This window comes from Solea solea, chromosome 1 (genome assembly GCF_958295425.1).
Source record: "Solea solea chromosome 1, fSolSol10.1, whole genome shotgun sequence".
Lineage (NCBI taxonomy): Eukaryota > Metazoa > Chordata > Actinopteri > Pleuronectiformes > Soleidae > Solea > Solea solea.
The window spans coordinates 45,231,279-45,303,367 of NC_081134.1; the positions used below are offsets into that span (position 1 = coordinate 45,231,279).

General features: G+C 40.3%; 3 protein-coding genes and 1 non-coding gene across 13 annotated transcripts; 1 reads left to right on the plus strand and 3 right to left on the minus strand.

Annotated features, from left to right (window-relative positions):
- Window positions 1-13,527: 13,527 nt before the first annotated feature.
- Window positions 13,528-26,104, minus strand: LOC131473173 (NLR family CARD domain-containing protein 3-like). Of its 8 annotated transcripts, XM_058650683.1 has the most exons (10): window positions 25,914-26,104; window positions 24,379-24,461; window positions 22,749-22,898; window positions 22,024-22,176; window positions 20,966-21,156; window positions 18,551-20,393; window positions 17,834-18,007; window positions 16,729-16,902; window positions 16,474-16,647; window positions 13,528-14,746 (listed from the first exon to the last, which is right to left on the minus strand). In XM_058650683.1, exons 2-10 carry the CDS (start codon window positions 24,414-24,416, stop codon window positions 14,737-14,739), a joined length of 2,907 nt encoding a protein of 968 aa, XP_058506666.1. In that variant the 5' UTR covers window positions 24,417-24,461; window positions 25,914-26,104; the 3' UTR covers window positions 13,528-14,736. The 8 variants fall into 8 exon arrangements, with proteins under 8 accessions (XP_058506666.1, XP_058506669.1, XP_058506671.1 ...); XM_058650686.1 differs by lacking the exon at window positions 24,379-24,461; XM_058650688.1 differs by lacking the exon at window positions 22,749-22,898 and having other exon boundaries at window positions 25,914-26,004.
- On the minus strand, window positions 26,086-26,157 carry trnag-ucc (transfer RNA glycine (anticodon UCC)). The gene has a single exon. It is a non-coding gene; the product is annotated as a tRNA-Gly (tRNA).
- A 914-nt stretch (window positions 26,158-27,071) lies between these two features.
- On the minus strand, window positions 27,072-43,470 carry jcada (junctional cadherin 5 associated a). 2 transcript variants are annotated; one of them, XM_058650681.1, is made up of 5 exons: window positions 43,297-43,470; window positions 35,911-36,405; window positions 33,280-34,203; window positions 29,424-32,998; window positions 27,072-29,164 (listed from the first exon to the last, which is right to left on the minus strand). In XM_058650681.1, the coding sequence occupies exons 2-5, from the start codon at window positions 36,261-36,263 to the stop codon at window positions 29,130-29,132; spliced, it is 4,887 nt and encodes a 1,628-aa protein (XP_058506664.1). In that variant the 5' UTR covers window positions 36,264-36,405; window positions 43,297-43,470; the 3' UTR covers window positions 27,072-29,129. The 2 variants fall into 2 exon arrangements, with proteins under 2 accessions (XP_058506664.1, XP_058506665.1); XM_058650682.1 differs by lacking the exon at window positions 43,297-43,470 and adding an exon at window positions 42,955-43,026.
- A 4,708-nt stretch (window positions 43,471-48,178) lies between these two features.
- LOC131444914 (pyruvate kinase PKM-like) lies at window positions 48,179-57,671 on the plus strand. 2 transcript variants are annotated; one of them, XM_058615740.1, is made up of 2 exons: window positions 48,179-48,413; window positions 55,685-57,671. In XM_058615740.1, the coding sequence occupies exon 2, from the start codon at window positions 55,959-55,961 to the stop codon at window positions 57,543-57,545; it is 1,587 nt and encodes a 528-aa protein (XP_058471723.1). In that variant the 5' UTR covers window positions 48,179-48,413; window positions 55,685-55,958; the 3' UTR covers window positions 57,546-57,671. The 2 variants fall into 2 exon arrangements, with proteins under 2 accessions (XP_058471723.1, XP_058471641.1); XM_058615658.1 differs by lacking the exon at window positions 48,179-48,413 and adding an exon at window positions 55,417-55,489.
- Window positions 57,672-72,089: the final 14,418 nt, after the last annotated feature.

The following is a 72,089-nucleotide window of genomic DNA, read 5'->3' on the forward strand; positions in this document are numbered from 1 at the left end:
CTATACTATGACTTTTATGTCTCATTTTGGACGACATACTATACTATGACTTTTTTGTCAAATTTTGGACGACATACTATACTATGACTTTTTGAGTGATTTTGGACGACATTACATACTATGACTTTTTGAGGGATTTTGGACGACATACTATGCTATGACTTTTTTGTCAAATTTTGGACGACATACTATCTATGACTTTTTTGAGTGATTTTGGACAACATACTATACTATGACTTTTTTGGTGATTTTGGACGACATACTATACTATGACTTTTTTGAGGGATTTTGGACGACATACTATACTATGACTTTTTTGAGATATTTTGGATGACATACTATACTATGACTTTTTGAGGGATTTTGGACGACATACTATACTATGACTTTTTGAGGGATTTTGGACAACATACTATACTATGACTTTTTTGAGTGATTTTGGACGACATACTATACTATGACTTTTATGTCTCATTTTGGACGACATACTATAGTATGACTTTTTTGTGGGATTTTGGATGACATAATATACTATGACTTTTTTGTCAAAATTTTGGACGACATACTATACTATGACTTTTTGAGTGATTTTGGCCGACATACTATACTGTGACTTTTTTTGGTGATTTTGGACGACATACTATACTATGACTTTTTTGTCAAATTTTGGACGACATACTATACTATGACTTTTTTGAGGGATTTTGGGCGACAAACTATACTATGACTTTTTTGTCAAATTTTGGACGACATACTATACTATGACTTTTTTTGGTGATTTTGGACGACATACTATACTATGAGGTTTTTGTCTCATTTTGGACGACATACTATACTATGACTTTTTTGGTGAATTTGGACTACATACTATCTATGACTTTTTGTCTCATTTTGGACGACATACTATAGTATGACTTTTTTGTCTCATTTTGGACGACATACTATACTATGACTTTTTTGAGTGATTTTGGACGACATACTATAGTATGACTTTTTTGTCTAATTTTGGACGACATACTATACTATGACTTTTTTGTAAAATTTTGGACGACATACTATACTATGACTTTTTTGAGTGATTTTGGACGACATACTATAGTATGACTTTTTTGAGTGATTTTGGACGACATACTATAGTATGACTTTTTTGTCTAATTTTGGACGACATACTATACTATGACTTTTTTGAGTGATTTTGGACGACATACTATACTATGACTTTTTTGAGTGATTTTGGACGACATACTATACTATGACTTTTATGTCTCATTTTGGACGACATACTATACTATGACTTTTTTGTCAAATTTTGGACGACATACTATACTATGACTTTTTGAGTGATTTTGGACGACATTACATACTATGACTTTTTGAGGGATTTTGGACGACATACTATACTCTGACTTTTTGAGGGATTTTGGACGACATACTATGCTATGACTTTTTTGTCAAATTTTGGACGACATACTATCTATGACTTTTTTGAGTGATTTTGGACAACATACTATACTATGACTTTTTTGGTGATTTTGGACGACATACTATACTATGACTTTTTTGAGGGATTTTGGACGACATACTATACTATGACTTTTTTGAGATATTTTGGATGACATACTATACTATGACTTTTTGAGGGATTTTGGACGACATACTATACTATGACTTTTTTGTCAAATTTTGGACGACATACTATCCATGACTTTTTTGAGTGATTTTGGACGACATACTATACTATGACTTTTTTGAGTGATTTTGGACGACATACTATACTATGACTTTTTTGTCTCATTTTGGACGACATACTATCTATGACTTTTTTGAGTGATTTTGGACGACATACTATACTATGACTTTTTGAGGGATTTTGGACAACATACTATACTATGACTTTTTTGAGTGATTTTGGACGACATACTATACTATGACTTTTATGTCTCATTTTGGACGACATACTATAGTATGACTTTTTTGTCTCATTTTGGACGACATACTATAGTATGACTTTTTTTGTGGGATTTTGGACGACATACTATACTATGACTTTTTTGAGATATTTTGGACGACATACTATACTATGACTTTTATGTCTCATTTTGGACGACATACTATAGTATGACTTTTTTGAGTGATTTTGGACGACATACTATAGTATGACTTTTTTGTCTCATTTTGGACGACATACTATAGTATGACTTTTTTGTGGGATTTTGGATGACATAATATACTATGACTTTTTTGTCAAATTTTGGACGACATACTATACTATGACTTTTTGAGTGATTTTGGCCGACATACTATACTATGACTTTTTTGTCAAATTTTGGACGACATACTATACTATGACTTTTTTGAGGGATTTTGGGCGACAAACTATACTATGACTTTTTTGTCAAATTTTGGACGACATACTATACTATGACTTTTTTTGGTGATTTTGGACGACATACTATACTATGAGGTTTTTGTCTCATTTTGGACGACATACTATACTATGACTTTTTTGGTGAATTTGGACTACATACTATCTATGACTTTTTGTCTCATTTTGGACGACATACTATAGTATGACTTTTTTGTCTCATTTTGGACGACATACTATACTATGACTTTTTTGAGTGATTTTGGACGACATACTATAGTATGACTTTTTTGTCTAATTTTGGACGACATACTATACTATGACTTTTTTGTAAAATTTTGGACGACATACTATACTATGACTTTTTTGAGTGATTTTGGACGACATACTATATTATGACTTTTTTGAGTGATTTTGGACGACATACTATAGTATGACTTTTTTGTCTAATTTTGGACGACATACTATACTATGACTTTTTTGAGTGATTTTGGACGACATACTATACTATGACTTTTTTGAGTGATTTTGGACGACATACTATACTATGACTTTTATGTCTCATTTTGGACGACATACTATACTATGACTTTTTTGTCAAATTTTGGACGACATACTATACTATGACTTTTTGAGTGATTTTGGACGACATTACATACTATGACTTTTTGAGGGATTTTGGACGACATACTATGCTATGACTTTTTTGTCAAATTTTGGACGACATACTATCTATGACTTTTTTGAGTGATTTTGAACAACATACTATACTATGACTTTTTTGGTGATTTTGGACGACATACTATACTATGACTTTTTTGAGGGATTTTGGACGACATACTATACTATGACTTTTTTGAGATATTTTGGATGACATACTATACTATGACTTTTTGAGGGATTTTGGACGACATACTATACTATGACTTTTTTGTCAAATTTTGGACGACATACTATCCATGACTTTTTTGAGTGATTTTGGACGACATACTATACTATGACTTTTTTGAGTGATTTTGGACGACATACTATACTATGACTTTTTTGTCTCATTTTGGACGACATACTATCTATGACTTTTTTGAGTGATTTTGGACGACATACTATACTATGACTTTTTGAGGGATTTTGGACAACATACTATACTATGACTTTTTTGAGTGATTTTGGACGACATACTATACTATGACTTTTATGTCTCATTTTGGACGACATACTATAGTATGACTTTTTTGTCTCATTTTGGACGACATACTATAGTATGACTTTTTTTGTGGGATTTTGGACGATATAATATACTATGACTTTTTTGAGATATTTTGGACGACATACTATACTATGACTTTTATGTCTCATTTTGGACGACATACTATAGTATGACTTTTTTGAGTGATTTTGGACGACATACTATACTATGACTTTTTTGAGTGATTTTGGACGACATACTATACTATGACTTTTTTTGGTGATTTTGGACGACATACTATACTATGACTTTTTTGTCAAATTTTGGACGACATACTATACTATGACTTTTTTGAGGGATTTTGGGCGACAAACTATACTATGACTTTTTTGTCAAATTTTGGACGACATACTATACTATGACTTTTTTTGGTGATTTTGGACGACATACTATACTATGACTTTTTTGAGTGATTTTGGACGACATACTATAGTATGACTTTTTTGTCTAATTTTGGACGACATACTATACTATGACTTTTTTGTAAAATTTTGGACGACATACTATACTATGACTTTTTTGAGTGATTTTGGACGACATACTATAGTATGACTTTTTTGAGTGATTTTGGACGACATACTATAGTATGACTTTTTTGTCTAATTTTGGACGACATACTATACTATGACTTTTTTGAGTGATTTTGGACGACATACTATACTATGACTTTTTTGAGTGATTTTGGACGACATACTATACTATGACTTTTATGTCTCATTTTGGACGACATACTATACTATGACTTTTTTGTCAAATTTTGGACGACATACTATAGTATGACTTTTTTGAGTGATTTTGGACGACATACTATTGTATGACTTTTTTGTCTAATTTTGGACGACATACTATACTATGACTTTTTTGTCAAATTTTGGACGACATACTATACTATGACTTTTTGAGTGATTTTGGACGACATTACATACTATGACTTTTTGAGGGATTTTGGACGACATACTATACTATGACTTTTTGAGGGATTTTGGACGACATACTATGCTATGACTTTTTTGTCAAATTTTGGACGACATACTATCTATGACTTTTTTGAGTGATTTTGGACGACATACTATACTATGACTTTTTTGTCAAATTTTGGACGACATACTATCTATGACTTTTTTGAGTGATTTTGGACGACATACTATACTATGACTTTTTTGTCAAATTTTGGACGACATACTATGCTATGACTTTTTTGAGTGATTTTGGACGACATACTATACTTTGACTTTTTTGAGTGATTTTGGACGACATACTATACTATGACTTTTATGTCTCATTTTGGACGACATACTATAGTATGACTTTTTTGAGTGATTTTGGACGACATACTATACTATGAGTTTTTTGTCAAATTTTGGACGACATACTATACTATGACTTTTTTGTCAAATTTTGGATGACATACTATCTATGACTTTTTTGAGTGATTTTGGACGACATACTATACTATGACTTTTTTGTCAAATTTTGGACGACATACTATCTATGACTTTTTTGAGTGATTTTGGACAACATACTATACTATGACTTTTTTGAGTGATTTTGGATGACATACTATACTATGACTTTTATGTCTCATTTTGGACGACATAATATCTATGACTTTTTTGAGTGATTTTGGACCACATACTATTTTTGACTTTTTTGACTCGTTTGACAGTTTGACATACTATACTATGACTTTTTTGAGTGATTTTGGACAACATACTATACTATGACTTTTTTGAGTGATTTTGGACGACATACTATACTATGACTTTTATGTCTCATTTTGGACGACATACTATAGTATGACTTTTTTGAGTGATTTTGGACGACATACTATACTATGACTTTTTTGTCTAATTTTGGACGACATACTATACTATGACTTTTTTGAGTGATTTTGGACGACATACTATACTATGACTTTTTTGTCAAATTTTGGACGACAAACTATCTATGACTTTTTTGAGTGATTTTGGACGACATACTATACTATGACTTTTTTGTCAAATTTTGGACGACAAACTATCTATGACTTTTTTGAATGATTTTGGACGACATACTATACTATGACTTTTTTGTCAAATTTTGGACGACATACTATCTATGACTTTTTTGAGTGATTTTGGACCACATACTATTTTTGACTTTTTTGACTCGTTTGACAGTTTGACATACTATACTATGACTTTTTTGTCTAATTTTGGACAACATACTATACTATGACTTTTTTTTGTGATTTTGATCGACATACTATGACTTTTTTGCCTCATTTTGGACGACATACTATGACTTTTTTGCCTCATTTAGGACGACATACGATGACTTTTTTGCCTCATTTTGGACGACATACTATGATTTTCTTGCCTCATTTCGGACGAAATAATATGACTTTCCTTCTCCAAAGTTTTTTTTTTCTGGGCTTTAATTGTTAGTGCAGAGAGACATGAAATGGGAAGTCAGAGAAAGAGAAGCAGGAAATAACCGTCTGATGCGGGATTCGAAACTGTGCCACCTGCAGTGAAGACTGTATCCTTAATGTGGGGCAGCAGCTCTACCAAGTGAGCTACGGCTTCCCCTCTACAAAGTTACACTTTTTTAAGTGATCTTGGACGACATGCTAAACTATGACTTTTTTTTGGTGATTTTGGACGACATACTATCTATGACTTTTTTGAGTGATTTTGGACAACATACTATACTATGACTTTTTGGAGTGATTTTGGACGACATACTATACTATGACTTTTTTGAGTGATTTTGGACGACATACTATACTATGACTTTTATGTCTCATTTTGGACGACATACTATAGTATGACTTTTTTGAGTGATTTTGGACGACATACTATACTATGACTTTTTTGTCTAATTTTGGACGACATACTATACTATGACTTTTTTGTCTAATTTTGGACGACATACTATACTATGACTTTTTTGAGTGATTTTGGACGACATACTATACTATGACTTTTTTGTCTCATTTTGGACGACATACTATACTATGACTTTTTTGGTGATTTTGGACGACATACTATACTATGACTTTTTTGAGTGATTTTGGACAACATACTATACTATGACTTTTTGGAGTGATTTTGGACGACATACTATACTATGACTTTTTTGAGTGATTTTGGACGACATACTATACTATGACTTTTATGTCTCATTTTGGACGACATACTATAGTATGACTTTTTTGAGTGATTTTGGACGACATACTATACTATGACTTTTTTGTCTAATTTTGGACGACATACTATACTATGACTTTTTTGTCTAATTTTGGACGACATACTATACTATGACTTTTTTGAGTGATTTTGGACGACATACTATACTATGACTTTTTTGTCTCATTTTGGACGACATACTATACTATGACTTTTTTGGTGATTTTGGACGACATACTATACTATGACTTTTTGTCTCATTTTGGACGACATACTATACTATGACTTTTTTGAGTGATTTTGGACGACATACTATACTATGACTTTTTGAGGGATTTTGGACGATAGACTATGCTATGACTTTTTTTGTCAAATTTTGGACGACAAACTATCTATGACTTTTTTGAGTGATTTTGGACGACATACTATACTATGACTTTTTTGTCAAATTTTGGACGACATACTATCTATGACTTTTTTGAGTGATTTTGGACAACATACTATACTATGACTTTTTTGAGTGATTTTGGACGACATACTATACTATGACTTTTATGTCTCATTTTGGACGACATACTATAGTATGACTTTTTTGTCTCATTTTGGACGACATACTATAGTATGACTTTTTTGAGTGATTTTGGACGACATACTATACTATGACTTTTTTGAGTGATTTTGGAGGACATACTATACTATGACTTTTATGTCTCATTTTGGACGACATACTATAGTATGACTTTTTTGAGTGATTTTGGACGACATACTATAGTATGACTTTTTTGTCTCATTTTGGACGACATACTATAGTATGACTTTTTTGTGGGATTTTGGATGACATACTATACTATGACTTTTTTGTCAAATTTTGGACGACATACTATACTATGACTTTTTGAGTGATTTTGGACGACATACTATACTATGACTTTTTTTGGTGATTTTGGACGACATACTATACTATGACTTTTTTGTCAAATTTTGGACGACATACTATACTATGACTTTTTGTGTGATTTTGGACAACATACTATACTATGACTTTTTTGGTGATTTTGGACGACATACTATACTATGACTTTTTTGTCAAATTTTGGACGACATACTATGCTATGACTTTTTTGAGTGATTTTGGACGACATACTATTCTATGACTTTTTTGAGTTATTTTGGACGACATACTATACTATGACTTTTTTGAGTTATTTTGGACGACATACTATACTATGACTTTTTTGAGTGATTTTGGACGACATACTATACTATGACTTTTCGTCAAATTTTGGACGACATACTATCTATGACTTTTTTGAGTGATTTTGGACAACATACTATATTATGACTTTTTTGAGTGATTTTGGACGACATACTATCTATGACTTTTTTGAGTGATTTTGGACGACATACTATACTATGACTTTTTTGAGTGATTTTGGACGACATACTATACTATGACTTTTCGTCAAATTTTGGACGACATACTATCTATGACTTTTTTGAGTGATTTTGGACAACATACTATATTATGACTTTTTTGAGTGATTTTGGACGACATACTATACTATGACTTTTTGAGTGATTTTGGACAACATACTATACTATGATTTTTTGTCAAATTTTGGACGACATACTATACTATAACTTTTTTGTCATATTTTGGACGACATACTATACTATGACTTTTTTGAGTTATTTTGGACGACATACTATACTATGACTTTTTTGAGGGATTTTGGACGACATACTATACTATGACTTTTCGGTCTCATTTTGGACGACATACTATCTATGACTTTTTTGAGTGATTTTGGACGACATACTATACTATGACTTTTTGAGGGATTTTGGACGACATACTATGCTATGACTTTTTTGTCAAATTTTGGAAGACATACTATCTATGACTTTTTTGAGTGATTTTGGACGACATACTATACTATGACTTTTTTGTCAAATTTTGGACGACATACTATCTATGACTTTTTTGAGTGATTTTGGACAACATACTATATTATGACTTTTTTGAGTGATTTTGGACGACATACTATCTATGACTTTTTTGAGTGATTTTGGACGACATACGATACTATGACTTTTTTGTCAAATTTTGGACGACATACTATACTATGACTTTTTTGAGATATTTTGCAAGACATACTATACTATGACTTTTTTGAGTGATTTTGGATGACATACTATACTATGATTTTTAGTGATTTTGGACGACATACTATACTATGACTTTTTGAGTGATTTTGGACGACATACTATACTATGACTTTTTTGTCAAATTTTGGACGACATACTATACTATAACTTTTTTGTCAAATTTTGGACGACATACTATACTATGACTTTTTTGTCAAATTTTGGACGACATACTATCTATGACTTTTTTGAGTGATTTTGGACCACATACTATTTTTGACTTTTTTGACTCGTTTGACAGTTTGACATACTATACTATGACTTTTTTGTCTAATTTTGGACAACATACTATACTATGACTTTTTTTTGTGATTTTGGACGACATACTATGACTTTTTTGCCTCATTTTGGACGACATACTATGACTTTTTTGCCTCATTTAGGACGACATACGATGACTTTTTTGCCTCATTTTGGACGACATACTATGATTTTCTTGCCTCATTTCGGACTAAATAATATGACTTTCCTTCTCCAAAGTTTTTTTTTTCTGGGCTTTAATTGTTAGTGCAGAGAGACATGAAATGGGAAGTCAGAGAAAGAGAAGCAGGAAATAACCGTCTGATGCGGGATTCGAAACTGTGCCACCTGCAGTGAAGACTGTATCCTTAATGTGGGGCAGCAGCTCTACCAAGTGAGCTACGGCTTCCCCTCTACAAAGTTACACTTTTTTAAGTGATCTTGGACGACATGCTAAACTATGACTTTTTTTTTTGGTGATTTTGGACGACATACTATCTATGACTTTTTTGAGTGATTTTGGACAACATACTATACTATGACTTTTTTGAGTGATTTTGGACGACATACTATACTATGACTTTTATGTCTCATTTTGGACGACATACTATAGTATGACTTTTTTGAGTGATTTTGGACGACATACTATACTATGACTTTTTTGTCTAATTTTGGACGACATACTATACTATGACTTTTTTGTCTAATTTTGGACGACATACTATACTATGACTTTTTTGTCAAATTTTGGACGACATACTATACTATGACTTTTTTGAGTTATTTTGGACGACATACTGTACTATGACTTTTTGAGTGATTTTGGACGACATACTATACTATGACTTTTTTGTCTCATTTTGGACAACATACTATACTATGACTTTTTTGAGTTATTTTGGACGACATACTATACTATGACTTTTTGAGTGATTTTGGACGACATACTATACTATGACTTTTTTGAGTGATTTTGGACAACATACTATACTATGACTTTTTTGAGTGATTTTGGACGACATACTATACTATGACTTTTATGTCTCATTTTGGACGACATACTATAATATGACTTTTTTGTCAAATTTGGACGACATACTATACTATGACTTTTTTGTCAAATTTTGGACGACATACTATACTATGACTTTTTTGAGTTATTTTGGACGACATACTATACTATGACTTTTTGAGTGATTTTGGACGACACACTATACTATGACTTTTTTGTCTCATTTTGGACAACATACTATACTATGACTTTTTTGAGTTATTTTGGACGACATACTATACTATGACTTTTTGAGTGATTTTGGATGACATACTATACTATAACTTTTTTGTCAAATTTTGGACGACATACTATACTATGACTTTTTGAGTGATTTTGGACGACACACTATACTATGACTTTTTTGTCTCATTTTGGACAACATACTATACTATGACTTTTTTGAGTTATTTTGGACGACATACTATACTATGACTTTTTTGAGTGATTTTGGACGACATACTACACTATGACTTTTTGGAGTGATTCTGGATGACATACTATGCTATGACTTTTTTGTCAAATTTTGGACGACAAACTATCTATGAGTTTTTTGAGTGATTTTGGACGACATACTATACTATGACTTTTTTGTCAAATTTTGGACGACATACTATCTATGACTTTTTTGAGTGATTTTGGACCACATACTATTTTTGACTTTTTTGACTCGTTTGACATACTATACTATGACTTTTTTGTCTAATTTTGGACAACATACTATACTATGACTTTTTTTTGTGATTTTGGACGACATACTATGACTTTTTTGCCTCATTAAGGACGACATACGATGACTTTTTTGCCTCATTCTGGACGACATACTATGACTTTCTTGCCTCATTTCGGACTAAATAATATGACTTTCCTTCTCCAAAGTTTTTTTTTTCTGGGCTTTAATTGTTAGTGCAGAGAGACATGAAATGGGAAGTCAGAGAAAGAGAAGCAGGAAATAACCGTCTGATGCGGGATTCAAAACGGTGCCACCTGCAGTGAAGACTGTATCCTTAATGTGGGGCTGCAGCTCTACCAAGTGAGCTACGGCTTCCCCTCTACAAAGTTACACTTTTTTAAGTCATCTTGGACGACATGCTAAACTATGACTTTTTTTTGGTGATTTTGGACGACATACTATCTATGACTTTTTTGAGTGATTTTGGACAACATACTATACTATGACTTTTTTGAGTGATTTTGGACGACATGCTAAACTATGACTATTTTTTGGTGATTTTGGACGACATACTATCTATGACTTTTTTGAGTGATTTTGGACAACATACTATACTATGACTTTTTTGAGTGATTTTGGACGACATGCTAAACTATGACTTTTTTTTGGTGATTTTGGACGACATACTATCTATGACTTTTTTGGACAACATACTATACTATGACTTTTTTTTGTGATTTTGGATGACATACTATGACTTTTTTTGCCTCATTTTGCCAGTATTTTGGACGACATACTATGTCTATGTACTATGACTTTTTTGCCTCATTTTGGACGACATACTATGACTTTTTTGCCTCATTTCGGACGAAATACTATGACTGTCCTTCTCCAAAGTTTTTTTTTTCTGGGCTTTAATTGTTAGTGCAGAGAGACATGAAATGGGAAGTCAGAGAAAGAGAAGCAGGAAATAACCGTCTGATGCAGGATTCGAACCGGTGCCACCTTCAGTGAAGACTGTATCCTTAATGTGGGGCTACAGCTCTACCGAGTGAGCTAAGGATTCCCCTCTACGCAGTTACACTTTTCTAAGTGATCTTGGACGACATAGTATACTATGACTTTTTTGGTGATTTTGGACGACATACTATACTATGACTTTTTTGGTGATTTTGGACGACATACTATACCATGACTTTTTTGTCTAATTTTGGATGACATACTATACTATGGGGTCACACGGTGGTGTAGTGGTTAGCACTCTTGCCTTGCAGCGAGAAGACCCGGGTTCGAGCCCCGGTTGGAACAAGGGCCTTTCTGCATGGAGTTTGCATGTTCTCCCCGTGTGTGCGTGGGTTCTCTCCGGGTACTCCGGCTTCCTCCCACAGTCCAAAAACATGCAATGTGGGGATAGGTAAGTTGGACACTCCAAATTGACCATAGGAGTGAGTGTGAGAGTGAATGGTTGTTTGTCTCTATCTGTGTGTGGCCCTGCGATGGACTGGCGAACTGTCCAGGGTGTACCCCGCCTATCGCCCGATGTAGCTGAGATTGGCACAGCACCCCCCGCGACCCTCTGGCAGAGGATAAAGCGGTAGATGATGACTGGCTGACTATACTATGACTTTTTTGAGTGATTTTGGACGACATACTATACTATGACTTTTTGAGGGATTTTGGACGACATACTATGCTATGACTTTTTTGTCAAATTTTGGACGACATACTATGACTTTTTTGTCAAATTTTGGACGACATACTATCTATGACTTTTTTGAGTGATTTTGGACGACATAATATACTATGACTTTTTTGAGTGATTTTGGACGACATACTATACTATGACTTTTTGAGTGATTTTGGACGACATACTATACTATGACTTTTTTGTCTCATTTTGGACAACATACTATACTATGACTTTTTTGTCTAATTTTGGATGACATACTATACTATGACCTTTTTGTCAAATTTTGGACGACATACTATACTATGACTTTTTTGAGTTATTTTGGACGACATACTATCTATGACTTTTTTTGGTGATTTTGGACGACATACTATACTATGACTTTTTTGACCGATTTTGGACGACATACTACAGTATGACTTTTTTGTCAAATTTTGGACGACATACTATCTATGACTTTTTTGAGTGATTTTGGACGACATGCTATACTATAACTTTTTTGAGGGATTTAGGACGACATACTATACGATGACTTTTTTGTCTCATTTTGGACGACATACTATAGTATGACTTTTTTGAGTGATTTTGGACAACATACTATAGTATGACTTTTTTGTCTCATTTAGGACGACATACTTTAGTATATAATTTTGAAATTAAATGGTTTAATAATTTGGTAATCTCAAATGGCACAGATGAGGCATCCCTGAACTAAAACCTCGGTAGTTTTGCTCTTTTATCTTTGCACAGGTAACGTTCACATGTTGTTACATGAGTTTAAACTCCTACTGCATATTTTTAAATTTGGAATAAGAAAGTTGGGAATTCGACATTTACATCCATATGAGGCAAAGAATTGTTTTAAAAAGTACACTTACAGCATGAAAAAGTGAAAAATGCAATGATAGCAATTTTATTGTTGGTTTAATGATCAGGCGTCCAAATACTTTAGTTTATTTGTTTTCACACAATCACTCTCCCATTACAAACAATGAGTGACTGCTAAATGAGTTAAGTATATTTATATCATACATATATATGTATATATGTATATATATATATATAAATATTCATCAACAGCAGATACACAACAACTGTATCAGGTTACAAGTTTATACAGTCAATGCTGACAAGTTTATAGCAATACAATGTAATTTGTAAAGCAGCAACAGAGAGTGTTGATACAAATTATACTAATATCGACTTTTAATTATAATAATAATGGTGATCATATTCATACCCTGAGTGTGAGAGAGTGAGTGTGCGTGCACCGCAGGAAAATCCCCCAGCAGTCTAGGTCTATAGCAGCAGAACTAAGAGATGGTCCAGGTTTCCCTGAACCAGCTCTAAGTATAAGCTTTATCAAAAAGGAAAGTTTTAAGTCTAACTTTAAATACAGAGAGAGTGTCCGCCTCCCAAACTGTCATTGGAAAATGGTTCCACAGGAGAGGAGGAGCCTGGTAACTGAAAGCTCCGCCTCCCATTCTGCTCTTACAGACTCTGGGAACCACAAGTAAACCTGTATTTTGTGACCTAAGTGGTCTGTTAGGGTGATAAGGTAAAACCAGTTCTTTCAGGTATGAAGGGGCCTGACCATTAAGTGCTTTGTACGTGAGGAGGAGGATTTTAAATTTAATTCTCAACTGTACGGGGAGCCAGTGTAGAGAAGCTAACACTGGAGTTATATGGTCTCTCTCTCTAGTTCCTTTGAATGAACTGAAGGGTTCTAAAAGACTTGTTGGAACATCCTGATAATAAGGAGTTACAGTAATCTAATCTAGATGAATACCCTTGGATTAAAGACACATGTAATGACAGAGCACACACATGAATGGACAAAGTCACATCTTTTGTCCCAGAATGAATGAAAGAAAGAATATGTAAAATGTTCATGTTGACTGTGAAGAAGTCAAATGTTAAACAGCTCGTCACAGGTTTACGACAGGTTAGGACTGATGATGTTAAAACACATGTCATTTTCACAGTCTTTGTGTTTGGTGTGTCCTTCAGAGGAGTTTTGTCACTGATCTGATGAAGCGGCGTCACAGTGCACACACACACACACACACACACACACACACACACTGTCCTCTTCACTTCCACCTGTTGAGAGAAGACGACAGAGAAGAAGAGTCAGAGTGACAGCAGTGAGTCAGTGACGCAGCTCATCCACAACAAAGAGCAGATGTGGAATAATAACAAATGTTACAACACCTCACATTCACTCATTCACCAAACACTCATTGTTTCCAGTTGTCATGGGAAAGTGATTGTATGAAAACAAATAAATAAAAGTATTTGAACCAACAGGGACTATTATGAAGTATTTAAATACATATACAGTATTTTAATCTGTAGTTTTGCAGCAGTTTAGCAGCTTCCACTCTTCCTGGAAGTCTTTGTTTGGACTTGTTTCTATGTGAATTATCGAGCATTGATGAGGTCACACACTGAAGTTGGACCAGAAGGTCTCTGTTGACTCATAATCTCTGTTCCACTTCATCGCAAAGGTGCTGGATGGGGTTAAAGGTCAGGGACAGTCAAGTTCTTCCACAACAAAGTCAAAGTCAAACCATGTCTTTATAGTCATTGCTTTGTCCACTGGGACACAGTCACGTTGGAATAGAAAAGACTGTCTGTGTTTGCTGAAGCGTTCAGATTGTCCTTCACTAGAGAGAAGAGGCCGATTGAAACACGTGAATTCAACACTTCACAGGTGTGACCAAATACAGTGTATCTACAGTGCTGCAGGAATTACTTCTCACCAGCAGGGGCTGCTGTTTCTTCATGTTCATCTCTGTTGACATGGAAGTAAAGGTCACATGATCAGCTATGGTGACAGGTACAGACCTTAAATCCGTACTTTGTGTACTTTTATGGAAACTATTTGTTAGTAAATATATTTCAGGGACATTAAGTTGTTGTTGATGTTTATTTTGTCATCAGTTTTTTTTATTGAATTGTTGTTGACACCTTTTATTTTACTAATGTTACAAAAAATCTTTCAGAGTTTTGGAGGAGGAGCTTAAACGTTTACAGCAGCTTTTTTCTCATGGTGTTATATTGTTTACAGTTGAAGGTGTTTGTGGAACAATTGTAACGCTTATGCTGCAAAAAAATGGTTTTTAACAAGGTAAATTAAGTCTACTTTCTAGGTTAGGGTTTTGCCTAAAAGCAAGTTTTAATTATGAGAAATACTCTAATTTGAAGAAAAATCAATCTTAAAATAAGATATTACAACTTAATGTAAGCTTTAATAAGCAGTAACACACTAAAACAATAGTTTGAATGAAATGCTTCACCAGTGCTGTGAATTAAGTTTGTGTTCAAAAACAAAAAAAGTCAGATTGGTCAAGTAAAGGAAGACTCATTTTAAGTCAACAGAATTTCTTTGCTTGTGATAAATATAATTTCTTTATATTTTGGTCATTTCTTGATAGTTTTGTCAGACTTTTAAGGAAAATGACATTAGAGTCTGAAAGTGGTCTGAAGTTTTCTAACCAAACCATACAAGATCATTTCAAACCAATTCAAGCAGATGTGGTGCTGTTTTTACAGTGTATGATACAGTGGATCTATAATCTGCTTTAACTCATCATCAGTGATGAAGTCAAACTACAAACAGCTGGATGGTCATCTCTAGTCTGGTCAGCGCTAGTCTGCGATCACATGACGCTCGTGGCTCGTCTGTTTGGCCGACTGTTGTCTCTCTGTGTCTTTGTGTCCAATCATGAAGCCTGTCACTATTCTGCTGTCACAGCTTCACTGAGGAAACACTGGACCTTTGCTCTGACTGTGATTAGTACAACACTGATCAACACACTACTCACCTCAGAGTCCTCAGACTGTAGTCTGGACTCATCCTAAGATCAGACAGAGGCTTCACTCCTGAATCCTGAAGATTGTTCGCCCTCAGGTCCAGTTTTCTCAGGTGGGAGGGGTTGAACTTCAGAGCTGAGGCCAGAGAAGAACAGCTGATCTTTGACAAACTGCACTTCACCAACCTGAATAAAAAAAAAAACATGAGACTTTAGCTGACTGTGTGTGTGTGTGTGTGTGTGTGTGTGTTCAGTCAGTGAACTCACCACAGAGACTCCAGTCTACAATGTGGACTCTCCAGTCCAGAACACAGCAGCTTCACTCCTGAATCCTGCAGATTGTTGTCGTTCAGGTACAGATCTCTCAGGTGGGAGGGGTTAGACTTCAGAGCTGAGGCCAGAAAAGGACAGCTGATCTTTGACAAACTGCACTTCTTCAACCTGAATAAAGAATAGAACATGAAACTTCAGACGACAAAGTTGCTGCTTGAAACCAGTTTTTTAAGCTTAAAAAACTGTTGATTTGTCTCTGCTATTTTATTCCTCTGCAAAACTGCTATCATAATGACAAATGCCTTCATACAACACACTGTGTATTCACACAAAACCATACTTGCATTGGTGCTGCAGGCCACCCTTTGTCCCTTATTTCATAGTGACAAAGTGGCAACCCTAGTTGGGCTATGTAAATGTGATGATACTTTCTCTTGTCTGCCAGAAGGTGTAAATCTTTGAGATTTCTATGTGTGAGAACATTGTTTTTCTAAACCTCATCCCCAGACAGTGGGACTTAGAATGTTTTCTGAGATACCCCATCCTTAATTCTTTAGTATACTTTATTTTTTTTATTTTGTTTGTTTTTTAAACTTTGTAATATAGATTCTTTCTCTTTCTTTTATTGATTTATTTTTATTAATTGTTTACCTGTAAATAAATAACCCTAACCCACCAGGATAAGCGACATAGCCCGACTTAATCCCTTATCCTAGTTTGATGCAACAGACCCCGGAGCGAGCTCCTGTTTGTTTGTAAACAGTCACAGCTGTGACATCGTCAACAACACTCATTCTGATGGGTTACATGTGAACGTGTCAGAGAAGGAAGTGAAAAACATCAAAGCTGCTCATTGAAACTCAGTGACTGGTGGGAAAACAACAGATTTGAAAACAAACAGGATTAACGTGAACATTAACATGGTGAAAAAAACACGTCAGCTGGGAAAAGATCGGAATTCTACATCTGAGAGAAGAAAAAGTGGAAACATTCATTCATTCACAATCACTGATTCAACTGATGTGTGAACATTAATGCGGTTCAGTTGTAGATTAGACATCTGAGATTTACAACAGTAACAGAGAGTCAGTGAACTCACCCCAGAGTCTCCAGTCTACAGTGTGGACTCATCAGTCCAGAACACAGCAGCTTCACTCCTGAATCCTGCAGATTGTTGTCGTTCAGGTACAGTTCTCTCAGGTGGGAGGGGTCAGACTTCAGAGCTGAGGCCAGAGAAGAACGGCTGATCTCTGACAAACTGCAGCCCCTCAACCTGAATGAAGAATAAAACAGTGTTTGATCATGTGTTCAGAGCTGAGAGCACGACTTCACACTTGAGTCTCTCAACCATGAAGTCTGTGATTATAGAATAGATCAATTGTGACTCTTGGAGAAAAACACTCATGTTGTCATTTTCTACATGAACATGGAGTCACAGTGAGGTGTCCATCATGTCCACAGTCTGGACTTGATGGACACACCCATAGACCAGCCCATAGACACAGACCTGATCAGTACTGACTTCACAGCTGGTGGTTATTAACAAAAATGTGGAAATACCACAGCAAGCTGCTGCTGCCATAATTTGCACTCGCTGTCGCTGTCATTTGGTGTTTTCATTCCGTTCAAAACAAGAATCACAACCAGGTGACAAATCTTCACTTTGAACTTTCATCATTTAAAACATCTCCAGAAAAACAACACAGCTGACTCACAAACTGAGAAGAATGAGAAGAATTGACTTCAGTGTGTATTTGATAAACCAAACCATTAATCATCAGTGATTGATGATGTTATTGAACATGTCTGAACTCACCCAGCCTTCCTGCAGTTCCTCACAGCTGGAATCAGTCTGTGTTTTCCCTGGACTGATGTTTTGTACTTGCTCAGGTCCAACTCATCCAGAACCTCCTCAGACATCTGCAGCATGTAGGCCAGAGCTGAGCAGTGGATCTCAGAGAGTTCCTGTCCTTTGTCCTCTGACTTCATGAACTCTTGGATCTCCTGATGCACTGATTGGTCGTTCATCTCTGTCAGACAGTGGAAGATGTTGATGCTTCTGTCAGGTGAGATGTTGTCTGTGTTCATCTCCTTCAGGTTCTTGGAGACTCTCTGGATGATTGTTGGAATGTTCTGAGTCTGACCCAGCAGACCTCCTAAGAGTCTCTGGTTGGACTCCAGACAGAGTCCATGAAGGAAGCGAACAAACAGGTCCAGGTGACCATTTTCACTTTGAAGTGATTTCTCCATGGCTCCTTTCAGGAACACATCCAGAGATCTTTCAACAGAGAATCCCAAATATGAGGAGATTGTTTTTAAAAAAGGTTTTGGGATCTGAGTTAAGTATTCTTCTCCCAGGAAGGCCTGCAGTACCTCTGTCTTCCTGTTGGTGAAACAGTGGAACATGTAGACTGCAGCCAGAAACTCCTGAACGCTCAGATGAACAAAGTAGTAGACTGATTTCTGGAAGATCACGCTGTCTCTTCTGAAGATCTCTGTACAAACTCCTGAGTACACAGAGGCCTCTTTCACATCAAGACCACACCGCTCCAGGTCTTCTTGGTAGAACATAATGTCTCCTTTCTTCAGATGTTCAAAGGCCAGTCTCCCCAGTTTCAGAAGAACATCTCTGTCAGCCTCCATCAGCTCCTGTGGACTCGTCTCACGTCCTTTATCGTACTTGTTCTTCTTCCTCTTTGTCTGAACCAGCAGGAAGTGTGAGTACAGGTCTGTCAGGGTCTTGGGCAGCTCTCCTCTCTGGTCTGTAGTCAACATGTGCTCCAGAACTGCAGCAGTGATCCAGCAGAAGACTGGGATTTGACACATGATGTGGAGACTCCTGGACATCTTGATGTGTGAGATGATTCTGCTGGACAGATCTTCAGTTCCGAATCTCTTCTTGAAGTACTCGTCCTTCTGGTCGTCAGTGAAGCCTCGTACTTCTGTTACCCTGTCAATACATGTAGGAGGGATCTGATTGGCTGCTGCAGGTCGAGAAGTTATCCAGACGAGAGCCGAGGGAAGCAGATTCCCCCTGATGAGGTTGGTCAGCAGCACGTTGACTGATGACCTGTGTGTGACGTCAGAAACCGGTGTCCTGCTGTTGAAGTCCAGTGAGAGTCTGCTTTCATCCAGGCCGTCAAGGATGAACAAAGGTTTACAGACAGTGAGCTTCTCTGCGCTGACCTTCTCTAATGTTGGATGGAAAAGATGGAGCAGCGTGAGAAGACTGTGCTGCTCATCTCCGATCAGGTTCATCTCCCTGAACGAGAGCACAATCAGCAGATTCACATCCTGGTTTTTCAAACCCTCGGCCCAGTCCAGAGTGAACTTCTGCACTGAGAAGGTTTTTCCAACACCAGCGACGCCGTTGGTCAGGACGACTCTGATGCGCAACTGCTGGTTAGGTAAGGATTTAAAGATGTCGCAGCACTTGATGGGAGTGTCCTGGACGATCGACTTCTTGTAGTTTGCCTCCAGCTGCATCACCTCATGTTGAGTATTGACCTCTTCACTCTGTCCCTCTGTGATGTAGAGCTCAGTGAAGATCTTTTTCAGGGGGGTTCTACTTCCTGTTCCTTCAGTTCCTTCAGCCACATGTTCAAATGTCTTCCTCAGACTGATCTTATGTTCATCTAGAACCTCCTGCAGACCAACATCTGCTCAAAGACAAGAGACAAAGTCAGACTGAAGAAAGAATGTGAGCCGCTGAGGATTATTTTCATCAGTGACAGAAAAACTAAAAGATTTGTAATTAAAATAAAAACCTGACAATGTCACATCTTTATGTGATATTGTTGTGTTGTTTGGTGTCATTTTCAGCAAATGAGTAAAATAACTTTATTCTGAAAGACTGAATCATTCTACAGTGATTGTGAAGGAAAGTGTAAAACAACAATAATATAAAAGCTGGAAAAACAATCCTCTGTTGAACCTGTAGGGGGCAGCAGAGGATTAAACTGAATCATCTTCATCATCCCTTTCATTAACATGAAATGAACCTTCAAGTTTTTTATTCTGCTGGCACTGACAGGAGCTGCTCTCTTTATGAACGTGATCAAGAACACATGTGAATAATCTGTTTTGTCACATGCTCTTTACGTCATATGTCGGTTTAGTTTTTCATTTTCTGCTTATTTATCATCATCTTAAATATTGATGCTGTTTGACAGAAGAGAACAAGTCCTGTTTTCAGGTGTGAAGACATCAGCAGACACATGTTCTGTCTTACTCTGTGTCTGTGGTCCATGTCCACACTGGGGACAGCAGGAATCTTCTGGTGGACAAGACTGGTCCCTGTATGAGGAGATGCAATGTCTGCAGAACCAGTGACCACAGCTGGTGGAGACTGGATCCTTCAGGACGTCCTGACACAGACTACAGCGGGACGTCTGCTTGTCCACAGAAACAGCAAACTGGTCTCTGTGAAGACATTTCTTTATTACTGACATGTCAGGGGACAGGTGGACACGTGTGTGGCTGAAACGGGACAGTGAATATAAACCCTCGTCCCTTTGTTGACCTTCATGAACTGAAGCAAATGTAGAGCTCAGTGTCGACTGGAGGCACGAGACAAACTTGTCCTCTGATGTGAGACATTCTGGGTTTATTTTGTCTCACAGTGGTCCTGATGGACTGTTGTAAAGTTCTCCTCCTGTGGCTCATTCTCACACACTCGCTGACTCGTCAATGATTCCACTCATTGATCAGTTTGATCAGATTTGAGTCAGTTCAGAGTTTGTCACACAGCTTTATTTCTTCTTACTTCACTATAGACCAGGGGCCTCAAACTCAAAATGACCTGAGGGCCAGTGAACTTCAAGTCTGGTCAGGAGGGGCCGGGTCAAGTGAAAAAAGTCCAACAATTTGGGAAAAATTAACGGTTTAGTGATTAGAAATTAAAATGACATCTTGATAATCCATCATGATGTTGCAATTACAAATATTCAGGGTGACATCGCACACCATTTCAAAGTAAAAGTGTTTGTATGACGCAAAATGAATCTGTAAATAACAAATAACAGACAAAAATAAAACAGAATTTACACATTAAATCAAAATATACATGTAGACAATTGTAATTAAAAGACTATGTTGAATTTAATCATTTCAAATGTAGTGTAAGGGCCGCAGGACATCGGCTGGCGGGCCGCATGTGGCCCCCGGGCCGTGAGTTTGAGACCCCTGCTATAGACAAATGACATTTTAATTACAATGTGTGTGTGTGTGTGTGTGTGTGTTTCTGTCACAGAGGTTTGGTTGTGAACCACAGGACAAACTTTCTCTTACTTTGTGTCTGAGGCTCCAGGTTCATTACTGAAGTGCATAGGGAAGGTCATAGATGCATCAGACTTCACAGACAGACAGCTGGGTCCTGGAGACTCTGCTGTGTCCTCGTCTTCCTCCACACGACACACGCTCATCTTCTGGACTTCATTCAGTCTGAGAGAGACCAAGAGAGAGAGACTGTATTTCTATTTTAATATTTTATGTGCAACATGAACTGAGCTGCACCCAGTTATGATCACACTGATATGATTGAGGAAGCAGAAGAGTTTCTCTCTGTTCTCTTACTTTGTGTCTGAGGCTCCAGGTTCATTACTGAAGTGCATAGGGAAGGTCATAGATGCATGACCAGTTTGAGGAAGTTCTATTTTTTCTATTTCTATTTTATTATTTTATGTGCACATGAACTGAGCTGCACCCAGTTATGATCACACTGATATGACACAACAACCAGGAAGAGCAAACACTGCCATCAGTGGATCATATCAGAGAATGATTAACCACTGTGTTCCATACAGTGTAAATATCAAAATGTTCTTGATAAATGTTCTTGGTAAATATCAAAATGTTCTTGATGTTTACAGTGTAAACATCACTAAACTTGGTTTAAGTTTGTGTTCTGTTCTATGAGAATGATCACACACACACACACACGAACAGAGTCACAGTAACAATAGATCACACTGATGTGACTGAAGAAGCAGAAGAGTTTCTCTCTGTTCTCTTACTTTGTGTCTGAGGCTCCAGGTTCATTACTGAAGTGCATAGGGAAGGTCATAGATGCATTAGACTTCACAGACAGACAGCTGGGTCCTGGAGACTCTGCTGTGTCCTCGTCTTCCTCCACACGACCGCTCATCTTCTGGACTTCATTCAGTCTGAGAGAGACAGAGAGAGAGACTGTGAGCTCACACTCACTCACCCACAAGTTACTTTTAACTCATTTGCATCTGTATTTAAGTAAAAACATGAAAATATACAATATTATATAAAACTATAACAGTATCCTATATCTAATCCTATGTATAAACTCATACTTCATCATGTAAAATCGAATAAAAGCATGTCAAATTATAATCGTACAAAATGATATATAATCATATAAAATCACATGAACACTCACTTCTCTTTCCGTCCGCTGTGCTGATAAAATCAAGTCTGAACTAAAGTCACGGAACAGTTTGTCTTTTACTGCTCCTCCCTCTGTGTGTGTACGTGTGTGTGCATGTGTGTGTGTGTGTGTGTGCATGTGTGTGTACGTGTTTGCGCGCGCGTGTGCGTGTGTGTGTGTGTGTGCATGTGTGTGTGTGTGTGTGTGTAATATTCTTCCTTGATTCTTTTGTATTGAGTTGGTTTTTATTGTGAGGGTTCATTATATTGAATTATGAGTGATAGACTTTGTTGTTGCTGTTTGGTTACAGCCACTGAGCTTCTGTGGGCAGCCTGTAACAGGAGGGTTGGCAGTTTGAGTCCCTCACTACTCATTGTTAATTGGCCACAGTGTCCTGCTGATCCCAAGCCCTGAGAGATGGGAGTGTAGCTTCAGGAAGTAAAAACGAATTTTGAAACTTAATGCCCTCTACTGTACTATGTATGTACTTACACATACTGTATGTTGTGGGGGAAAAGATAATTGCAACTTCCCTTTGGGTGTTTTACTAAGATACAATGGTGAAAGCTTTTATGGCAGCAGTGGTTAATGAGCAGCAGGATGACTGTTGCTGATGTGGCAAAGTCCTTAGAGCAAAAGTGGAAACATATAAAGCGTCAAAGTAATAAAACACAATTGGGTTCCAGTTTTAATTTGAATAATACCGGTAAGATAAGATAGTCCTTTATTTGTCCCTCAGTGGGGAAATTTGCATTGTTAAAGCAGCAAGACAGTAAAGAGAAAGATAATAAGTAATAAACATGCATTACCAAAAAAGAAAAAGAAAAAATTACAATATACTAAGATATTAACTTGTTGTGAAGTCTAATGCAGCTATGTCCCTCCCTATTCACTTCAGTGATGAACCTGGAGTCACTTTCTTATAGCCTCTGTATATACTATAATAAAAATAAAGTATTCTTATCATCACCAACTCAACTTACAATGAACCAAGTAATTCTTTATACCAGCATTTAGAACACACATCAAGACAAAGGGTGTGGATCTGTGGAACAGCTGCACAGAGGAATCATGTGCATCGTTTAAAATTCTGACTATTAATACATACTGAAGCTAGAGTGATATTTTGTCTGGAGATAAATGTATTTTCTTGTTTTGATTATAAGGCTTATCTGGTTTATAAATCACATGCTGACAGGTAACATTAGTATCTCGAGTTGGTAAAAGAAGCAAACAAATGTGAATACCTCTGACTTCTTGGAGGTCTCTGTCTTTCATTCAGCATGTTCCTCTGCTTCCTAATAGTAAAGGTGTTGAGTCTTCTGGGCCACTGTAGAAAGCAAAAGAGAAAATAAACGTTCCAAGTATAATTGTTTACTGTAGTCTTACTGTATGAACCAGTCTAGTATAAAAGTACCTTAAAAGGTGTCTTTATCTGTAACTATGTGGGTTTCTGCCACACACATTTAACACAAAATCATGAATCTTTCACAGGAACCATGTCATTTTCCAACATGTGAACTTTTCCTGGGAATGACCTGACTATGTGAAGTAGGAACTTTATCTGGAATTATGTGGATTTCTACTGTACAACTTTTCCTCAGGAACAATGTCTTTTTTTTACCATGTGAACTTCCTCACAACTTTATCTGGAATTATGTGCACACACAACTATGTGCATAAATCATACTCTGCATTATAATCTACTACAGTGGTTTCCAAAGTCTGGGTCAGGAGCCACAAAAAATTATATTAGTTGATAGATACATGCATTTATAATAGGAATATTATTTCTTATTATTAATATATATTTAATAATTATTACTTGTTTAAACTAAACATGTAATAATTCAAATTATTGGATTATATTAGTAATATTCCTATTATAAAAGTATACATATATCTCATGCCATTCTGTATCCTGAGTTTTAGTAGCCCATATATTGATTTAACATAAATACCTTGTGTGTGTGTGTATGTATTCAATGCACCTTTCTGTTCTGTTTAATGTGATTTGAAGCTCATGGTTACATTGTACAGTCACCAAAATCGCCTAAGAGCTGTAGTGTTACCATGTGTCTTTGGGTCACATGGCCTGGAAGCTAATATGCTAATATTTGCCTTAAAAAAATTATAAAAAAATTGGGAATTTTTATTGAAATGGAATAAAAAGAGGTGTGTCGTGACTAGGCGGTCTAACACTATGTTTATACACCCATTTGGAGTCTTTAGGTCTCATGGCCTGTTCCGCTGTAACTGTCGCGCTGCTGCTGCACATGTGAGACAGAATTCAGGTCACTTGGATGAAAATGTGACTGTCGCTCATTAAGTACACAATTCTGATTGGGAAGAGACTACACTTATGTTTATAGAACGTTTCGTTTACACGTTATTGAACCGGAAAGTCTGAATCTGTCAATATCTTTCCAACTTCTAGCCTTTATATATATATATATATATATATATATATATATATATATATATATATATATACTGTATATATAGTATATATATATATATATATATATATATATATATATATATATATATATATACTGTATATATAGTATATATATATAAAGATATATCTTTATATATATATCTATGGCTCTACTCGCCTCGTCACGGTTTAGAGAGAGACAGAGAGTGAGTTGTAACTTTTAGCTCATTTTCATCTGGAGTTAGCGATAGAGAAACCTATTGAAGACGCTTTTCTTTCATCCTGACTTTTCTCAGTAAAATGGTTTCTATGTATTTATGAAATAATGTTTTACACACTCACCGTGCTGTCCTGCTGCTCTGCGGTTAAAATGGAGTCTGAAGAATGTTAAAAAATAGTTTCACTTTCTCTTCCTCTGAAAGTGACACGTGACTCATAGAGTGGCTCACGTGACTCACACTGTGTTTGTGTGGGTGACCTCATAATCCTTCCTCCTGTCAACATAAGAAGAACCTGCGATGGCCGGGAATCGAACCCGGGTCAACTGCTTGGAAGGCAGCTATGCTCACCACTATACCACCATCGCTGATTTGTACAGTCCTGTCTGGAATTTGACTGAACGAAGTGGGAGGAGGACAACGAGTGGAAAGAGGCAGGGCCACGAGGAAGAAGTGAAGAAAATGGAGGGACAGGAAAGACAAGAGAAGAAAGGGGAAGAGAGCAGAAGCAAAGAAAAGAGTAGGAAAGGAAAGAGAACAGGTCTAGATTCAGAGTTACTCTTTCTTTCACCTGACTGTATTACATTTAATGTGTCTTCAGCAGATGTAACTCATTCTGTCACATGATAGATAATGACCATCACTGTGTGTGAAACTGCCAGGAAGTGGGTTTACTTTCACTTTTGAGTTTATCAATGTTTTTCTCAACACTAGATTGGAAAAACAAATATTCCAGGGGCAGCGTGTAATGTAAATGTCTTTGGTTGATTTGATGGGCACACAAAGCACTTTACATGACCAGAGTTTAGGCACTCACTCACTCACACACACACACACATTCACACACCTCAAGAAGCACTTTTTCTATCTATCACACAGCTTTTCACACACTAATAATAATCCAGGAAGTAGAAATTAAGATTATAAAATGAAAAACAAAATAATCTGGTCATGAATGTAATACAAACCAATAAAAAAAGGTAATGGATGAATCTTAAAATATCATTAGAGTGACCCTTACAGTGGCTGGACGGTACAGAAAATGATGGACAGTTATGAAAATCTTGATGAGTTCCAGAATGTTTTAATCACTAACTTTCAAGATCTATTCATTCTATTCATGTGGTGAGGTGTTATTATAATGTTACTTTTAATATAAGCATGCTATGTACAATATAACTATATTTATATATGTAATACTGTATCATATATACACACACAACTGTGCACTGCACTTAAATTCTGCAAAAATAATGGCCACAAAGAAAACTGATGCAACATGTGTCATGCATAGACTTTTATTTATGAATATTCTGCAACAACAGCACAAACTTGTCTCTATTCATGACCATTTGTAATGATCCCAGCAAATATAGACCAATATTGTGCCTTCAAAACAGTTCCCTTTTCACAATAATCTAAAAATACCTTGTTCTGTTTAAATATGTAGCTTAATCTTTAAAAATAAAATATACATTATATGAAATATAACACTTGTTTATTGGATAGACTGTATAGTACCAAATGCAATTATATGCAAATACAACTTCTCCTCTGTTGCGTCTCACGCATTTCATGCACACACAAAAAAAGGAAGCTGTACATACATCTGTATGAAAATAGAAAATATCAAAGCAAGATGTGCACCAATAGTCTGTCTACTGTTACAAAGACGTTGTAGTGCAAAAAGACCTACAAGGATGATCAGGTAACACTGAGGTACGGGTACTGGGTTGGTAACAGAACAAAGACAAATACACATTAGACAGAACTTCCACTGACTAAATCAGAGCCACGCCCACATCATTCTGCAGCCACATCCATCAGCTGCAGCTGCATCAAAGTGAAGAACAAGTCAGTTGAACAAGCAAAATCAGAGTTTGCAGTTTTAGCTTTGAATTTTGGGATCAAACCCAGCGAATGTTGATGTCCAATGCATAGCACAAAGTTTGGTTTGGTATGATTTTGAATTCTTGTATTGCTAATGCGACCTCATAGGTAAACTAATGAACAGTTATTCCCACAACTTACAAAACACAGACATGTCAACATTAAATCACTGCACATGTTCAAATAGTGTAGTATTCCAACATCTATGTTCTGTACAGCAACAACACTGAGCACCTCCATTTAAAGATTTATTATTGCCCGAATGCAACTTCATATTGTTGTCTGTTGAAGTCAAATGGATGATAAATGTCCAGTTTAAAGTACAAGTCCATCCATACACTGTAGCTACAGCTGGCATTCGCTGCACAAACAGCACTTCTGAAACAAAGACATGAAGAACAAAAACTCCACCAGTTAATAGAATAGAAAATAGAGATTTTTCTCCTGTTTGACAAGGAACATGATACGTGATGCTGAGAGCTCTGGAGAACAGGGAGGGAGCAAAGGTGAATCTCTCCCGGTGTAATCTCTGAGTGTTTGAGGAGATTATGGGGTGCTCAGTGTTGACATTAAGCCAATAAGCTCAGCAGCACAAATCTAACAATTGTACCAAAAAGATAAAGCTTCAAAGCAAAAAATAAAATAGATTCAGCTTCTTGAAATGGAGACTTAACACAAAAGCCTGCATATAACATCGATATTGCTCTTGTGAAAGTGAAACTATTCAAGGACCACAGTGTTTCTCATTGCAATTCCGGCTCTCTAGATACATTCTCTATCACACAAGTATAAGAATAAAGAGCAGGGCGAGTTATTATTAGTAATACACCCAAAGACCACACTTCCAAAAATCTACTCTCATCTTAACATCGATAAGAAAATATAAATTTCTTCAGGAATGAAGTGTCTTAAACGTATATATTTTATTATATTCTTCATAAAATGTTATAACTCTTTGTTATTTACATTTGGTGTAGGTAAATACTGATTGTAATGCAAATATCATTGCCTTTTTTTTATTACTCTATTACATTTCTTTTGTTTGCTGAGCAGAAGCACTGTTACATTCATAATTCAGCACCCACACTCATGTGCTGACTGGGAATAATGACATGCATTTTTCCAAAAGCAAAAAAGAAAAAAGAAAAAGCCTGAGAACGAGGATGTGCATTCGCTTTACCAAATAAACATTTTGAGAGGTGGAAAGAAAGGAAGAGTGAGATTGACTGGGTTGAAAAAGCCTGGAGACATTGGCTCCAGCAGTGCTTTGTGTTTGGCTGTTAAAAATCAAATCAAATCTTTTGCAGCACCAGGACAGTCAGGTCTGTGAGAAGTAATGTGTGACAATATTGGAAGGGTCATGGCTGACTGAACCATGAGATGAGATGAAAGCCTCTGTTGCTGGAAAACACTGTTAACACGAGAAAGACACATTTCCACAGCGGTGAGGTTACACTCTCTCCACTCGACTGGGGTCGTAGGTGTCTGGTGAGAGAAGAGAGAGATTATGAAACATCACAGACGTTCAGATTACAGACGTGTTGGGCTGATTTAACCATGTTTTGTCTGAGAATCAGGGGAGAAATCCTGTTTCAACACATTTTGTCATCTCACTCGCTGAATGAGAGCAAATACACATATGTTCCATAATGTTGACCTGTCAATCAATATAACTGTCTGTCTGTGATAAAAACCCATAAATGGCACAGTATAATAATGTCACTCTAGATGTTTCAGAACCCACCTGAAACAAAAACCATCTCCTCATCCTGGATATTTGAGGGCCCACTGATCCCAGAGCCCAGGCTGGGATGCTGGGATGGTGTTACTTCTCTCTTGGGAACGCTGCGTGGTTTAGGAAGCAGAGGAGGCTTCTGGAGCCTGGTGCGCTGCTTTGGTTTGGGCACAACTACTTTCTCTGTGCCCAGTAAAGTTTGATCTCTGCCGTCCGCCTCTGCATTCTGTCCATCTCTCAATTTCCCCACTGGCTTTTCGTTGTCTTCCTCCACAATTCTCAGCTCCTCTTGTCCACCTCCAACACCTATTTCTGTTCTCTCATCGCTGTCTACTTTCAGTGCAATCTCAACATTTATCTCCCCTACCTCTTCCTCTTGTGTTTGCTCTTCCTTACATATGACTTTATTCACTTCTTTAGGTTTACAGACGTCTTTGGTCTCTCCCGACTCATCCTGTGTTTCATGTGCATTTCTATTTTCATCATAGACTTCCTCCGTTCCTTCTACCTCCAGTTTCTTAGCCTCTCCTTCTTGCTTCTCCACTTCCTCTTTTGTCTCTTCTTGAACGTCCCTCTCCTCTCTGTCTCCGTCCTTCTCTACAGAATCAGCTTCTACTCCAGACTCGGACCCTTTGAGACTTAGGCGTCTGATTCGAGACACAGAGTCGAGCTCTTTCAGACGAGCCATTCTGTCTGTGGTCGATCTGCTGAAGGATGTGGCAGATGAAGACGCAGAAGAGTTAAGCTTATCTTGGAGGGATTCGATTAGTTTGCACGCACCGCCTCGTGCCTTCTTCTCACCGCTGCACATGCTCAGTGCCAACTTCTCATCTGGAGTGACAGGTAGGGATAGGAGGAGCTTACTGGGTGGGAACTCAGGCAGGTCCAGTACTAAAGCTGCCTGACACTCATCCCCCTGGCTGTGGTCATCATTACTGTGATTGCTGCTGTGCTTTTGTCTGTCACCTTCCTCATAGTCAACGCCTAATCCTGTCCCCTGTACCTCCTCTGTCTCTTCCTGGTGGACAATCATTGTCTCTTCTCTGACATGCGCCCAATCTCCAATCACTTGCTTTGTCTCTTCTTTTAGATTCAGTTCTTTTCTTCCACCAGTGGTGTTTGTCTCATCCTGGTTGTCGGCCACACCTAAAGCCTCCACTGGAACAGCTATACCCAGGATCCTTGCTGCCCTCTGCTCGATGGACTCGTTTTCAGGAATACCTTTTGCACTTTTGACCTCATATAGGTTGCTCAAGTCCTCTGTAGGTAAAGTGTTTGCTTTCTCTTTAAACAGCAAGTTCTCCAGGTGCTCATCTGCTATCGTTAACTCATTCTTATAGGTCAGAGCCTCTGTGATGGCATATGTCTCGTTATCATCCTCCTCCTCCAACAGGAAGGAAGCCTCCCTGATTAGCCGTGTGATATGTGGTGAACCTTCTTTCTTGGGTGATGATCTACTTTCACTACTGGCTCTGCTTAAATGTGCCTCCCCCCTGACTGGTGGAGCATTGTCTAATTTAGGTTGTCTCTCTGAATCCATCTCAGCTTGAAGTTCTTTATCTGATTTGCGCTCAGGACTACCACCGTTTTTAAGTGGCGCTGTTTCACTCTGCCGCTGCACTGACTGATGTGTTTCCTTATGACTGAGTGGTGATGGGACTGAAAGCGATCGCTGCACTGGCTCTCCAGGACCACCGGGAGTCTCTGTGTATACAGTTAGCCCCACATCTCTCAGCATGGACTCTTCAGGGACTGGGATATCCTGTCTATAGAGCTGGTCATTTTGTAGGGACAGTGAGGACAAGAGGCAATTGTCTATAAGGCCTGCACTGGGTAGCACCGTTTGCTCATTTGTTGGGGACATATTGTTGGCCTCAGGCCTGGAGAATGTTCCCCTCACATCCATGGAGTCAAGATCACTGGTAGAATGAAAAGACTTTGATCTGACCTTTATACTGGTGGGTTTTTCTGTGTGCATTGGTGGAAGACTGAGTGCTTCCCTGCCTGGTTCTGGACCAGCAATGAAATGTGCTTCTGATTTAAATGGGTCTATTCTATTATTCATCCCGTCCAGATAATCGGTGGCCTGACCCATATGGGGTCTCTTGCTGATTGTGTCTTCCATTTTCTTATTAATGCTCTCCAGTTCCCCAATGAGATCACATGGTCGTCGGTTCACAGGCTTTAAGAGAAACTGTCCAAAGGCCACTTGTTCTGCACACTCTGGGGGACAGGAGTCGGTCTTCCTGGGAGAGGATGGCTGCTGGTTTGCCTGTTCCTGGGCCTTAGATGGAGAGGTGGGTGGGTCTTGCTGTAATGGTTGCTGTTGCGGCTGCATTGATGGTGGCTGTACTGGACTGAGACTAAGACGAGAGAAGGCGCTGTTGCTGGAGAGATGAAGATTTCGCTGGCCTGTCATGGAGTAACCACAGGAGGAAGTATTGTCTGTCCCCACACCAATGTCAGCGGTTGTGTCTGAGACGGACTGGATTGGCTCCGGTCCCCCAGGGGGACTCTGGGGTTCTGGACTTTTTACCACTGTCAGAGGTGAGCCAGTCTGTGTTTCCTGATTTCGGTACTGGTTTCCAGGCCAGGAACCGGCATAGCACAGCTCTTTGTCTTCACTGGCTTGGAGTGCCCAAGCATCTATTATCTCCTTCATTAATGGAGCCCTCTTGTAATTCCTCATTGAGGATATGCTGCTGGTGTGGCAATGAGAGTAGTGGGGTTTGATGGGCATCTCATTCACAGACTTGCTTCGAATGCTTTGAGCCTCTTTGAGGCCTACAGCAAAGGTTTCTGTGTTGGTGACAGTCAGGCTTGGTATGGTCTCATTGTTGTTCTGATCTGCTGATAAGTCTTTGCTGATGTTAACGGGTGTGTGAACAGGGACGGACACAAGGCAGAAGATGGTCTCACTCACTCTCCTCTTTGTGTTCCTGTTGTTCTCAGGCCCCGAATCTGGGGCAATTTTCTTGACTTGGGTGATCGTTTCTGCAAAGACTTGGTCAGAGTTGGGCCCCTGGCGGGAACAACTTCTTGTTAATGGAGAATGGAAGGTTGAGGAGGGCGATGAAGGAGGCCGGTGGTTTTTGGGATATCTATTATTGTAATTTTGGTCAGTTGCTGGGAAGTTATCGACAGTTTCTTTGTGCAAATCTCTGTGCCACCTGTTATTGTCATTGTCAAGGTTGCTACAAGACATCTGGTTGGCATCATCGGCCAGTTTGGCAGCGATGAAAGGCCCCAACGGTGGGGGCAAAAAGGCACTGTCGTCGGACACAGGTTCAGACACGGTGACACTGGGAAGCTCATTGCGAATGTGGCGGATCTTGTCAGCGTCTGTCAGGGAGTTGCCCCCCAGGGCTGAGGAAATGTGCCGGATACGTGGGTCATCAAATGAGATATACTGGACCCCTCCACCTATGTGCTCCTTGGTAGTATACACAGGGTAAAGCTGTTTCTGGCTGGACAAGCTCCTCTCTCTCAGGCCAGGATCAGGCCAGGAAGCAGCTGGATGTCTGGTGAACCAGTGAGATCCATCTGGAGCCACTTGTATCTGCTGGTACACATCCCCTCGGTATCTAAAAGAGCATATAGAAAAAAAAAATATTATATTAAGGGGTGTTAGCCAGTTCATATGTCTGTTTAGCAAGGGGACAGAGGAGAGATGGGGGACAGAAAGGACAAGAGGGAGATGAGGTAGAGACAGAAGAGAGAGACCAGGAGCAGATATACAACAACTGTATCAAGTTTCAAGTTTAGACAGGACAGTTCTGAATCAGCGATGACATGTTTGTAGAACTACAATGTCAAACTTAAACTAAATTAAATAACATATAACATTTAAAACTAATGTATTTACCTGTAGTCAACAGCAATTTCGCCATATCCTCGACGTCCCGCTGCCATTATAGGGGCTCTTTTGTATGATGGGGGAGGGATGTATCCTGGGGGTCCAGAGTCCTGTGCAAAATAGTCCAGTTGGGGGTCACTTGTTCTTGATATGGGAAGTGGTGTTCTGTCTCGAGCTTGTGGAAGAGTAGCAGACAACATCTCGTAGCTTCCCCTGATCTGCTGGTGCAACTCGTAGGAGGGAGGTCGTGGAGGTCGGGTGAAGCGGGGCTTTGGTGTCATTGACAGTTGGTTGGCACTAGCTGGCCTGCCGTTCTCGGGCCAGCGGGTGGCCCTGTAAAGGTCATGGTGTGACAGTGGGTGGCCATTAACCCGCCTATACAATTCCTGACCGGATGAGGCTCTGTCCACATATTGTAGGCTCTCAGGCTGCAACATCCTGGGCAGGGACTGTGATTTGGCTTTGGCTCTTGGGTGGACTATCATGCCCTCAGGTGTCCTGGCATGAATGCGCTGCTGCTCCTGAGCCCACCACTCGCCATCACTCTGTGAAAGCTGGCGGCCAAAGTTCACAGCTGGATGCCACTCGTCTGTTCCCAGGCTCTGGCATTTCCTCTCACTTGCCATTTTCCATTGATGAAGAGCAGCCTCTCTTTCTCGAGAGCGAGCCTGAGCCTGGGCCTGTGTGTGGACCTGGGCCTGGGCCTGAGCCTGGACCTGGGCCGCCCAGCACTGCCTCTCCTGAGCTGCCCTCTGACGCTCGTCTGCAGACATCTCTTGGCCTCTGGCTTGCTGAGGCCCCTCTGACCTGACGTAACCCCTGTGTCCTCCGTGGTCAGCATAATCCAGAAGCACAGTGAAATCCTGGCCTCTTCTCCTCCAGTAGGACAAGTCCTTTGTCTGTGACTGTGGACCCCTGGTAGCATCACAGAACCTGAGAGGAAACACCCACATGTAAAACACCTGATAAAATGCTTTTAGAAAATTAGAAATGCAGCATATCTAACCCGGGGTTTATACTTTACTATCAATGGTTTCAATAATAATTCATGTCTTTTTGTACTGATTTTCCCTTAGAATATAGAATAACCAATGTTTTAATATGTGGGAAATATTCTATTATGATTTGAGACTATTACAAATCATATCTATCAGAACATTATTTTTTTAAATGGTTAATCTGAATCTGACATCTTTCTTACACTGAAATAAAGGAGCTATGTCTGATAAGCATGATCAGATGAAAGCTTTGAATTATTCAGAATGATTTAAGCAATGAAATTATTAAAACACGGACATACAGCTGCATGGGACAGTGACGTGCCAACACATGAGCAATGAAAACAAGAAAAGAGTGCAGGGAAGATCTAATGTTACTCTGGTTTATACTGGACTGACTATATCTCCCACTAGATGGAGACAGATGACCATAAGTAGCAGCACAGTAGTGTCTGTCTGGTAATTGTGATTTTCACATTACACAATAACACACACTGAATGTTAGTCCCTGACGTCCTCAAAGGCAGATCAACCATTTAAATGATGTTTCACTGGCAGACACACTAATATCACAGCGAGGGACGTTTGAGAACAGATTTGAATGGAATGAAAGACGCGGGATTGCTGGATTGTTTCAGGACTGACTGACAGACAAGACAGTCTTTCACCGAGTGTCCTTGACATTTCCGTCCACGGTCATCACTGACCAGAGATGTTTACTCAGGGAAGGGGAGGTAGCTGTTTCAATATGCTAAATATGATCATTAGTTGTGCTGTTTAACCAGAGAACAGCATCGGGTTTGTTTCTTATCCACACGAGTGCCCAGAGAAAAGGGTTTGGGATGGGAGGAAAAAGGGAGGACGAACAAACAACAGACTGAAATTGCAGAACCAATGTCTTTTGAACTCCCACATTCCCGATAGTAGCGACATCAAAGTGAGGAGAGAGAAAAAACACAAACACAACCAGATACATTATTCAAGGTCATTTGACTATCTTCATCTGTCTGTTGGCTAAAAGGGATTAGAGGAAAAAGAAATACAATCAGCCAAGGAAAAAGGCCCAAACTGACAAGCCTGACTAATTGTGTGGACATGGGAACAGCTGAATTAAAGCACACTAACACCCAGAAATCCATGCAAATGGGCAAAATAAGCAATCTTGTTTTGAGGAAAGAAACAGAGTGGCTGCGTCTCAGCGGCATCTCTGTAAATACCACATGTTCCAGCAGTTCTTATCAAAGAGGGTTTCCATTACATAACTCCAGACAAAGCTAAATATAGCCTATCCTCCATATTCATATTTAAATAAACCAAACACGAATCGTGTATAACTGATGACTGATGCATTATATACTGTAAGTAGGTGTAAAGCCTGTGTGGCACAAAAGCTGATTTGGTTACTCCAGCAGACATTATGCCTGTGACACACAAGTTGAATGGTAGAAGCAAGAAAGAGATGGACTGAGTTACAGTGTTGAACTCTGCTCTTAATGATATTAATGAACACACACACACACACACATATATATATATACTGTATATATAAAACAACTCTTTGGTGAATGATTTGTTAAACTGTGCCTTGAATTAATAAGGTGTAGACACAAGCCATGTTCAGTCAAACAGGAAGGAGCCTTACCCACTGTCTGAGGTGAGCGACTCTCCCAGGGAGTGGGTGTCAACATGGCTGCGGCTCTCACCCTCGCGTCTGGGCTGGCTCCTGTCCCTGGGTTCGTTATTGTTGTTGGTGCAGCCACTGCTGAACGGCTGCGGCTGCCTGCTACTGCCGCCGTTCCCATAGGTTGCCCCAGATCCTCTTTCGTAGCCATTCACTGTCCTGGAGGTGGGTCTGTTCTCCAGGATTTCATTGTGTTTGTTGTAGGATGGCGGTGGCGATGAGGATGCTGGAGCTGGGGTAGGTGTGGGTGAGGAGGTGCTATGCTTAGGCAGCTTGTATCCATGAGAGATGAGGAGGTCCTCCACGCTGTACATGGTGGCATTTGTTTATGCTGGTGTGTATTTGATTCCCTCTTTTCGGAGAGAGAGGAAAGTAGGTCGCTTGTCACGGCGTCTCTGCGTCTTCCCTTCGTGCAGTGGCGGGATCACCAGCACGGCTGCACAGCTGAGGCCATCACTGGGAAAAACAGAAAGAGGGGAAATAACATTAGGGGACAAGAGAAAGACAGAGAAGTGGAGGTGAGGGTAAAACCATTATCCCTGGAGCCATGACCAAGACATGTGCCTCCTCTCCTCTCCTCTCCTCTCCTCTCCTCTCCTCTCCTCTCCTCTCCTCTCCTCTCCTCTCCTCTCCTCTCCTCTCCTCTCCTCTCCTCTCCTCTCCTCTCTCCTCTCCTCCTAGCAACAACCTTCTTTTCAAATCTGTTCAGACCTAAGTCAGACTGGAAGGTAATCAAGCATGTCAGGAATAAACCAGCATTATACTTGAGCAGCTGTTTGTGTGGCAGTAAAAGCACAAGATGCCACAGTTTACAGTTGCCTCTCTGGATACTTGCATATAGCTCTTTTTTGTTTTTATTCCTTTCTGCTCACCTATGCATTCTTTCTCATAACACCTCTCGTTCATCTCAAAAGTATTTTACCACTACAGTATTTTTTAACACGCATGCTCAAATTAAATCCCACTCTGGGCTGGATGAAGGTAGGGTACTCTTACTCTTACTGTGTGATGCATCTCCTTTTTTATTTTAACATTTTGTCAATGAATTGACTTAATGAATATCTTTGTTTTAGGTAAAACAAGTGATGTAAACAAGTAAGAATATGATCTCTGATGAAACTGAAATAATTTATCAATAATGAACGTTTGCAGTCATGTCTGATGGATCAGTTGTAGGATGAATGAATGAATGATGACCTCCAGGGAGCATCAATCCCCCTGATATAGGTCGTGTTTGCCGCCTTGTCACTGGAGAATATGCTGCTGCAAACCCACCCATTCAAAACTCACTGTACTGAAACTGACTGCCAACAACCTGGCTGTCCTTAATAACTGATGGCATTTGTTTGAGACACGCTGCCAGAATCCAGTGCAGGTCAGACGGTTTAAAAACCAATCACTGATCAATCACAATTTGCTTGTGTACAGTTCTGCAAAAGACGAGTGAAATGAATTCAGTTCCAAACACACTGACGTCTTAGAAATGAAAAAATCCATCGATAAAAGGATCCTTGACTCGGAGGCCAGCATCGTTACACTGTTTCTTTACTCCTGCTCACTCCCTCACTCCCTCCTTCCTCCTTGTGCCTGATTAACAGGATCCACAAGCATGAAATGCTGCTCCTTTGTATGTCTGGCTCTCTAATGTGATTACCTTTTTCATTTGAAACTCTAAACCTGTTAGTTTTGGAGGATTGACTCTTGGCACTTGCCCAGTTAATATTCCTGAGTTTAACTCTCTCCATTTGTGTTTTGAATAATCCCCTCAAGGAGACGCTACAACTTTGGAGGAGGGGGGGGGGGGGTATTTATAATGAGCGATAAAGTGCAAACATTTATATTAGGAACCACCGGCATGTCTGCCATTAAAGAAACACCGTCAGGCGTTGAGATCACAACACACTGGCATCATAATCATACATCTTCCTCCCTGTAAGCATATCCCTCTATTTAGTAGTTAGTTAGTTAGATAGTTGCATATGATCTGTCATGAATATCCATATGTATATTTAAACGAAGGCACTTGCTCCTCCTCCATCCTCTCCATCATCAGTGACAACCTGACCCCACCCTCACTCCCATCCTATGCATGACAAACTCCAGTTAGGTGTTCCTAATGTTAAAACAAATGGAATTACCCAATTCTTTTTAAATAAAACCTCCAATTAGTGCAGGTGTGTGAAACAATGGTCAGTTTTCAGCCCCCAAAACACAACAACAGTGTGTTTTGCTACAATGAAAATGACCGATTGGCTTAAAGACGCTGCTGCTGTATTTTTAATGACACGACTCCCTCAAATAAACGATAGACTTTATGGATAACATATGCTGCAACCTAAGCTAAAAATACACAGAACCACATGAGGCCTGGCATTTCCCTGCAGACAACCTCACATTTTCTCTGATCATTCACTGTGCATCAGAGCACACTACCATCACTTTATATCTCATCTGCAGCACATGGTGTAAGGCCACCACTTTACAGGTCAACTGAATGTTTGTCAAGGCTGTTGTGTGGTTTTTTAGCTGAGTATGTGTGTGTGTGTGTGTGTGTGTGCGGGGGGGGGGGTCTCAGGTTGACAGTTTGGTGTCAGCTCCTTATTCATGACCCAGCTGAGATGAGGAGATGATGGGAAGGGGGGAAGCAGAGGGACAGCATGTGTTCCAGACAAAGCAGGTGAGAGACCTATATCAGGCCTCAGGGAGGACAGAACTGTATTAAAAGGTCTAAACTCTACAGGTTACAAGCAGCAGAATAAATGAAACTCAGTCATAATCACATATGTAGAAGAGAAGGGAAGTGAGTGTTCCTCAGTGAGTGTGATGAATGATGTTACACACACACACACACACATGCTAAAACAGCATGTCCTTCCAAGATGCAAAGAACTACAAACAAAAACAATCTAAATGTAACACGCTCCTCTGAAAAAGGCACAACAAAGCAAATGTTTAACACCAGAGCCTGGGACTGAAAAAGATGATAAGTCTGCTTCCTAAAATATTCCACAAGAGCCACACCTCTCCACCTCATTGTTCCCAGTCTGCTTGGATCTAGAACAGCTGACCCCAGTGGGTGTGTGACTTGGCTAGTCTCTGGCCCACATCTGTTTGGACCTAGTGCACACACACACACACACACACACGTCTTTCTAGGGAATGACAGCCCCTCACATTCAGCAAACAGCAACCATCAGCCGACTGTTTATCTATGTGACATCACTGTTTCCAGTGAAGGGGCCTTCTCTCTTCCTGAGGAAATGCGTGGTCATGAGGACGGAGGAGACGTGACGGTGTCTCTCATGTTTCCAGCCAGGCTCTCTGCGAGCTGTCGTTGGTCCTGGGGAAAGAAACTGGATGGACAAACACCCTCAGGACATATTTTACTCATCCCAAGCTCTAGGCGGCACAATGTTGTGCGGGCATCATATAGAGGGAGAAGGAGCTATCTGCCATCCATCAGACAAATCCTGCTGGGCTCAGCAACACTCCTACGAGTTCAAGACAATTACATTCTCCTGCAACTATAAAATAACAGGAGAACATATGTTTCACTGATGAGAAACAATGAAAAGAAGATTATCATTAGCACATTACAACCCATGTGTTCTCCCGAGCATCCACACCCTCCTGGTATACAAAGAGGAGCAACAGACAAAAAAACTAAACACCCACTTATATTATTTTTCTCATGGCAACCGTTATTTTGCTTTGGTGAATGGCAGCTCATGGACAATAGCATGTGGGCTGCACAGATATTCCCCTCTGCAGTCAGACTCCACTGGCAGTGAACTCAGATTAGGCACGCTAATCCAAAGAGGCCCTGCGATGCCGCTGCACAGTAGGCTTCACCTACACTCAACTATTCCCAAGTCATGCTGCTTCTGAGCCTGTGCCAAACTACGTTCATGGTAATTAATGTCTGTCAAGGTCCAGCACGACAGCGGTTTATCAGCCAGGAACACAGTGATCAAAGGGTGAGAGTGCTCTGGCTTTCTGCTAATCAGATGTAGACTCTGCAGCAGAATACATGTAACGGTGAAAAACAGTCCAATCAAGTTGCAAACTCTTGGCATGTATATATATATATATATATATATAATAGTGGATGATATTTAAAGACAGACGATAGGTCAAGGGAACAGCAAACGCGGATTACGGGTGGGAGGAAAAGTCTATAATGTTTAACTGTTGTCGTTATGAGCGTGAAGATCTGCTAAGTAAACAAATGAAATGAATGGCCGGGATTATCGCTAATCACTGCGTTGGTATGAAACAAAAACCACAAAGCAGGCAGCTCAACTCAACCATCTGTCAAACACATGTGCATCCACCAGGCTCACACTCAGCCGGGACGTAATAATGTATGTGTGACATGCATTCCATTTCATTTCATGGCTCGGCGTCGCTGCCCTGCTTCCATGCCACACTGGCAGATGTCAGCGGCTTTCACGCGTTTCCAGCTGGCTTCTTCCTTCCGTGCTCCTGCCTGCGCCACCTCTGCTCTGACATCATCAGTGACATCATGCAGCAGCACCTCTGAGGGGATCCCTGTAGCCAGGCAAACATCAGACGACTTTCAGAGGCTTCGGCTGCAGCTACCCAATGGCAGAAAAACTCATTTTCTTGATGTGCCTGACCTAGAAAAGCAGCTAAGTGTTGACAGACAGAGACAGGAGAGAGCTCTCTACCATCAGAGACACTCAAACACACACATTTCTGAAAAGGGAAAATGTGGCCTTCGGATAAGTAGACTGCAACACCAGGGAGTTGTCTCAGCCCTCTTTCAGGCCACTCCTGGAAGTTGAACTCAAATGAGTCATTTCAAATCTGTGGAGGGCCTCTCCAGTTTTTGCTGACCAACCCTTTCCTCGGGAATTAATGAGCCGCTTCCCTACGCTCCGCCATCCCACCATACTTCACCCCCCTCAGGGCATCTAGAAGGTTCTGCGTTTCACACACCATCACACTCTCAAGGATGTGTGAACGACCTACCATGAAATACACACACACACACACACTTTCTGGATTTTTGGAAGAGTCTTCTGTGAAAGTGCTGCTTAACTAGGCCACGTTTGACTTTTTAACTCTTCAGCTGCTGCAGTCGACACAGAGAGTGGAAACATGATCTCTGACATTTACATTTACAATATGAGCTGAGCTACAGTATGAGGGGAGCGGGTCACAAACACCACCTACAATAATCACACCTGAGGGCACGACAGACCATAACAGTGATTTGAGATAATCTGGCAGCATAAATGGGAATTACTACACACATCTACATGAAACATGATGCTGATAAACAGGTAGGATTATAATTTATATGTAAACAGGTAGGATTATATTTTATATGTAAACAGGTAGGACTATCATTTATATGTAAACAGGTAGGACTATAATTTATATGTAAACAGGTAGGATTATAATTTATATGTAAACAGGACTATAATTTATACGTAAACAGGTAGGATTATAATTTATATGTAAACAGGTAGGATTATAATTTATACGTAACCAGGTAGGACTATAATTTATACGTAAACAGGTAGGATTATAATTTATACGTAAACAGGTAGGATTATAATTTATACGTAAACAGTAGGATTATAATTTATACGTAAACAGGTACGATTATAATTTATACGTAAACAGGTAGGACTATAATTTATACGTAAACAGGTAGGATTATAATTTATACGTAAACAGGTAGGACTATAATTTATACGTAAACAGGTAGGACTATAATTTATACATAAACAGGTAGGATTATAATTTATATGTAAACAGGTAGGATTATAATTTACATGTAAACAGGTAGGATTATAATTTATATGTAGACAGGTAGGATTATAATTTACATGTAAACAGGTAGGATTATAATTTACATGTAAACAGGTAGGATTATAATTTACATGTAAACAGGTAGGATTATAATTTATATGTAGACAGGTAGGATTATAATTTATACGTAAACAGGTAGGATTATAATTTATACGTAAACAGGTAGGATTATAATTTATACGTAAACAGGTAAGAAAAAAGTGTTATAAAATGCGTACAGGAGGCAGAAGTAGGGAAGGAAAAGAGGTCAAGAAGCCGCCATCATCATCCTCATCATCATCATCCTCATCATCATGTCATCTTCACACACACATGCTACAAATAACAGTGTCAGTATGCAAACATCACATCAAAGAGACCTAAAAACCTGGCAGAGCGTTTGTCTGCAGGCTGTTTCACTTCCTTCACGTTGCCGTTTGGTATTCGTGAGCATTGACTGGAATCTAGAGCACAACAACACCGAGTGTTGTCATCATGTCGTTATGAAATGATTGACAGGCTCGGCATGGTCGTGGAGGAGGAGGAGGAAGAGGAAGAAGAGGAGGAGGAGGAGGAGGAGGGGGATTCTGCTGCAGGCTGTGGCCGAATAACATTGTAGTCTGGACAGTTTACACATGCAAGTAGAGACCAGGACGGAACCCCGTTGAGATATCTGCTTAATTAAGGTTTCTCCGCACCAAAGTCTTGTTTCATACACATGTTCCCAAACATTAAGACCCATCACTGATGAGGACACGTCCTCGGTTTATTTCGGGATTAAAAATAGTTCTCTATGTTGAATGATCGCTCTGTTTTATAACTCGGGCTGCTTAATGATCGCAGCACATTTGGGATGGAATACCATTGGAAGCTTATACCGATGCTACTGCTCAAGTTCAAATTGTACACAAGATATCCGGAGTAACGCAGTATTCTGTCTTTACATAAGTACTATGTAGAACCAGAACATGTATAAATGTAGGTAATCTGTCCGGAGTTTGGCCTCTGTTTCTCAGCAGAGGACGTCACAGTGGGGCTAACACTAGCCTGACTAGCTCCATCACTAATCTTTAACCTTCAGCTGACGGGAGCGCGTCCGCAAACAGAGGCTGCCGCTGCCGCTGCCGCACAGCTTTAAGTTAGGGGAAAAAAGAGAAACAAATACAGACGCTCCTGTGTCACCTTCTAATCTGGCGTCCTGGAGGTGTTCTCCTAAATCCTATAATCCCGGCGGGAGAGGAGGAGGCAGTGACAGGCGGGCATCGGAGCGCCGAGGCGGCTGCTCGGTAATAGTAACAGTAACAGTAACATCAGCAGTAACAGTAACATTAGGAACAGCAACAGTAACATCAGCAGCAACAGTAACATTAGGAACAGCAACAGTAAAATCAGCAGCAGCAGTAACAGTAACAGTAACAGCAGCAGCCCGTCGCCCCCTCAGCTGTGTCTGCATGTGTCGTCAAATAAAAACACACAACAAACACACGTCTATGACTCGACTTCGGAGACACTTTTTTTCTTTACCTGTGAAAAGCGTCGTTGCGTTGCCGCCTAGTCCTCAGTGATCATCCTGAGCGCTGCTCTGGACTGACGGAGCTGGGATCTGCTGAGGGAACAGCCCCTCTGTACATCTGTACTGTGTACTGGAGCAGCAGCAGCAGCAGCAACAGCAACAGCAGCAGCAACAGCAGCAGCAGCAGCAGCAACAGCAGCAGCAGCAGCAGCCCTCCTCTCCAGCAGGGAGCCAGCTGCATGCTGCTCAGTGATAAGGTCACAAATAATCACACACACACACACACACACACACACACACACACACACACTTTCTTTTCATTCCTATCTATCTATGTCTGTCTGTCTGTCTTTCTGTCTCCTGATGTCTGTCTGTGTCTCTGTTTCTTTTTCTGTCTGTCTCCTGATGTGTGCCTGTCTGTCTACCCATCTCTCCATCAGTCATGATTCATAGATACATTTTGCACGTCATATATTACACATGTATTACACATCACATGACATTGGATCTATCTGTGTGTCTGTTGTATATTATTGTATCATTGAATTGCTCTGACACACAATTCCTTTGCATCAGAAGAACAAACGTCTTTGCGCCTGTAAAGGTTGATGACTTAGACATTTGAAAGAGTGTGAGCTGCACATGCACCTCCATGACGGAGAGATACTTACGTAAGTGCAGTGTGCACAGTATATCATAATTAACTCATAAATAACTCTTTGCCTTTCAGAAAATGTATTTGCTGCCCAACAGAGGATTAGGGTTAGAGACTGATTAATCAATAAAATAAGTTCAAATGGTAGAATATTAGTAGATTTAAGTCATTTCTTCTCAGAATATATCTGTATATATGAGCTATATCAAACGTTGACTAACAATAATAACATTTTAATTAAATGAACTAGAGTCCACTTTTTTGTGTTCTTCTGTCAAAAGCCTTGTGTGTGTTTGGCTCAAAGCCTTGGCAGTTGAAATATGTGCTCTTTTTCTGACTCTTACAAAGAACAGAGGACCTAAAATCTCCATAATATTGACACAGATGTTGCATGTAACTGAATTCCCCTGAAAATAAGGGAGGCTGGTAAGGTGGGCCTCTGTAAGCCATGCTTGTGTTATCCCACAGTGGAAATCATTTCAGTGGACTTCTTCATTTTCTGAACATTTGACAGAAATAAAGCCCTTAATTTTTTTATAATGGCTGTGGTGTCTGTCCACAGTTGTGAACAGATCAAAACCATTGTGGAACAGAAAGTGCAGTCATTCCCTCTCAAATGTAGGCCATGTTTAAACGACAAAATACTTTATAAAAAGTAAAAGTATGACTCAAATTGTACTCGACACTGTTCATGTTGACATAAAGTTTGAATTGCCCACTTGATGACTATGGCCTTTCCTGCTAAGTGAGCCATTGTTCCCGTTGTCGAATTAGCACGTCCTGTGGCCTTTAGTATGTGTAGAATAACATCCATAATGACTTAATGAAGTCAGACAGAGAGGTGTCTGAGCTCCCAGTGGCAGCTGGACACAGTTTGTCCAACAGAATGAAGCATTTAGACACAAAGCAGAGGACAAAGTGAGAGGAACAGTGGGAGTGACATGAGAACCTGGAACTGCTGTGTTACACCAAGTTGGAACCAGCATATCATTGAATTTGGCCTGTGACTCAGTATCACTGAAGGTCAACACTAGTGCTGCTCTGTACAGAGCACCAAGTGTGTCTGTTTCCCATTGTGTGCTGTACATATGCAGCTCATATGAGCATTCAAACGCGGTGGAGAGACGCTGATGTCACCACTACATTTGCCAGTTGTGGTTTTGGTGCTGCTGCTCACTGTGCTAACATCTTGACTCTGTAAGTGTGTGTGTGTGTGTGTGTGGGGGGGGGGTAATACCTCCCTGCTTCTCCACTTAGTGAGCATTTACAACTGCCTCATGAATTCTAAGAGTGTCACGGTGTACGGGGTGGTAACTGAATCTTTTACAGAGCTGAAGTCATTGTTTCTGATCAGTTCAGATTTAACACAATAGTTTCATAACAAACAGATTAATATCACACATGTATGCTGCAGTGTCACATGATGTGCAACATTAGGATTCAGATGTTGTAAAAAAAAAAAAAAAAAAAAAAAAGAGTCTTCAATAAAACGAGTCTAAAAGGACAATCAGGCACAGGTGAGACAAACAGACATTGAAACACATTGGGGTGGGACAGACGATCAAAAAAGAAGACAGGAAGTCAAAGTTGATACACAAGGAAAAACTACAAAATAAAAGAGGAAAGGAGGAACAGAAAAGCTGACACACAACCAAAAACCCAAGGTAAAGAAAACAGCAACAAAAAGTCATGGACCCAAGTAATCCCAACAAAAGTCTAATTAGAATAAAATATGTCTAATAAAATGATGCCAATCAAATAAACAGATCCGATAATGACTTCCTGGTTTGGTTCAATCATATATATTTTTTTTTTTACAGCTGTATTTTCATTCAAAAAAAAGAATATGGACAGACACAAAAGTCACAGATGTGGAAGTGGATGATGAGACGGATAGTGGACACAACTCAGAAGTGATGACTCAGAGAGAGACGTCCCTGCTCTGACAGCATCGAGGAACCACAACAATCTGAGAACAATGTGGGTGGTGATTTCCTCATGTGCAGGGACCGCCGTGCACACTACGTTCTTTAGAGGAATGCAGTGAGCCTGTGTGATGGCACTCTGCAGACAAACAGTTGGATTGTGAAGTTTAGATTTGTATCACATGTTTATTCATAATTGAATTTAATGCATTAATATTGCTCCTCTACTCATTGATGTTTTGGGCCAGAAAATGTGTTACTTTATAGACAAAATTCATACGTCATCTCATTTAAAGTAAAAAGAGACAACTTCTTAAATTCTTAAATTGTCAATGTCTTAGATTTGCCATTATGATGTTGAAACGGATTGCACGCTGTTATTGCAATAGACAAAAGACACATTTATACTGAGTTGATTAACCATGTTATTCTCTAAACTTTGGGGCACAGTCTTTTTGAAGATATTACCACACTTCACCCTTTTCCCTGTAGGAAATAAAAATAACTGGGAAGTGAAAAGGAATCTCACTGATGAAGGAACACAAGCATGGGAAGGATGGACGCTCAGTCAGTGGCTTCAGAAACAACTTAAATGTGCCTTCTTTCACTAGACCCCTGTTCCTCGGGTACCTGCATCTTTATCACCAAACAATAATACAGCCTGGAACGATAGGGACACAAAGAGTTTCTGTTGTCTCTTATGTCAATGTGATCTCTTCTTCTCTTCTGTGATGTGGAAGTTAAAAGTTCTCGACAGTAACATTAGAATATTACCTTCAGTCAGTGAATAAGGTGAATGTTGTATGAGTGAAAATGCAGTGGAATGAGACTTGCTACAGTAGCTTTAAATAGATCAGTCGGTAATGGGCTGTAATTGTGATTCTACTAATGTCGTGAGTGAGGCCACTTTTCACAGATTAGCATCACAGGCCACGGTGGCATCTGACAAACAGCAGCTCTCCTTTCTGTGACTGGTCTAATTTACAGCCACCAGACATCAAGGAGCTGGCCTTCCCTGGCTTTTATCTCAGCAGTCTGTTTGATTTCTTTTCTGAATAATGACTGACGATGATGTAACAATTCATCTTGACAAATAAAAGGAAAAAAGCTCCCAGGCCGCAAGCTGCAGAGGTTATGAAACCACTTTCAGAAGGATTTTATTTAGCGTCAGCTTCATGGCTCACTCTCTCACACAGAGAATTGTTTTATGCGTCTTTCACTCTGCCTTTCAAAAGTTGCTTTTACTAAACAGAAAGAATGTGCTAAACTTGGCTCGACAATCAGTGCACAGTTGTGGGCCTTGTGGACCAAAATTGTCCATTTCCCACCAGAATCCATCTGCAGGCCTATAATAAGGATTATTTTAGGAAGGTCCAGGTTATCCAGTGGTCACTGCATCTTATAAAAGGTATCTGGCAAAACCACAGGAGCTGCCCCGAACCCAAACAATTGCACCACAGTGTAAAGTCAACACAAAAGTGATTCTCTGTTACATTCCGCTCTCCGTCACCACCATCTCAAATGCAACTGTGACTCAACAGCAGGAAACCATTGTCAACATTTGGGCTATTGTTTAGCAACAATTGTGAACATGTGCTCTTTGTTTACTGACACCAACTCTTTGGTCTTTTGTCTGAAACAAAATGTCTGAAAAGTAAAAATCATTTGTTACCAAAACACATCACTCCCCCGTCATAAGCTTCGAGTCTGAGAAGGACTGAACATCGGTTATCTAATCAGCTCAGTTTCTTCCTCCGGAAAGTTTTTATTTTGCTAGACTGGTCCCACAGCAACTGGGCAACAACGAGCTGAGGCAGCAGAGACACAGGAAAGGAAGAATGCTGTGATATTTACCGACACTCTCACAAACACAATCACTGAATCCTCTCAAAGATGATTTAACGACACAGACATGATCAAACCATCTGGGTTTTGACGGGGTACGCACCATAAGCACAGGACACATGTGAACGAGGTCTCAGCCTCCCCCGGCAGTATCACACACCACCCAGAGGTATCTGCTGAGGACATCTGGGGAACCCACCATGGATTATTTTGTGTTTTGGTCCCACTGTGGATCGTGCTTTTTGTAATAAGGTAAGAGATCTGTGGGGAAGAGGCCACGCAGGCCACTCTCAACACATGAGGATCGTGTAAAGTCCCCTCACCTCTGAACTGACAGTGTGAACAGCTGCCTCATGTTGATATAGAGATTCACTTTGATCCTCCTTTATCTGGATTCAAGCAGACAACTGTGTTCACATCACCACGGCCGAGTTAAAGCTACATCCATACGACGTGGTTTCATTGCTCACAGTTGGTAAACGGGGAGTTTGGGAAGAGGGACAAGCTTTCAAGTTCAAACTCATCTCCAAATGGTCATTGTGTCACATTTAAAAACTTGACCAAACTGCTTGAAAACAAATGCACGGGCTTATGACTTGGGTCATGTTAAATTTGAGGAAAAGCTGTATCCACATTCACTCATATGCCTCCCTCCTTTTCTCTGCAAGTGGAAAAACCCTAACCCTTCTATCAGGAATTCAAGGTATGTACAACACAATTGTTACAACGTTTCCTTTCTTTAAGATCCTGTCAATTACACGAGCTCTAAGCGTGGCTTAGGAAAACAGAAAGAGACTGCAGTGCACAGAGGAGACAGTAAACATCAATACAATCGTTGGCAGTTAATTGCTTGTTTCAGTGGATCTCAGATATTCAGCACCGGGACTGCAGAAACCGTGACACATGTGGCTGCAGACCCCATCAGCCTCTCCCACATTGCCGAGCTTACATTTGATTTAATCTGGTTTCAGCTTCCACTTTAAGAGTGGGTGAAATAATTGGTGGGAGTGAAACCATTCAAGTAATGGTCGAGCCATTCTCTCCTGGGGCTAATTGGTAAATGAAATGAATTTGCTCCTGAGATCTCGGCTGGAAGAACATATCTCATCTTCATTTAAAACGACTGGTGTCAAATTTAGCAACATTTATTGGTGACGCTGCAGCTGAAGATCCCTCACTTCACCCCTTCCTCCCAACTAGGTCTGAGAATATAGTAAGCGTCAAAACTAAATCAATGTTAAGTATGTAAAACATGATGGTGGTTCATCTCCTGCAATGTTACATATCATAAAACATTTGCAGGTGAACTGAAGACAGACCACACAGACATAAATGCTTTAATTGCGACGTTTTATCAAAGTTAAAATTGCAGGACGTTAAAATGGCTATACAGGACCTACAAGGTGGGAAATCTCCAGGGGAGGATGGCCCCCCGGGCAAATTTTAGAAGGCTTTTTCACTACTTCTTGCCAAAAGGATGCAGTAGAAAGGGGTTCTTTACCAGATAGTATGCAAACTGCTGTAATAACTTGACTGAATCATCAAAATGATAATATAGCCAGTAATAAAGTGGGTGGCAAGGACTAACATATTTGGGTAGAAAACTCACTCTGCGGCTGGATAACATCCTGACAATTCATCTCCTTCCTTTCATTCAGAAAATAGAGCTTCTATTACAGAACTGGACCAAATTGGGAAACACAAGACAACATTTTACTATGAGCTCTCAAATAAGGATTTTTGGACTACTTTTTGGAAATACTTGCAGTTACGGCTTTGTATTCAGGCACACCTTAACTTTTTGACCCAGTTTTGAAGGCCTTAAGAGATGCTGGGAGAGAGATATAGGGGAAGAGATATATGGTGAAATATTGGGGGGAAATTAATGGATCATGGTTTAAAGTATCAAAAGAAATGCAGGCACGTCTAATTAATCATAACATTATCAATAAGATCTACTGGACCCCCAAGTAAGATGGCACGGTTAGGACGTGTGACTCTCTTACATATGTTATATTCATGCCCCATAATAGATCTGTGGTCCAAGATTATCTCTTTCATCAACAGACGCTTTGCCTATTTGGAGTGATATAGAAAGACAGACAGGAAGTGGTCTAAATGACCACCAGATCTGTAAATGTAAACCAGAACCGGACTCACAATACATAAGGACATGTCCTACGACTAAGATTTCCTCCTATGAAAGACTGTGCTACAGATAAAGAAGACATTTACATGAAAATATGGGGTTCTTATACTAATAGTTCTTATGTAACCTGATATAGTGATAAGCCACACCCTTTCTTTCACTTTGACCTATTTTTACATTTACATATACATTTACACGCATGTATATGTATATATTGCTGTTGGATTCCCTGTGTTTTTGTTGTCTCTGTTCCGCAGTGTATTGTTTTGTTTTGGTGTGGTTTTGTTTCAGCATGTAAGTTTGTTTCCTGTTGAAAATCAATAAAAAAAAAAGAGTAACAAAATGAAAACATTTGCACTGCAAATGTTTGTATTGCAGACACAATACAATGTGTCTCCCTCCCTCCCTGGCACATGCAGATCTGATCAAACCTCTGACCTTCAGATAACTGATGAAGCACAGGGCACATTCTTGCTGCCACCAGTGACATGTTTTTTAAATGCACTATCCTCCATTATCTGAATGAGATAAGATATGGATGCTTTAGGAAGACGGGACATGAAGTCCTGCAGACATTGTGGCTAATTTGATATGTCCACATCGGGGCTCAAATCCACATTAACAATCTGAGTCCTGCTGCAGAACATCATGATTATATGTTTGATTCATTTCCTCACACACATCAGTCTATAAATCTGCAGATGTGTCAGTCTCTCTCTGTGTGTGTGTGTGTGTGTGTGTGTGTGTGTCAATTTTGTCATGCCTGTGCTGTTTCTCCTCCTCACTCTTGTGTGAGTGTCACAAAGTTGTTATAAAGTAAAACGCACAATCGCAGACACACACAGTCAAAGTAATATGAGCTATGCCTCGTTCCTCATGGGGTCTGGCTGGAGTTCAGCAGACACACGACAGACGGCCCCAGTGCTACTAGACATGGAAAAGAAAGAGAAGGAGGACGGAAGAAAGCCAGAGGGAAAATCCAGTGGTGTTCTCAAGCTGAAAACTAAATGTCATACGTTTGCAGTAACGTGTAATTAAGTCTAATTAGCAGTCTGACAATACAGAAAACACACAGCATTATTGTTATTGTTATTATTATATAAACTATTTATAGTGTTGGTGGTGGTGGAGGGGAGGAGGGTATAAGGAGCTATTTCTACTAATGTGCATTTCTTCTCAAACCAATGTCAAAGTTGGTGCTACACAATCTGGCGTCCTTAGTAAAGGCATGCGCACACTTTGACATATCGCGGACCGTGGTATACTCACGTGTCAGAGTCCCGTAGTATCTAACTACACCATCGGGTGGCAGTAAGAGTCTGGACACAGGGAAAAGGACACATTCCTACCAAAGAATAAGAGAATGATGCTACAGCTGAAAGGTCGGGCGGGCGGGGGAGTCGGGGGAGACTCAGATGACTGTCTTTGGCGACTTTTTCTGTTGTCGCAAAGTTTTTTTCTGCTTGATGAGCAAAGCTTAATATTCACATTCATCAGAATCACTGAATTTCCTACAAAAACTAAAAAATGTGAAAACTATTTTTTTATGTATTTATCACCGTTTTTTCAATCCTCAAGATGGTAAATGGTGAATGAATTTATTTAGGAGTGATTCTAGTTTGGTCACACAGTAGAGGGGTGGCTAGCACTACTGCAGCACAGCAAGGTCACCAGTTTGAATCCTGGTTCTTTCTGTGCCCACTCAGGCTCTGTAATTTGATGTGCCATTAAAATTATAATTATCTTAGCGATAAGATTTGAAATCCTACATTCTGTGGTTTTAAGAATACGTCAACTTCTATGTGTCACAGTTAGGGTTAGTTTCCAAACCATTCACTCTCAAAAATCAACATTTTTAGCTTGTGACAACACTAGAGCTGGTGATTCACTGCTGCCTTGTTCGGTACGTTTGTTCCACACAGTGAAATATGAGTGAATAGTGAATATGAGTTAAGACACTGAAGTAAAACATTTGAACTTAGTGATGGAGGCAGCACTGGATCAACAACTCCTGTGTGCTGTGATGTAAAATCACTGATTTCCCTCCCTGAGGACTTTGTTGTGGGAGTGTGAGCTGTCAACAAAGTGACACAAACTTTGTTTTGTTGGAAACATCTGTCTAACTTATGAAAAACAAGCAAACATTTTCTAATGATTAAGACAAAAAAAGGGCATAGTTTTTCTTGCTTGAGCCTTTAGTGAAGTGGCTGAAATCTTTTTCCCCTGTGTCCCCACTGGCAGCTATGAGCCTCTGCTTCTAAGGCTGGCTCCAAGCGCACACAGTATGAATTCTATTTCACAATCTTTAAAACTAAACTGTACCTTTAAGTAATGTTTTCACTCCCTTACTACATCACAACATAGTCAGCTGTGAACCTTATACTTTCCCTGAGAAAACCTACTCCACTCAGCCTCAGTGAGTGAGCAGAGCAGTTACGAGAGGCAGAAAGAGAACATTGAAACTGACCACAACCGCAGGATTGTAGTGTGTCTGTAAAGTATTTCCCATCAACACTAAAATGCAATTCCACTGGACTAAAACCTACAACCTTTTTCTTTCTGGTTGCCTTTTTAACCAGAAGTATATTTTTTGCAAAGGTTATGAAAATTTGTTCTCATGTGCGTTACCATAGAGTCTCCATTATCACTCACTCACACACGCTTCAGTGTGCAGACAAACACATGCAATAACATCCCCCTTTCCCAGAAGAGACATTAGCAGCATGAGTTGCTCTGTAGGGGCCAACAGGCATGAGAGATGGATGAGTGGCACACACACACACACACACACACAGCATAGACATGGTTGGGATTCCTCAGCAGGTTTCCTCCGTCTCTTGACATGTTGCTCGGGGATAAGGAAGTCTCTCCCTACAGCCTGAGGACTCTCAGTGGACACTGTCAGCTTTTCACAGAACCCTTCCAGTGACTGATTATAGTGCCGGCCTCTGTGTACCGATTTCTACACCCAGCTGTTCCACATACTTACTCCCTGTCCAAAGAACCAAAGAAAACTTTACTCTCCAGATGAGGAGGACTGAAAATGGCATGTTTCTTACTTTGTACTTTATTTTAATGGATGTGTGTGTGTCTGTGGGAGTGCAGTGTGAGCCCATGGGAGCATGGAAAGCTCCTCTGATCATGTTACATAAGTCCCAATGCAACTGATACCAGTTGTAACGTGTTTCCTGATCTGACAGACATAAAAGAGAAAACATGAAGTTGAACTGTAGTTTGTTGTAAGAACTCATCATAAACAAATGTCCATTACATTCAAACCACTGTCAAATGTGTTCACACTATGTTGATTAAGTCTATCAGTTCCACCAGTGTAGCAGTGTTTAGATCACATGTTGCCTGGTAACATTCCTGCACTGCACACAGGAAGTGAATCGATTTAAGTCAAGACAGATGGAGGAAACAACAGCATTGCACTAATAAAGTGAGATGACCTGGTTGTTCAGCAGTAAATGACAAGGTAAATGCTTTTAGTCTTCGCCCCGCCCCTGCTCTGCTGATGTACACACACACACAAGTGCTCCCTCAGTATCATCAGATGATACCTGACAGAGCCCATTTTCACATGAAGGATGCAGCATACAAATACTCTTAACATCGTTTCTGTTCACAAAGATGAAACAGAGGCAGAATAATACCATCAGCAAAAGTTATGCACTGCACCTTTAAAGACACAACACATGGGCAGAAACAGAAGGAGAGGTGGAAAGGAGTAAAAGGGAGAGGTGTGTCAAAGTGAGTGTATCAAAATAAAAGCACAACATTAAATCACTTTGGGCGAGGGAAATATGACACAGTGTTATTCTTGCAGAGCTCCAGTGCAAGGGCTATTGAGAGGTAAAGACCGAGAATATGAGTTGAGCCAGAAGGTCTAAAAAGTCTTTGTTGTTTTTCAGCACGTTGATCCTGGGTGGGATCTAACCTCCCTGTGCTGTTTTGTTCTGTGCGACGGTGTAGGTCTGTGGCAAGAGAATGAAGTTTGAGGCTCAATCCACAACTCCCCAGGGCCTGTCTCCCCGCCTCAGTATTTTCTGGATGTGCCACTACATGAACTGGTGACAGTGTCATCTGTGTCACATTCGTAATTCATGACCATTTCTGTACATTTAAACAACAAAAATTGGCGGAGTTGAGGGACAGAGGGAACCGTGTTAATCTGGATTAATCACCATTATGCAGCAAGCCCCACCCAGTGAGGTCTGCTTCCAATCATCCACACGTAGACCTACTGTGCTGCTTCGTGCGTGTACACATGGCGCTCGACACGTTCCACTGACTTCCAGCAGCTCATTTATTAACATTATCAGCAATTGCCCAGTGCATTGCGAGTCAAGTGACGCAGACTGGAGGCAGCGCATAGGGTCAATCACAGTGCAACACAGCTGAATTATTATTCCTCTCTCTGAGCCCATATGACCAGGCTGCTGAATACAGATGTAGTAGCCAATGTAGTCCAGCCTCAGACTCCACTTCTCACTGTTCAGCCGTTTCCGGTAAGTAAACAGTATAATTTGTGCAAACATCAAATTAGAAGACACTGACATTTGGTTCAAATGTACTTACGCTGCAGCGTTACATTGTCTGCCAGCCTCACTTAAACACCATGATGTATTACTGTAATGCCAAAGGTCATTAATTGAGTAAATTAACTCTATAATAAGCACTTACGTCCAAATCAATATACTTAATGTGGTTGATATACAGTTCCGCATTAAGGGAATGTGGTATTCATTAATATGCAAATTATATGCATCTAGGTGCTCCAGTATCTATTCAGTTCATCTGCTGTTAGTATGAATTACGATCCAACGTAACGTTCAGAAAGAGAGGGGAATAGCACTGGGTTTACTTGAGGGATGTAATAGAATTAGAGGCTGTGATGACTGAAGCAGAGCGAATGAAGTGTGCACAGTCAGCACCCTGTGTGTTTATATTCATGTTCAAAGACAGATTTTAGTCAGACTAAGACAATAATTCAGTTTTCTTAATGTCATACATTCCAGGTATGACATTAGGTCCAGGTAATGGACTAACATACCTGGATAATTGATTCATAGTCTGATTACTCATGCATGGATACACTTAGTCGCACTGGACTCAAACTTGGCCCAAAATGTCTTTGTCTCTGAAGTAGGAGACGATGACATCATAGACTGTCGTCAGACAACACAACAACCATAAGAGACATGTCCATCTAATTTGTATCATGAACTGTGACTGTAAAAGTACTGAGTGTGTATTGGGCTAATCTCAGATGACATAGGATGAAAGGCGAGGTCACATTCAGGACAGATTGTTAGTCCATAGTTTTTGAATTTTCTAGGTATCACAAACGTAATGAGGAGTACATGTGACAAATCCTGTCGCCCATGACAGGGTGGTACCAGAAGAGTTCAAATCTGATCTCACATGAACAGGGAGCCAATGAAGAGGAGCTAAGATGGTGTGATATGTTTGCAGATGAAAGGCAGATGTATCTACACCCGCCTTTTATCTGCATATCAAAGACAAAAGCAAACAACTCTTTCATGATTCTGAATAGAAAACGTCCACTGATGACAGAGAATGACAGATATCCTTATCATCCAGAAACCAATCAACAGCAAAATAATGTAATATACCAATTGTGTTGTTGCATTATTGACATTTACAGTTTCAAGTGATTTCTAATGGAGAGAATGCTTGGAACAACAATGTCTCCCCTTGACTCAGGCTTGTATCAAGCCATTCGAGAAATCTCTTTCGTTTGAACATGTAGTCTGTGTCCTCTGGACTCCCTGTTCACCCCTGTTCTCCTCTGTTTCCAGGCTCCTGTCACCACTCCCACCTGCATCATCCACCTGCTGGCTCTGTATTGGTACTCTGCTCCAGGACCACATAGCCCACGCTCTCTGGACTCAGTGCCTCTGACTGGCTTCAGTCCCTTTCTACAGACCAACACCATTCACCTGCTAAATCATTGTTGATCTGCATCAGTACTTCAGTTATCATCAATCTAATCAGCCTGCCATCTGTGTTTATTTGGGTTCACCATCTACTGACTGCAAGTGAAGGACTAATCCAGGAGCTCCACTGGTTGCAATGTCTCAAGACATGGGCTCTGCCTTCATCCAGGCACAGCAGCTAAATGCTGCCATGGCTGACACCTTCCTAGAACACATGTGTCTACTGGACATCAACTCTGAGCCCACCACTGCACGCAACACTGGCATCATCTGTACTATTGGACCAGCCTCCCGCTCTGTGGAAATGCTGAAGGAGATGATCAAGTCTGGAATGAACATTGCTCGCTTGAACTTCTCACACGGCACGCATGAGTACCATGCACAGACCATCAAGAATGTCCGTGAGGCGTGTGAGAGCTTTGAACACGGAAGTATCCAGTACAGGCCTATTTGCATCGCTCTGGACACTAAAGGCCCAGAGATCAGGACTGGCCTCATCAAAGGAAGTGGCACTGCTGAGGTGGAGCTGAAGAAAGGCAAGATGATCAAGATTACTTTGGATGATGACAACAAGGAAAACTGCAGTGATGAGATCCTCTGGATTGACTACAAGAATATTACCCAAGTGGTGGAAGTTGGCAGCAAAATCTTCATTGATGATGGCCTCATGTCCCTACAGGTTAAGGAGATTGGCTCTGATTTCCTCATGTGTGAGATTGAGAATGGTGGCACCTTGGGCAGTAAGAAGGGAGTAAACCTCCCTGGTACTGCTGTGGACCTGCCTGCGGTTTCAGACAAGGACATCATGGATCTGCAGTTTGGTGTGGAGCAGGGAGTCGACATGATCTTTGCCTCCTTCATCCGCAAAGCAGCAGATGTACATGCTGTCAGGGCAGTGTTGGGAGAGAGAGGCAAAGACATTAAGATCATCAGCAAGGTGGAGAACCACGAGGGTGTGTGCAGATTTATTGAGATCATGGAGGCCAGCAATGGCATCATGGTTGCTCGTGGTGACTTAGGTGTTGAGATCCCCACAGAAAAGGTCTTCCTAGCCCAAAAGATGATGATTGGTCGCTGCAACAAAGCTGGAAAGCCGATTATATGTGCCACTCAGATGTTGGAGAGCATGATCAAGAAGCCCAGGCCGACCCGTGCTGAGGGCAGTGATGTAGCCAATGCTGTTTTGGATGGGGCCGACTGCATCATGCTGAGCGGGGAGACCGCCAAGGGAGACTACCCTCTGGAGGCAGTGCGCACACAGCATGTGATAGCACGAGAGGCAGAGGCAGCCATCTTCCACAGACGGCTGTTTGAGGAGCTGAGGAGACACTCCCAAATAACCAAAGACCCTACAGAGGCTGTAGCTGTCGGAGCCGTAGAGTCATCCTTCAAATGCTGCGCTAGCGCCATCATTGTTCTCACCGAGACTGGGAGGTCTGCCCACCTGGTCTCAAGGTACAGACCCCGTGCCCCCATCATCGCTGTGACCCGTAATGCCGTAACAGCCCGTCAAGCTCACCTGTATCGTGGCATCTTCCCTGTCCTGTACACTAATCCCACCCATGATGTGTGGGCAGAGGACGTAGACATGCGTGTCAACTTTGCCATTGATGTGGGCAAAGCCCGTGGCTTCTTGAAAGAGGAAGATGTTGTCATCATCTTGACTGGTTGGTGCCCAGGCTCGGGTCACACCAACACGATGCGTGTGGTTCCAGTCGTCTAAATAACCAATGGAACTGAGTATAATCTTCACTATAATTCCACTTAGGGATTTGTTCATATATTGTTTACTTTCGTGCAATGTGTTAATCAATACGGGGCAAATGTTGAAAATTTAATAAATTAAGCCACTCTGAGAACTCTGTCTCCATTCCTTTCTCACAAATGATCTCAGTCAAACCAGTGTTCAGGCTCAGATGAATGCACCTATCCAGAGATTGTATTCATCTGTATTCATTGTTAGAAGTTAATCAGTTCCAGTGTGAATATTTGCTGGTCTTGAGTTCCATGTGCATGCTTGCTCATATTTAGGTGAGGTTGCCAGTGGGGCAGAGTTATCTTAATAAAGCGTCATCAACAGTTTATTTATCTCTCTCCTCTCACCTGACCTTTCTGTCATCCTGGTGTTACTCAGATCCTAGCTTATAACAGATATTTATTCATAAAAAATATAAAGATATAAATTCAAAGACTGTCTTAATGGCTTTATTTAAACTTTAAACACAGTTTATATATATATATACATACATACATACATACATACACACACACACACACACACACTACTCTACACTGCTGTAATACATTTATTTTCCACATGGTACTGTATATTTTAATAAAACATTAACATTCACGTTTAAAATGTGAAAATAATAACAATATATATGCATTTATTAAAAGTATTTTATATGTTCTCTGGACTCAGTGCCTCTCACCGGCTTCAGTCCCTTTTCCCAGATCAACACCATTCAGCTGCTAAATCATTGTTAATCCATCTAGTGGAGGGATACTGCTGGACTAGTAAGTGTAAATAGTTTGCTTGTCATCTATATCTAGAGCATTTGAGCTTGTTGTGTGTCAGACCATGTTATTGAAGTCATCTTGTCCATCTCGTTTATAAATCAAGTGATTGACACAATGTGAGCAGTAGGTTATATAAACTGGGTAACCTGTATGGTGTTACTTTAATCCCATATGAAAAAAACAGGAAATGCCTTTCTCATAAGGTGTATTAGCTTTAACCATACCATTCAGTCTTCTTTCCACATGTCTCCACACTTTTCTGTTTTGTTTGAGCTCCCAACCTTCTGCATTGTAACAGTGCGTGTGAGTTAAAAGCACAGATGAAATGAAGCAGGTTTACAGCTCAGTCATGCCACAGGGCAGATGAGGGGCTGCCTGGCACAGCCTGTTTTGCTCTGAGGTTCGTATGCACACAACCTGTGATCTGAAGCCAGCGACCAACTATCCAAGCAGCCTCCTCCTCCTCCTCCTCCTCCTCCTCTTCCTACTCCCCCCTCGACCTCTGTAAACAGCAGTAATCTGCGGTCCAGCTGCAGCTCAGGGACAGTGCTGGGAGTCAGGGACATGAGGCAACCGTGAAGGTCAACACCACACCACGAGGAGATTGGTTCATGAATAATAACGAAAAAAAAAATTCTAAATTCTAACAAACTGGTGTTTGATATTACACAAACACAGTCATCCCACAGCAGCTGGTTCTGTCAGCAGTGAGAGCCAGCATCTGCTTTATAGTAGATTCCAACGCCACCATTGTTTAACAGCAGAAGACCAGACCTCCACACAGTGTTGGGGTGCTTCTCCACATGCGATGCATTACAGCATCCCACATTCATCCAAGAAAGACCCAACAGTGCTGACTAGACTGTGCCATAAAATCTGAAGCAGGCAGGGAGGACCACCAACGTAGTGAGGCCCTTTGGAGAACCCATTTAATGGCCGCCCGCTTTACACCGCCTCCCCCACACTCTGTCCTGGTTAGTGGGTATTACGGGGTTTTACCATGCGGACACATCACCACACTGCTGAAAAGAGACAAGGTAAAGGACAACTATGACAACACTGACAACACCACGAGGTGGTTTGTCTTATAAGTCTGCAGTGAGGTCGATTTTATGAGATTGTGTGCGTGTGTGCTTCCTGGAGAGAAATGGAGCTGCTGTTTTAAAAGAAATGAGTGCTTATACACCTGCATGTTACTGAATGGACTGGAGTTAACACTTTATGATGCGACCCTCTGTGTTTGGGCCTGGGAGGTCTGTGGTTTAATTCAATCAGCAAAAAATAAGGATCTTTGTTAAGTCAGTGAAACATTTTAAAGCTTTCTCAGAAGACTGTGAGAGATGAGGTGGAGTATTCCTTTGTTAGATTTACAAGTGATATTTAAGAGACCAAAGAAAAACAAATCAGGCATATGTAAAGTGCCAATAACAGTGCAGGTAAAAATGAGCATACTGTAGATTCAGATTCAGGCTGGATGTGACAGTAAGGCCACACCGTCCAGGAGGAGACAAAAGGAACAGACAGCTGTGTTCTTGTTGTGGCCTCTCAAAGTGGATGTGCTGCTCAGATTGTTCACTCTCGGGATCAGCTGATTGAGCTGAGGCCGAAATCTGAAGGAAACCTCACAGAGGATGAAAGAGAGCTGGGTCAAGACAGGAGAGGCTTTGAGAGCAGTGGAGACATAAGCGGCATCTCCCTTGTCTTATTGTGGGCAATGTGAGATCTCTGATTTGGCCGATAAAATTTAGGATCTAAGGGGCGAGTCAGGAGCCAGGCATGGTCCCAGAAATGTAATATCATGTACTTTGCAGAGATATTACATCAGGACATAGTGGATCAAAACATCTCTGTCGAGGGTTAGGGTTATTTGTGCCGGGAGTGGCAAGAGAAAAGAAGAGTGCATCGACCCATTGTCGGGTTACTCGACTGAGTGTAACCTGGTGCTGTTACTGCTGGACTAGTAAGTGTAAATAACTTGTCATTTAAATATCAAGCATTTGAGCTTGTTGTGTGTCAGGCCGTTTTAGTGAAGTCATCTCATCTCAGGATTTTTGACTAAAAATTATCAAAATGATTTAATTCATATAGAAAACTAATTTATTGTACAGACAAGTGGACTCATTTTTTATTTTATGTTATAATTATTAGTTTTTTACTTTTCACGATGTGAGCCTCACCTGCCTCCCCTGACTGCTGCTTAAAAACAAGCCTGTGACCACCAGGACTGTGAGGAGACTGTGAGTCAGAGAAGGGTTAGGAGGCACTTCAGGTCAACTTTGAGGTGACTGACTGACGGACACCTTTTGAGCCACACAGAGACAGACTACTGTCCCACAAGCCATGGGTAATAAAGGAAATCAAAGCCTTAGTGAATCAAGCAAAGTGATGGAGGAGTAGGTGTATATTATATTATATGTATACACACATATATATATATATATACATACACACACATATATATGCACATATATACATACACATATATATATATACACATATATATATACACACACATATATAAGAAAAGAAGGACATGCAGGTTTAAGCACAGCACAGGGATTTAATAAATGTCTTAATGAGTGAGTGAGTGATGTCATGGCCACACGCAACATAAAATAAAGGGAGAGAAAAACAAACCTGTTTTCACAGACACTATTTCTACTTTATGTTTAATTACTTTGTCCGGTTACTTTCCGCTGTTAAAAGGGAGTTTTTTTTTGTTGTTGCTTCTTTGCTCTCTATAATATTATACAGAAACTTGTGATCATTTGTGTTGTGATTTGTATACAAATACAATTGAATTGAATTAAAATGTAAGCACTCAGCGGCTGCTACATGTCAAGCCTCTGTGGTCATCGTGTTCAGCTCGTTCCCAGGAAAAACCTGTTTTTAGGACATTCTGTCGTCTTTGCCAGACTTCTCTGCAGAGCAAAATCAAATCACTAGCACAACTCAGCAGAGTTCACTTTGGCTAGTATATAGTAGGCTTATTGTAATTCACTTATATTGCTATTTCATTTTTAAACATACTATTTTGATAAACATATTGTATGCAATTATCCCTCTCTGTTTATACTCTTTTGTTTTATATAGTTATGGTATTCTGTTATTTTCAGTGTTTTTTAACAAAATCCAATTTCCCCCCCAGGGAATAAATGCTCTTGGGTTCCACTTCTTCCTAAAATGTGTCTTCTCCTTCTCATATGTCCATATTCACACCACTTTCCAGACACACTGTGTTTCCTGCAGCTTCTGACTCACTCCTTCTGGACAGTGTCTTCGCTGAGAGACACACCCAACCAGTGGCATTCCACATTCCATGAGATAACAGCATTGGAAAACTGATAGGACGTCCCTATAACCGTGCTCCAAATAGCACACTTTAACTCAAGAAGCCTTGATTCCATCAATAATCTTTCTATTATTTTATTTTTGCCTTCCACTCCACTGCCTTCTACAGCACCAGTACTGGTCCGCAGCCCAGGGGTTGGGGACCACTGCACTACAACATTTTTGGCTGACAGCTATGCTAATGGCTGTGTCAGATATTATTATATTATAATAAAAATGAAGCAGATGAAGAAGAAATGAATGTGTTTACCCAAAGCTTGCATTTCCACCAATGAATTGCAGAGTCATTTGACCCACAAGTGATTAAACACATTCCCACTGGTCAAAATCCCATTTCATCCTGGGCTTCAATGTTGTTGTTTTTCTGAGGTTTAACAAAGTGCAGTTGATCAAACAGAACAGAGGCGTGGCCTCAGACGCTGCAGTTCATGCGTGTTAGAGTCTGACTCACGAGCAGACGGGGAGTAAACCTTCTCAATGGGACGGTTGTGTTTCTGTGGGGGGTGGATGAAGGTCAAATATTAGTGAAGGTAGAGGTCAGAGGTTAATCTCAGAGGACCGGGCAGTCAATCTCATGGGTCACTTTACAGGCTCCCCAGGCTTTCAGGGTGGTAAAGGGGAAGGACTCAGGTCAGTGGATGGTGTGTTTAAACAGCAGTGCACCTTTCACTTTTGTGGGCATTGTAGGAAAAAGCAACAAATTAACAGGGGATCTAATGGGGAAAATGTGCCTTTTAGTTCTTAAATGAAAAGAAATATCAGAGGAAATCTATCACAGTAAGAGAAAACTACATGCACTAAAGTCTCAGGGCTGAACGAACAGAAGACTAAACCAAACTGAAACACTTCATCACACACTTATGGAGTTAAATGACAGCCACTGTCTGTGGAAAGGTATGATTGTACAGAGCACACACACATGCTCCTGGTTTTTCCTGGTTCATATCACTTTGTTCATTTGCCACTGTTAAAGTCCACATTTAAGTGTTTATGTTAATAATTCTCCTTCCAGAAAAACAAATTTACATTTGGTCTTTAATGAAGTTTTTACTTCATTTAAGTGTCCGAGGACCACACTGCTCACAGAAAGAGGGCTTTAAAGCAATATAGGGCATTATTTCAGATTTTTGACTCACAAGCGCCCCCACAGTGGCTGAGTGTAACTGCACTGTCATAAATAGCACCAAAAACACGCCTCAAAAACACCTGAGGGTCCATAGACTCCACTTTGAGAAATGACTGCTGTATCTAAAATGAGTTTGGTACATTGTTGTAAACAGTCTGAAATATATGAAAGAACATTCACAGACTTTGCTTCTATTCCAGCTAAAACAAAACCTCATATGAGAATGATTAAAAAATAGAGGCATGCATGTATTGTTACTACAGGTTATAGGATCATTTATTACCAGCAGTAGTTACAGTATGAAATTCAAAGAACAGAACATCTAAAGCAGAAAACTAAAGCAGATTGAGTCATAAATGTACCCACTATTGACTATCACTACTGATCTATCTATCTATCTATCTATCTATCTATCTATCTATAAGTTAAGATACATTCTCAACATCAACTTCATAAAACTGGAGACCATTTAGGCTACATAGTTGAAATGAAATAAACATACTCAGTGCAAACATAGACCAAATCTAGAAACATAAAATGAGGTCACCCCGTGACGCTGCTGACACCGAGGCTCATTTCATCACCATAGACAGCGCTATGAAATCACTGTGCACAACAAACCATACAGACATTGACAATTAAATTCATGAGCATCCCCAAACTACAATACAATTTAAATGCGCAAGCTGGTAAAACAAAGACTATTTTTTAAAGATACAATAAAGTGCGAATACCGCTCCATGCGCAATTTGCGCTGGACATTTTACAGACAACCTCTGCAATAAATAAAAATTACTGAATGTCCACTTGATCACTTGAAATAATAATCAAGGTTCCTCATATGCGTCAGATATGCCGGGGACTCGCCCTGCCCAGGCATAGTTAACCATTTTCGGGTCCTATCGCGCGCGCACGCTCCACCTCTCCAACGCTGCGGGACGGAGGTGCGCCCGGCCACGGCGCGTGCCGTCCCTCACTTTCGCAGCGTGTCACAGCCCACCTGCGGCCGGGGAGAGGACCCGCGAGGGGATCCTTCCAGACATTGTCAGTTTTTTTGTATGTGTATGTGTTGTAAATGTCCCCACTGCAGGACAAATAAAGGACTATCTTGTCTTATCTTATCTTATTTTTCCTTTTCCCTAATAGGAGTGTCAGAGCCACTGTAATCCACTGTAATACAGTGCACATTGTAATGAAATGAAGTACCGAGCACTTTTCAAACCACACTTAAACTATAGTTATTGACCCTGGAACTTTTATAAACAAAGGGATAGAACAAAACATAGACCTACCTCACATGAAAACGAAATCCATTGTCAGTCTTTCCTTGTGTAGTGGGCGATGGCAGCGTCTTAAAGTTTGTCCTTTGACTTAAGCTCCAAAAGACGTCCTTTTTCTATGGACATCAGTACCAAAGATCCCAGGCGATCCTGTCCAGTACTGTTTCTGGCGTGTGTCTTGATGCGCTTCAGAGCCGTGTAAGACCTGTCCACGGGGGAGGTGGACACGGGGATGGTCAGCACCAGGCAGGTGAGTGGACACAGCTGCAGCATGCTCTCAGTCAGCTCGTTAAGTGTCAGAAAGTGCAGCAGGTCTGATGAGCTCTTTGTCTCAAAGTTTGCCAAAGTTTGTCCATGACTGTCAGTTCAATGCTGAGCCTGCGGAAGTCAAAGTGCAGCCCGTAGTTTTCACTGTGCAGCTTCCGGTGCGTGCACGTCTTCAACTAATAATAATGTTCGGTCTTGAAAGGCCTTTCCACTTTCATAAGCTTTTATTTTAATTCCACTTCTGGAGTTTCATATTATATAAATTATTATTATAGAGTAGTATTATTTGAAGTGTTTCTGTGAAAGGCCGCCTTGAAAAAGGCGATGCTATCATGCTAGCTAAAACATCGCTCTCGTCAACCTCTCTCACCACTCTGGGGGGCGTGGTCTGCATTTAGACTTGCGCTGTTCGCGCTTCACGAAGGTGGCCCGTGATTGGTCAATTTGCCCATCACTCTCCGAACAAAAACACGTAGAGGTCTTAACCAATGAATGAGCCAGTTAACCGGGCCTAATAGAGACGGACGATTCTGATTGGATAACATGTTTCAGGACAGTAACCCTTTCATTGCTGATGGGAACTTGACAGTAAACTTAACTTTAGAACATAGATGAGAGAAAATGTATTAAATGTATTGTATTAAATTAAATAACACATATTATTTTAAATATATATACATATATAATATATATTATTTAATACTCTAATATTTTTTGGTCCAGAATTATTTTAGAAGGTCTATCTATCTATCTATCTATCTATCTATCTATCTATCTATCCATCTCTCTCCTCCAGTGACAGATGCTGCAGTGAGTGTGTTGAGAGTCAGGGTCAGGGAAAAGGCCTCAGACTCTCAATGAGCTGCTCACTGACCGAGACAACACACCACACAGCTGCTCACCTCTCCTCTGTTATGCATTCATACTGTCTTCCTTTCTCCCTTTCTCTCTGTCTTCATGATTCTATATGACACAAACAAATACATACAACACACATTTCCCTGTGAGTTTTCCTTTTCCTTTTTAAAGTCTGGATGTATTTGCAGGAACAAAAGAGAGCTATTTCTACCTTCCTTCCCTCCTTCCTTCCCTCCGTCTCTCTGCGGAACACACCCATGTTTTCGTTTGGGTGGAGAGCATGCACGATTTGGCCGGACAGCAAGGGCGGGTTTCATGTAAGTCAAACGAGTGCAGCGAGCTTTGACTCGTACTCTCTTCTCTTCAGTTGTAACAGATGACTGCAGCGGTGCCGTCATCTGTTTTTGTGACTGCACATGACAGAGATGATGACTGACTCTCCCCTTTATGTCATATAAACATCAGTCGGTGCGTTTGATAAGGAGGTGAATGGACAGAAACGAGAGCAGAGCCAGAGTGTTGAAGGTATTTCATATGGTGCTGGTTTTCTTTTTAGCTTCCTGCCTTTAACACAGAGAAAACAACAAGAAAAAGAAGAGATAGGAGACGAAGCTGGCTATTATTATTCTACATGAATTTAAAGAAGGAGTGAGGTTTTTTTTACTCACAGATTCCTTAGAGAGAGAAAAAAGAGCAGTGCATGTGAGTGAAATCACTTGGGAATAAAGATCTTTTCTGAACATCAATGTGACTATTATTCAGGAGAACTGGGAGTTTTCTCTGGGTTCCAACACAGAGAATAAGAGGCTTGAACATGGGCTCCCTGGATCCAAAATATCAAAGCGTTAGCATAATTACTATTTCAAGGCGAAGGGACCCAACTGTTTCCCCACTCCTCTCCATAATTTTCTTGTGGAAAACTTCAAAGATCTTCTGTCACAGTTCTTTTTATAGTCTGCAGTCACACAAAAGCAGCAAAAACCAAACATAAGGATGTGAAGAGAAAATCAAGCCACAGAACCGAGGGTCCAACGTTTCTGTTGGATCCATCACACGGCGTCTGTGATTGGGTCACTCCAGCTTGTATTCCCCAGACAGAGACAGAGAATATTGTCTTTTCCCTTCTTTATGTAACAGTGGTCATTATTCTGTCGAGGCTCTGAAGTCTATCAAACGACATGACTCACTAAAGATGTAATAAGCAAACATGAGATAATGAGCAGGCGGTCATTTGTCAAGAGAGAGAAATATTCTGTCTTTTACTTTACTAACCCTGCAGGAACTGAAATGCAATTTTAATATGGAAGAAATGATCAATACAGATGTTACTCATCATGCTGTAGCCTTATTTTAACATTGATATGTAGATATAAGAGAAGGCCAATTCTACTGTGATGGGAAGTAAAGCAATACAATTTTTCTCCAATATAATACAGTAAAAAGTTAACACTGATATATTCATACAATAAATACTGATATATTCATACAATAAATACTGATACATTCATAAAATAAATACTGATACATTCATACAATAAATACTGATACATTCATACAATAAATACTGATACATTCATACAATAAATACTGATACATTCATACAATAAATACTGATACATTCATAAATAAATACTGATACATTCATACAATAAATACTGATACATTCATAAATAAATACTGATACATTCATACAATACCCAAACTGGTTTGTGATGGTCTTGAATGTTTTAATTTAAAACTGAAAATTGATTGACCTCAGATTAGTGAAATGTTTGTCACAAATTAGCGACATCTAATGGTGAGACTGCAGATTAGCAGCACACAGAAGACTCCTCCATGCATCCCTCACTTTCCCAAGTGCATCAGGAAATGATGGTGGCCTTTGTGAACCAGAAAGAATGTTTTTGAGCCGGCACAAAATGGCATCCTGTATGAATCAAGGCCGTTGCCTACAGTACATGGATTTATTCTAAGGCTACAGAAAATGCCCCTCCAGGTCTTTTGTGTGGATGAAAAGTTCGGTTGGTTGGACAGGCCCTTAGTCTGACTTTGAGAAGTTCTAGTACAATTTGGGCTGAACTTCCATGTTTTAAGTATAAATCCACTTTTACAGGCTGTTTTGAAAGAGTTTATTTTGAAACATCAGCAATTACTTTGTAGTTTGTTATTTCCTACGGCTTTACGGCTCCATCAAGTCAAAAACAGAGCAGCCATTGTGGTCGACCTGTTTAAGTCTCCAAACATTGTGTCAAAACATATGCTCATATGAATATCCCTTCACTTGATACCTCTTTAGCAACAAAGTTCCAGAGAGGACTGCAGTATTTATTATTCTCTCACCTTCTCATCGTGTTACACTCACTCACTCACTCACTTACTCACTCACTCACTCACACTCTGCATCCAACACAAGCATGAAAAAAGGAAATGGAGCATGTTTTACGTTTACTGTCGTTCACCTCGGCAGTCATCACCCCTCTTTTTCAATCTTTCAATCTTGTTTTTTTATTTGCTTCTGGCCTCACGTCAGAAGCAAGAGTGGAAAATTCCTCAGCAGTAAGATAACTTCACTCCTCACTCTTTATTTCAAATCAAAGGCATGTGTGAAATGTCATGCCTACACTCTGACAAACAGTGTGAAGAGAAAGATGATGAAGAGGAGGGCAAAGAAAGAAACACAGTCCACTACTACTCCTGCTTTCCCTGTCCAACTCCTCTGCCCCACGTCCTGGGGAATAAAGGCGTTATAGAAGCTCAAGCCTGGCTGCACAGGCTCTAAATGCCTATTTAATCTAAAGAAAATAAACATGGCTACATTCACATGTTGGTGTCTGCACACACACACACACACACACCTGCCTCATTGTGGGAGTATTGAAACCTGCTGTTTGGGCTCGGGTCTCTTTACCCTCTCTTTAAGCCTGCTGCCTAAACACAGACCAGGAAGGAACGCCCTGCACTCACGTTTTGTTTGAATGGGCCTTTTTCCAAATTCATGTATGTGGAAGGATGAGGAAATATGATACACTTACATCCATTTAAACACTTTTCCTTTTCAGATAAAAACAAATCATTTCAGCTGTGTTGCAGCAATAATCTGAATCCACACAAGATTCAAACACAAACACAACACGCTGAAAAATGTATATTGTGACCAGTCAGGTGAACTGGGCATGTATAAACAGGACGTAGAGCTTCTCCACTGCAGGTTTTTGCTTAGTTTCAGAAAGAAAGAGTGTTAAAATTCAGGATTTCTGGTGAATGTGAGAAACTGCATTGTCTCTGTCCAGACTAAAAGTCAAATGTAAAGAAAATTGGAGCAGCATTTTCAAACCTCTTTCTGTTTGGGGCTCAAAAACACATTTTAAAATAAAAAGAGAAAAATGACATATTTTTGGTTAACAAAAAAACCAAATAATACAAGTTTTTGTCATGTTTATAAAAATATTGTACTTTTATTGATTTGTCCATTTGTTGTTGTTGTTTTCTGTTAAACACAATGTGACATGTGACCGCCACGCTGATCACATGACCACAAGGTCTAAAACAGCACAATGATGTTTGTTTGTTTTTTCTTTTCTTTTCATGTTTTAACTGTTGATATGAAATCATTCATCACCCTCACATATTTTCAACCTGGCCAGAGAAACATCATTTACCACAACTGGAAGGCAGTCCGAGGTAATTGTTGTTTAGTGGTTGATCTCCCAGCACAATTTACCTCCACATAAGCTGATTCCTCGTTCACTCTGCCTGACACAACAGATTTCCGGGGCTTTTTGCAAACCACCGCGGCACGACAGCTCTTGTTACAGTAAATTTCAGGCTGGATTTTTGTGGAGAACAGCTTCTGTCCAGGAATAGAAGCATCAACATCACACTACTGCCGGCCTCTTCCTCTACTCTCTATTATCCCAGATGGGACTATCATGTTACCCTAATGAATCCATTCAGAGGAAAGACTCGTCTCTCAGGTCCCCAGTCAAGCTTCAATCCTCTCTTCCTCACTGGTCTTTTTCCTCTTACCCTGTTTTTTCCAGCCTCTCTTGTCAATTGCTATTTGGAAACAATCTGTAATGAAGTCCACGCTGCCAGCAGCAGACAGACAGAACAGCAGCCTCGTCTGAACTCCAAGTCACATGGAACCGAAATCAGACGTTGCGTAGTGTCAATGCAGGCGAAGCATGTCTGCTCAGGCGTCCACAGAGGTCACATTCACCCTGTTAGAAGTTGATGAATCATCAGAATAATCTTGGAGACAGTGTTTAAAGGTACTAGTCGCCAGCTAAAGTTGTTTTAGACATAAAACACACTTTTACGTCCAATAAATTGACACTCCACTGGGACGAGGATAGCTGAACTTTAACTGAAGCAGAAGTGTTCATGGAATCATGAAACATAACGACTGCGATGGCTGAACAACAGCACGATGTTTGTATTTTCTACACATCTGGATGAGTTCAAGTGACATCACGGGGGTGTAGATGAGCGCTGGGTCCCGTCAACTGTCCACTGACACAATAGTGATCTACGTGTGGCTGCCAGCAGAGTCACTGGGAGCTCAGGCTGCAACACACAGCTTCCTTTGTGGCTTCCACCCTCACATCTGTATTGTTCTGAGCTGAGTCCACCTACTTAACTGCCATGAAGTATGTTCTCCAGTCTGGAAAAGTGCAAGCAAGAACATTTATGTGGCTACCACGAATCTACCTGATGGAGAAGGTGGAGGAGGAGGAGGAGGAGAGAGCGCTGACCTTCAGCCACCGTTTACATTGTACAGTGTACAACTGTAGTTTCAATAACATATCCTTCTGTCAGTTTGCTTTTGTTTTTACAATAAAGTTTCAGCATTAATACTGCACTGATAATCTGTGTGGTGTACCATTACATTACCAAGTATAGTTTTATTTACTGAATAGACTCTTTTTTATAGACTTGATGACTGTTTTTACAGTAAAATATCTAAAAACATTACTGTGGTTGCTTAAACATCGGTAGAGTTGGTTTTAGATTGATAGATTAGATAGATTACAGCTGTTATTTGAGTGTTATTCATCGTCTAACTGTAGCTCCTAACAGCAGTCGGGTGGTAAGTTCCTCTCTGTACTGGCACGGGCAGCACAGTTGACACAGTGCTTTTTGTGTGTCTTCTCAGTCAGTTGTGTCCGGTGAAGAGAGCCGAGGCTGGAGCTGTCACGCAGGTTCTCACACCGCTGATAAAGGCCTTGCTGGCTCTGTGCAGACTGTAGATTAAGCTCTTCTAGAAAAGAAAGGAGAAATCTGGCTCACCAGGACATCAGGGGAGAGAAGGCTGTTACTAATCAACCCTCCATCCCAGAACCAACATTATCATCTCTACACACCCAGCACTGAATTATCAACCCCCCTCTCCACTCCCACTGTCCCTGAAGTAGCCATGTCTTTATCGTCCTTCAGGAGTCACCACGGCCTTGATGCTCTATACATCCTACATGCTGAGCTCTGGCTCTGCTGATTGGTTCATCTCTGATGACTCAGCATCAACATCAGCAGCATATTTGAAGGTCCTTTATCACAAATTGGTGATGGATAGCAATTTTCCCATTGACCAATATCATAAAAGAGTGTAAAAGTGTCCACGAGACTATTGTTATTTATTTCTTTTGGTAAATTGTATTTCCCTTGTGTTCTTATATGTTGTAACGTGTGTGTTCATGTGGGAAAAACCAGAAGGATCCTGGAGGTTATATGAATACAATGGACAGTTGATCTAGGCCTTTGGGGGAAGGGGGTGTTTGATGTGGCTGCCTTATCAGTTGGAGCACTTTTAACTTTCACAAGTTATTTTATCAAGCTGTCCGATCACAACGCCACTCCTTCCACTTACCTCCACTGACTCGACAAAGACCTTTTAGAAAGTAATCTCCAAAGCACTTCCCCTCATGGTTCCACCAATTGTCCCCACAATGTCGTAGAAGTCATTACGCTGCTTTCCGTGGGTTGAGCGACAGGCGTCCTGGCGTCCACTCACAGTCTCCTACTCCCCTTTACCCAGCAGCAGCAGCAGCAGCAGCAGCAGCAGCAGCAGCAGCAGCAGCAGCAGCAGCAGCAGCAGCAGCAGCAGCAGCAGCAGCAGCAGCATCACACTTGGCCTCACATAGGAGGTAGTGAGAATGGAATGGATTTGCTGCACACCCAGGCCTCAGGGATTATTACTGTGTGCATCTCAGACTATAAAGTGTCTACTGTGTGTCTGCAGAGGTGACAACTGGCTACACAATGTGGATATTGGAAGCCAAGCCAAGTGTCCTCTTTGAAAAACAGGAGGTAAACTGTTGGTGACGGCCTGGGACTTAGCGTTGTTTCAGTTAACCCAGAAATACGAGCATGCGGAGAGCAGCATCCGTGTTTATCTGTGTTCTAATAGGTGGACGGTGCAGTAGCTGCGTTAGTTCAGCACTGGCCGATCATTCCCCTGATGAGATGGAGGAAGGTGAACTGTCACATACACACACACACACACACATAGACGTTATAGCAGAGCCGTCAGTAAATCATATATGTGATGAGAGTGTTACTCCCATCATGCCTGTGGGCTTGTGAACGCTGCATCTCTACAGGTCCACGAAGAGCCAAAGGCATGATGGGAGTCACGCGGTAACAGGAAGATCTGTCCGTGTTACTGTGACAGTAGAGTATTTAATATTAAGTGTTTTCATTCATAGTCTTTTAATCTTTAATTATTTGTAATGTCTTTTAAAAATGGTGATCTGCCTCAGCTCATTTCACAGATATACTGATCTATAATGATATATGATTTTAAACAATTTCCTTTGGGATAATAAAAGTATTCTGATTCTAAACTGATATATGATATACACTG

Bases quoted from the DNA above. Each gene is read 5' to 3' on its own strand.
- LOC131444914 (XM_058615740.1), top strand. From the start codon at position 55,959: ATGTCTCAAGACATGGGCTCTGCCTTCATCCAGGCACAGCAGCTAAAT.
- jcada (XM_058650681.1), bottom strand. From the start codon at position 36,263: ATGTACAGCGTGGAGGACCTCCTCATCTCTCATGGATACAAGCTGCCT. The intron at 32,999-33,279 runs GTAAATACATTA...ATGCTCTTTTAG, and splicing joins GAAATTGCTGTTGACTACAG to ATACCGAGGGGATGTGTACC. The intron at 29,165-29,423 runs GTGGGTTCTGAA...TTCTCTCACCAG, and splicing joins GGAGATGGTTTTTGTTTCAG to ACACCTACGACCCCAGTCGA.
- LOC131473173 (XM_058650683.1), bottom strand. From the start codon at position 24,416: ATGCTGAATGAAAGACAGAGACCTCCAAGAAGTCAGAG. The intron at 21,157-22,023 runs GTAAGAGAAAGT...ATGTCTTCACAG, and splicing joins CCTGGAGCCTCAGACACAAA to AGACCAGTTTGCTGTTTCTG. The intron at 16,648-16,728 runs GTGAGTTCACTG...TTTTTTATTCAG, and splicing joins TGTAGACTGGAGTCTCTGTG to GTTGGTGAAGTGCAGTTTGT.